Source organism: Notechis scutatus, chromosome 6 (genome assembly GCF_049901735.1).
Source record: "Notechis scutatus isolate UNSWTSFEM ecotype Mainland chromosome 6, rNotScu1.2, whole genome shotgun sequence".
NCBI classification, from domain to species: domain Eukaryota; kingdom Metazoa; phylum Chordata; class Lepidosauria; order Squamata; family Elapidae; genus Notechis; species Notechis scutatus.
Genome location: NC_142014.1, coordinates 82655113 through 82725723, shown reverse-complemented (window position 1 = coordinate 82725723; position 70611 = coordinate 82655113). Strand labels below are relative to the sequence as shown.

The following is a 70611-nucleotide window of genomic DNA, read 5'->3' as shown; positions in this document are numbered from 1 at the left end:
TGGGGTTCCATTTCGAAGCCAAGGTAGTCCCAGTATTAAAGGCTGTTCCATCCCAGGGCCACAATAAAGCACAAAATCTCGCGGTGAGTTCCCATGGTCATTTCTAAGGGTTCCGTTATAAAGCTTGCCGGGCTACCTCCCGCCACAGATCCGTCCAATTGACAGAAAGCTATGGGCGTTTTCAAAGTTCTCAGTCCGATGCCCATGTCTTTAACTACTTTCATGTTAATTACACACCTCGTGCACCCCGAGTCCAACAAGGCCAACATCTCTCCCTCGGTCCCCGATGTAGGGTCCCTTAACTTTATTGGGATGGTCATGGGCCCCTGGGTAGGACTTACCGAGGCGTCATCCTCCGAATCGGTCTCGCCGAGTAAGGTTGGAGGTCCCAGCTCCTCCCCGCCGGAAGGGCGACCTCTACAACCTCCCTCGCCTTCAGTCCGGTCTTGCGGGGCTTGGTTGGGGTTTACCGGGCTTCGTCCCTGGACCCTGCGGCTTTGGTGGGACCAACTTGACTCGGCACTCCGCCATCCGGTGGCCCTCTTTCCCTGCAACGGAAGCAGGCTGTGGTCTTGGCTCTTGCTGCCATCCCTCCTCTTTGGGGAGTGGAGGCCTCTTGGGGGCGTGGGGGTTTAGATTTCTCCAGCCAGGACCCCTTCTGCGTCTGTTTCGAGCCAGATCAATATCCACCTCTTCCGCCAGCAAGTACCACGACTGCAAATCACGTGAATCCTTCCGGGAGATGCACATGTGGTATACATCTTCATTTAAGCCGTCTTTGTAGGTTTCCACCAGGGCCTCTTGGGGCCAGCCTCGGAGACAGGAGACCAACTGCCTGAACTCCTGGGTGTAATCTGCCACCGATCTCCCCCTTGGGTCAAGGTTTTCATTTTGATTCTAGCCCTTCTCTCTGCCAGGGGGTCTTCAAATCTTCTCCTCAATGCAGTCATGAAAACATCGAGGTTTCGCAGTTGGGGGAGTTATCATTGAACAAAGTCACCACCAGTCTGCTGCCATCCCTTCCAGGGTCCTGGTGACACATCTCACTTTGGCTGCTTCAGAAGTGAACTCCCTTTCAAATTCTGCCATGTAGCTTCCCACTTGCACCAGGAAAAACCCCAAGTCTCTGGGATTTCCTCCAAATTTCACATCTAAGGGAGGCAGGGGGCGCCTTCCAGGAAGCACACCTATTGCTGGGGCTCCCAGGCGGTCGCGGGTGGCTGCACCGGCGCAGGTTGGGCTAGGGGGTGGGGTTGGCTTGACTTCTCCGGGCTGACTTCGCTCCCTCTTCCCCTCATACCTTTGAGCCGTGCCGGGCTTTTCAGAAGCATCCATAAGGAATCTGCCGCCTTGATCCAGCCTGCATTCCATCTCCTCCCCTCCTGCCACAGCCGTTCCTTCGCACCTCTTCGTCTTACAGTGATTCTGGGAGGAGGGGGTCGTCCCGATCTCTCCAACCAACCCCAACGACCATCTGGGCATCTCAGCTGGGGTTTCTTCCAGAGTCAGGTCGGCCAGTAAATCAGCAGCCGGCATCTCTGGCAGCAATAAAGGCTGCCCCCCACAGCGCCCTGGTCCTCTTCATCGCTGGCTGAAGACGACATGAGAGGAAGCCCCTCGGAAGAAAAGTTGCTGTTTTCTCCGGGTGGGTTGATGTATTTTGAGTTTCGGAATAATGTCAGACTGTGCTCCTTCTAGATCCCAAGAAAGAAATACTCAAACTCCATGGTGTAGAGCAGAATTTATCTTTTACTGGAAAATGAATGGTAGCAAACAGAATCAATTCGAAACTAAAATATTGGCGGGTAAAATGCATATACAAAGGGATAGAATTGCTCCCCCTCCAGAGATCAAATGATTCTTCCAATTAAAACTTCTGAATAGGATCATGTGGTCATCTCTAGGTGATGATGAGGCTACTGTCAGTGACCTTGACATATTTTGATAAAAGTTCGCAGTTGCGCATATAAGAGGACAGAGGTTAGTGAGAAATGGAAAGTTACAACAAAGAATCCCCTTCCCTTTCCTTACTCAGCAAAGGAATGCAAAACACCTCCTGCCTTCTTCCCTTCGAAGATTCCCCCTCCCACCGTTTCATGACAGCCGAAGAGAAGTAAAAAGCATAGCAACAAATGAGCCATAATTAGGAGCGGAGATATCTTGATAGGTAGGGATGGATATCTCTTGAGGCTGACACACTCATCTCTTTGTTTCTGGTACCTAGCTGGTGGCTGCAATTGCGGTGGTTTCTTTCCAGATTTGCAGACCCTAGCTATACGGCCCTTTCGCTGGCAGTTTAAACAAATAGCATTTCTAAACCGACAGGCAGTTCTTAAATGATCACCCCCACAACTCAAGCAAATTAGCTGCGCTGGAGGAAACTGTTGAGGTTGTTTCCTGGGTTCCAGCTTCTTTGCTGTTGCAGTTGCTGGCGATTGGTGAGGCGATTAATGTTTTCACCATAGTCCCAAAACTCATCAGGGGTAAATTCTTCAAAATGTACAGTAGCATTTGGCTTTGCCACCAGACTGCTAGTTGCGCCTTGGATCTCAGCCGCAGAGAGATTGGACATCTCTGTGGCTTGAGCCTCTTCTATGGCCATTTTTAATGTGAGGTCACCCTTTGCCAACAAGTGTCTTTGGAGTCTGAGTTCTCTCACCCCACAAACCAGCTGATCAAGCAGCATGTCATCAAGTTCTTTGAAACCGCATTGTAACACTGCTGTTCAGAGCGCAGCCATATACATACTAATGGTCTCCCCTTCTGCTTGTGTTCGCTGTCTAAAGGCATGTCGTCTTGTGATTTGGGAAGGCTTGGGGGCGTAATGGTTACTAAGGATTTCCTGGAGGGCTTCCCAGGAAACCTCTTTCACAGATTGTGGCGCCAATAAAGCAGTGGCAGTGTCGAAGACAGCTGCCCCATAGAAACTTAGAAAATAAGCTTTTTTTCTGTGATTTGGAATGTCCACCAAGTCAGCAGCATCTAAAAAACACTCTAATCTATTAATGTAAGAATACCATGTCTCTGTTGTAGGATGGAAACACGGGAATGATGGAGGGGAAGACATCTCATCAGCCTGCTGAGGTAACTGAACAGTGTGCATCGAATTCTTCAGGGATCTTGTAAGCCTTTATCGCATCGATCCCATCCTCGTCGCCAGTTTTGTGAAGGTAAAGACGATGTCCACGATCTCGAAAGATAACCTTTTATTAACTATCAAACATTTACTGTAACTCTTAACGGTTAACGGGTTGCTGCGGTAGCTGCTGAATGTGCGGAACGGCTGACAGGAATGAGCAACAGCTGATGCGGTCTGACAGCTCCCTTTATATGGTTCGCTGTCAGATGGCTCAGCCAATGAGAACAAACTTCAGTTCCCGCTCAGCTCTGCTGATCATAACAGTTATCCTGACAAATTCTTCTGCAGGCTTGTAGTGTAGCTCTTCTTTGACCCCCCAGATCTGAATTCTGCTCCAAGGAACCCAGTTATTCAATGGGACAATCAACTAGAACAGGGGTCCCCAAACTTGGCAACTTTAAGACTTGTGGATTTCAACTCCCAGAATTCTCCAGCCAGATGGCTGGAGAATTCTGGGAGTTGAAGTCCACAAAGCTGCCAAGTTTGGAGACCTCTGAACTAGAACATCAAGACAGGCGGGAATAATGGTCTTTCCTTGGACTTTTGAGAAGCCTTGGAAGTTCCAAAGCTGGACAACTAAACCCGGCTAAAGACTTCCTCTCATTGGACATCCCATCCTAGTTACTTTCATATGCTTTGGGTGATTGTCCCAAGCCAGATCATGGCCATGATCTTCACCTCATCTGAATCAAAGTCTAAGAATGAAGACCAACATCTTAATGACTTTATAGATAAAGTCTTTGTGGTAGAAGCAAGATAACCTGACATGTTTTATCTCTGGGCAAACCCGAGAGGACCTCATGAGGTCAGTCACCAGACAGAATGGCTTGTAGAAAAGTATAGTGCAGTGTTAAGATGCCATGATCCAGAAATATGTAAATTGTACAGCCTAACTCCAGAGGGTTGGTTGATTGATTGTGTGCCTTCAACATTTAGCAATGAGATGGATCTTCTCCTTGATGATGTTTCCCCACCCAGATCCTCCACGTCTTCCAATATTGTACTCTCTGCCAATACAACCGAGTCCATCCACTTGGTTGCTCTTCATGCTCTTCTCTCTCCTTCTACCCTCCCCAGAATTAAAGCCTTGCCTGCAGAGGTAGATTTTTGCATAATGTCTACAAAGTAGAAAAGTAATTTGACCCTGGACCCCAACGCCTCATTGCATATAGCACTGTGATGTATCCCAGCCTTGGGGATTCCCTTTGGACCTTGGCCTCTGATCCAAGAGCCCTGGCAGCTGATCTGTCTCCAGTGGGTAGAGGGAAAGTAGCACCCCTGCTCTGCAGCTCAAACACCCTGGAAGAGACACTCATGGCTTTCCCTCCTTTGGAAGAGCTTCAGAGCTCCCGCTGCCTTAAGAAAGTTCAAAACATCCTCCAAGATCCATCCCATCCTGGGAACCCATTTTTTTTTTAACTATTATCATCTGGCAGACGGTACAGGAGAATAAAAACAAGGACAAAAAGGCTGAAAAAAAACAGCTTCTATCCCAGGGCAGGAGCTCTGTCGAATTCTACTGTATGGTGCAATATTAAGGCAATATCAGGGGTTTTCCATTCAACTGCATAGAACGTGAAGGATGCGTGTTTGTGTTTATTTTCATAGCCATAAATTGTACACTGAAGATGGCATTTAATTTTGTTGCACGAGGTGCAATGACAATAAAGTAAACTAAACGACTTCTGGCTCCCTACAGGAGGTGCCAATGAACCAGAAGACAAGCATCATGAATGCATTTCTTTCTTCCAGCTTTTGCTGGTTAATGTTTGTGGTCTGGTTGGGTTCAGCAATTCTCCAGCTACCCACCCTGCATGGATTCTTTTTTCTCTGGGGGCACATTATTTCCACAAATCCATATTTCTCCTCTCATTAATTTCATGTTTCCCCTCTGGGAAAAAAGGTGGGAGAGAAGGACCCCAGGAAAGGAGCCGATAAGGTTGCATTGGGTGTTTTGTGGCCAGAAAATCAACTGCAGATACAACCCCCTCTTCCCCCTGGAACTTATTCAGGAGGAGCCCTGGGCCTCCTGAGAGAGAAACGCCAAACTCAAAACGAAGGCAGAGCAATAGACTTTTATTATCAAGGGAGGGCCACGTTCTTCAGAAAGAGAGGAAGAGAAGCAAGGAACCAACTACTTGGCATTCAGTTGGCCTTTGTGGAAAAGAGGTTTTGCACATGGAGAAGGTGGAACCAAAAGATCTCAGCTCAGGTTTCCAATCAATGGGGAGCCCTCTAACTCCATCTTCAGACTCGGCTTAAGAGGGCTTCCATTTGCAGAGAAAAGGAAATTTGCTGCTACAGTCCTGCTCAGACCAACTCAGGCGCCCTGAAAGAAAGGAACATGGGTGGTGCATCAGCCTTTAGAGCCTGATGTGGCATAGGATTGGGCCACTAGCAGACTATCTTTTCTCAAATACTTCTGCCTGTCCACTCATGTGGGGTGTCATGCACAAATAGCTCCAATCCACAAGAATCTAGTCAACTAACGGCCAAAGCCAAATTGGCACTAAGTAAGGCTCAACAGACTTCAAGGGGACTGGAGTTGGGTCTCTGGCGGCAACGCAAAGACTTCAAACAGATGACAAGTTTAACTCCGCCTTCCAGCTCAGCCTGCTGCTCTCCTACAGGTGGGGTGTCATACTGCAGCTCCCCTCATCTACGCATTGCCTTCTGGTGGGATCTAGGAAAGGTCCATGTTCGGTGGCTGCCTCCCTGTTCTAGAACAATCTTCCTGCTGAGCTACAACACACTCGACTCTTTCATAAAGGCAGTTAAGACTTGGCCCTTCCCTCCAGCATTTGGGTCTCTGCTTGGGGGGTTCTGGGAGCTGAGAACCAGATATTATAAGCTGAGCCATCTCTCTCACAAAGGAGTTAAGATTTGGGTCTCCACTTGGGGGATTCTGGGAGCTGAAAGCCACACTTCTTAAAGTTGCCCATCTTGAAAAACACTGCATTAATCTATTCTATTCAGATTGCTGTTTTGCACACCTGGCTTACTTTTTAAAATGAAATACAGTCCATGTTTTAGGTTGTATGTTTATTTTTGGTGCTGTGTGCCACCCAGAGTCCCCTTGATTGAGCTGGGTGGCCATGGAAATATCCATGTCTGAAATGAAATCAGGCATCCACAAACCTCTCCAGCTTTGAGAGTGAATGAGGAATAGCAGAAAGAAGCAGTTAGACGAGCTTGCCTCTGCGACAAATGCTGAGATGATGAACTACCATTTTCTGAGACTCTGGAAATGTCTAACTTTTGCCTGTTAAGGTTTTCCAATAAATACTTTAAATCAGCCACTTTCCAAAAATAATCCTTCAATTTGAGCATTATTCCCACAATCTGTATGGATCTCTCCTTTCCCTCCCCCTCCCTCCCCTTCCCTGTCTTCCCTCCCCTTTTTTCCTTTCCTTTTTGTCCTTCCTTTCCCTTTCTCTTCCCTTCCCTTTCTCTTCCCTTCCCTTCCTGTTTTCCTTCTCTTCCCCTCCCCTCCCTTGCTTTGCTGGAATTACAGATGCAAATTCCAACCACCCTAAGGAATTATGGTTTTTCATACTGACCATATACAGGAGAGAAGGCAGCGCAATGTTCATTGTAAGACTCCACTAGAGATGGTGCCGAGTTGAACTTTCTGTACTTGGATCGTGATCCATCAGTCCAGCGCCATGCACTAGCCTGTGCCATGCGGAATAAAGCATTTTGAAGTGGGTGAGTGGGGGACACGGGGGGGGGGGGGGGGGGAGAGATAGAGAATTTTAAATTCCAATTCTGAATTCAGCTCAAATTAATTCAAAGGGGGAAGTCCTGTTAAATAGGTTTTTGTGCAAGCAGGCCCCTCACGCCCATGACAGAGACTCAGTGAGGCTCTTGGGATGCATGAAGCGGTAGATAAGTCCAAGCGCTGTTGTTACCGGCCTTGCTGTGCCCAGAATCCAAGGTCCCCTGAGCCTTTGAGTCATGACAAGGAAGCATCATCAGTGCTAGGAGGGAGTGTGGGGGGAGGAGGAGGAGGGGAGGGGGAGGAGGAGGAGGGAGGGGAGAGGAGGAGGAGGAGGAGGAGGAGGAGGAGGAGGAAGGACGACTGTGGGGTCCTTGGTGCTCTCTGAGCCTGGAGTTTTTCTTGCAGGCCTTTCATGACCCAACTAGCAAACATCATCAGTGCTAGGAGGGAGTGGGGTTTTCTGACTTTACAATCAAGAAATAAACAATACCCCAATCCAGGAACTCCCACCTCAGACAAACAAAGTAAAGAACAGCCTAATCACGGAGCCACCAAGCCCACTCCCACCAGCACAGGCAGGGCCATAGAGCAACCCCCCCCTCCCTTCTAGCACTGAAGTTATTACCTAGTTGGGTCATGAAACTTTTGCAAGAAAGCAAAGAGAGAGGGCGGAGGGAGAGAGGGAGGGAGGGAGAGGGAGAAAGAGGGAGGGAGAGGGAAAGGGAGAGGGAGAGAGACGGAGAAGGAGAAGGGGAGAGAGAGGGGGGAGGAAGGGAAGGAGAGGGAGAGGATCAAGGACCCCATAGAACAGTTACTTCCCTTTTGGGGGGGGGATTTTACTCCTGTGGATGTAACCTAAAATCACATTTGTCCTTTTTTTGCAGCCGCATCCCATCCAGGAGGTTTCCTTCATGTGACTCTGGTGCTTTTAGTTTTTACTTCCTAAGAAAAGAACTTTGCATTTCCAACTGTTGCATTCAGACCGTTTGTCTAACTCTCCAGTTCCTTTGAGTGCGAGCTCTGTCTTTAGGGCTGCCTTTCTGGTCATTTTAAGGTGTGTGGACTTCAACTCCCCAAATTCTACAACCTCTGGGGAAATTTGAGAGTTGAAGTCCAGGGCTCTTAAAAGGGGTAAGGCTGAGAAACCCCACTCTACGGTCTCATCTTTGGGGCAAACTCTGGGAGAGAGTGGAGGACGGGGGTGGGGGAGGATTGGCATGCTGTGGTCTGCGGGGTGGCCAAGAGTTGGGCATGACTTAGCAACCGAACAAGAGCAACAAGGTTATTGTCCATGCCAGTTTAACACTCGCGCCACTTCTTCATTCAAAGCAACGATGGAAATATAGACAAGCCAAAGATCCGGGATTAATTACTGCGGTGTCCAGTTCTGGCGATTGTGTTTCAGGAAGGGCCTCGACAAATTGAAGAGTCTCCAGAGCAATCAAGATGAAAAGGAGGCTTAGAAAGAAAACTTGGGGAGAACTTTGGGTTGCAAACATGACATGGGTTTGTCTCGGAGAAGAGAAAGTTGTGGTGAGATATGGTACCTTCAAAGAGCAGGAGACCAAAATAAAGGATCTCCAGATCTCTTCCAATTGCACATGATTGGGAATCTAATTGTCAAGATAAGGATGAGTTTCCCTTAATTCTCAAGATGCCGTGAGACACAATGAGCTTGGGGATTGGCCGTCAACTGGAGTCTTGTCTGCTTTCAAAGGCTGTGCTGAAATCAGGATATAGGACGTCTGCTGCATGACCATAATCGACTAAACTATCTGAGGAAACAGTAGGATGGAGATAATTGGGCAGGATTTATACCTGACAGTTATGACATTGTGATTGATCTCTTTGTCATCTCCTCAAGAATCTCCCCAGGTATCAATGTCAGACTGTCTACAGCTGCATTTTTGCCTCCCCCCCTTTGAAGACAGGGACGTATTTTCTCCTCCTCCAAGCCAACTGGCACTTCCACCCCTCTCCAGGATTTCTCAAGGACGATTCACAAAAGTTCATCCCAACCATCAACTAAAACCTGAGGACTTGAAGGTGTTTCCTGACCATGTTTCTATCCATTTCAGCTTCCAACCCCGCCCCTCCCTCCTACTCTTTGTACTTCCATGGTAGAAAACGTGGTTTTCATATCGAAAAACACTGAGCTGATTTAGATCAACTTGGAATAAATCCTATTAGCTATTAAAAAGGATCCTGCAGGGAGAAATCCCTCCCTGACTATAGATCTGCTTCTTTGTGATCTGAAGGGGAATTTGGCTGCTGGCTTTGGGGTCCTTTGTCCTTGCGTCCCCTTGGGTCAGGAGCAGCAGTGGGTTGGTGTTGTATCTGAACTGACATCAGGGAATGGAGACGGAAGATGGTTGATGGGCTGTTCAAGGACGACATAAATCACTACTCAAGAAATATCCGTATGGAAACATCTGCTACTTGCTCAGAGACAGGAGGACCGAGTACTCACCAGATTCTCTCGTTGGAGCCCAATCCAGACGTGGTTATTCTCTGTATTTTCTTTATTGATATAGGCACCAACGGTTTCTGCCTGCTTGTCTCTTGTGAAAGATACTAAATGACCTCTCCATTTGTACTGACACTCTTCCTGCAGAGAAGAACCAAAACTATCTTAGCGCCAACAAACCATGTTGTCCATTGCAGGTCTGCTACAATCCATACCTCCCAACCCAGGAATTTTGCAGTTTAGTCAGACAAGGTCCTCTCAGCTATGTCCTGCAGTAGAAGTTCTTCTAAGAGGAGCTGCAAATGTGAGCATGACTTTCTTGCCCAACAAGGAAAAATGAAGAAAATATATATATATTGGGGAAGATGACTCTCACACTTATGAGTGAGGTGTGAAAGTGGTGTCAGAAGTGGGATATCCGTAAAAAACTGGGACATGCAAACAAGGTGGGGGGAGAGAGAAGAGGGAAGGAGGTGTGTGTTTGTGTGTGGAAACACAACACTCTGAGAGACAAGGGGTCACTCTGAAGCAACATGGCTTGAATTTTTGAAGGCCCTCATTTAACAACCACAATTGGGGCTGGCAATTCAGTCATTTAGCCAAACAATTGCTAAGTAAATGGCAACTGTCATAAATGTGAGGATTGGCCCTAAAGATACCTTTCCATCACTGTCATAACTGTGAATGGTTGCTAAGGGGGGGGGCACCTGTTAACCCTGTGATTGTTGGCCTTGTTCCCACAACATGGACAAGGCAATAGCCGAGTTGCACAACCTGTTGAATCACACAATATTCAATCCCCTTTAAATGAAGCAGTTGGATATCTCATTCGAGTTTTACTTCCTTTGACAAATTTCACTCAGATATTGAAGTAGAGCCAACCCGTTAATCCCGCTTAACTAACAGGAATTCAACAGAATTATTAAAATATTTTATTTTACTCTTTCTTGAAGATTTTTATCCTTTTTTTAAAAAAGGGAAAATCATACAGCAGGTGCTCTTCATTTTAAAAAAATGACACGAACTTTTGGGCCTTGTGAAGTTGGGCCAGATTAAGGGAATTCTTCCCGCTCAGGTGAGGTACCTCAGGATAGTTACCTCAGCTTCTTGAAAGGTGGCCATATCTTCATAGAACTTGTAGCAATACCACTGGCTTCTGTCTCTATTGGCAAAGGTGCCAGAAGGACAGACACTCCGAGCATGTGGACCTGCTTGGAAAAGAGAATAAAAATGGACTTTTTCCTCATGGAGGTTAACAAGGTTGAGAAATCCTTGAGCAAAAGAGATGTTTATAACGACTTGATAAACATTCCTGAGAAGAAAAAGCTTTTATTCCATGAAGATAAGCTGGAAGGAGGGACTTAAACTGAATGAGTCAATTGGAATTAGGATGGATTTTTATCAGTCTCATATTTGTAATTGAAAAAGTCATAATGTAAAGTGGGTTTGAAATATATTTGGTTTCCTTTATATTTAATGCTTAAGTAACTTTTAAAGCTTGTAAAATATTACTGAAAGTCTATTAAAAAGTATCTATGTTAAGAGAAACCTAAAGAAAAAGATGTATTAGCTTAAAGAAAAGTTTAGAGTTTTAATATGGATAAAAAATATTTTCCCTTTAAGGTTAAAATATCTAAATGAATACAGTGAATTTCATTAATATAAATGATAGTTTATAAAGATTATTAAGTGCAAATAGAAATATATATTATTCCCACAGCAAGGAAGATAAAGCAGAAATGGTTAAATTGACTGCTTTATTCAAATAAGAGAATACATTTGTTTTTATTTGGATATCACTTCTGGATTTTGTGCTTGTGATGAAAAATATATATGAAACTTTGACTTTGATTTTGATTTTGCCGATTTGATAGATTTGTTGTTATAAGAAAGAGGCTGATAAGAAATGAACGGACCATCAAATGTTCAAAATATGAGACCTTGTATATCTCTCCACTAAATATCTAAATTTGGGGCTGCCATCTAAGAAACTGGGTCCTAAATATATTGGTCCATTTCCAGTGATTAAGATAATCAATCCTGTCACAATACAATTGAAATTACCATCACGATTTAGATGAATGCACCCGGTTTTCCATATTGGCCTCATTAAACCAACAGACATGGCAAATTCTGACACCCAATCTGATCCTCCAGGTCCTGTTCAAGATGATCAATATGAGATTCGTGAAATACTTGATTCCTGTAGACATAGGGGAACTTTGCAATACTTGGTTCGTTGGAAAGGGTATCCCCTGTCGGAGGATTGTGGTAGGCATCATGGGTGGTCTATTCGGAGGTGCACGACCCTTGGCTATGCCGACAGTTTCACCTAAAGTATCCTGCCAAGGAAGGGGGAGACAATGCATAGGGTTTCATCTGTTCATTCTCTTTTTCTAGGTGGATCTCTGGTAGAGGGGGCAGCCTGTCAGGCTCCGTTAGGGATGATAGATGATCTGAGCCCATCAGCCCATTTGCAGGAGTAGCCATCCCACCCTGCCGATGATAGAGGCTTCTGAGGAATTGCAACAGCTGCAGCATCGGAGAATTATAATGTGTGAAGGGATCCTCCGTCGTCCTGTAACTTGAAGGGAAACTCCTATCTGTGTTTGATGGATTGTTGGACGTTAATTAGGTGATTCTGCCAAAGCCCAACTGAAAGAGATAACAGCCGGTGCAGCTGTTGAATCAACTGGGCTGAAGAAACGGGCGATTTGCAATGAGATAGGAAGCATGAGTGATGGATAGGTGATAGGGAAGGAAATAGCGGACTTATTAAGTGAACCGGATGATCGGAATAAAGGGTGATTAAGGGAATAATTAGGGGCGTGGATAGGAGATAGAAGCATTTAGGTGGGTGTCTTTCTACCTTTAAATAACACTGTCAGGCAGAAGCTTCCAGTCCTAACCTAGATCGGTTGGGATTCCATTCCTGTCGGATGGAAAATTTGTTGTTTGACGTTAAAACCCTTGAAACCTGCTTTCTGCCCTGCATGGTGGTTTGTGGCTTGTGTGCAAATCTACAAGTTTTCAAAGACTGGCTGAGAGTTGCCTTCACGATGAACCAGTGCATTGTATTACGTCCATGATGTACACTTGTTTGCATTTGATTTCTAATTTCCGACTGACCTCACGTGGGCCAGACAGAGAGAGTCAAAAGGCCAGTTGTGACCCAGGGGATGTAAAACGGCCCAGGTCCTGTTTAGTGGAAGTATGCCAGCCTCACCCTGTAGATACCAGTATCTGGTGTCCATATAATGAGACACGGAGGCCTTCTGGATTAGATTAACAGAGTTGAAAGGGACATTGTAGGTCATCTAGTCCAATATGCCCCCTGCCCAAGCAGGAAACCCTGAAGCATTTCCGACAGAAGGCAGCCCAGTCTCTCCTTGAAGGCTTCCAGTGAGGAAGCACCCACAACTTCCGAAGCACCCACAATTTTCCGAAGGAAATTTCTCCTTGTTTCCAGGTTAAATCTCTCCTTGTTCAGTTTCCATCCATTATTCCTTGTCTGGCCTACAGGCGCTTTAGAAAATAGCTTGAGCCCCTCCTCTCTGGGGCAGCCCCGCAAATATTGGAAGACTGCTATGATGTTTTCCCTGGTCCTTCTCTTCCCTAGACTAGTCATGCCTGTTCATCGTATGTTTGAACCTCCAGTCCCCTCATCACCCTAGTTGCTCTTCTCTGCTCTGTTTCTAGAGGCTCAACATCTTTTTAATAGTGTGGGGACCAAAATTGGATGCAGTACTCTAGGTGTGGTCTTACTAAGGCTTTATAGAGTGGTATTAGTACCTCCCTTGATCTTGAGGAACTCCATCTCTCCATGCCTTTCTGGATTCATCTAGATGAATCAGAGCTAGAAGCATTAAGCATTAATCCCCCATTAAGAATAAAACATTAAAATAAGCCAAGGACTAGATAGATGGCGACCCATGGGATATATCAACATGGGATGTATCAACTTTGCTGGCAACAGCTCACCTGCCCAGGCAAGGCTGCCCAAGAGGCCAAAGATGAAGCAAGTGATGAGAAGCATCTCCAAACCTGAGGAGGGAAACAGAAGTTGAGAAGAACCTTGAATGTCCTCCAACCACACCAGGTCATCCCCTTTTTCGGGTGTCCCTCCCCCAGAAGGAAGAACCCAGCACTCGTCTCAACCATGAATCCCACCTGTTCGTCTCTGGATTGCAGCCCCCTCCCCAAATACTACCCTGAGCAATGGGTAGAGACCCCGGTCTTCCAGGAATCACAGCCTGTAATTCTCCAAATGTGGATTCTGAGCTTCTGGCTCTCGTGGTTGGTTCCTCCCTCTGTGACCATTAAGATCTGGGCCACAGCAGGTGCGATCCAGGATGTAAGGAGGGTGTAAAGTCAGAGCAGGCCACCTCAGAGAAGAATTTGGAGAAGGGACCCTTAGCTAATCCTCAAGCCCAATGAACTCAACACCTAAATGGAAGGGATTGAAGTTTTAAGCCCCCCACAATCTTGATTTTCCTCTTCCGTATCTCTTCATCTCTTCTATGGACAAGAAAAGCAATTCCCTCCCCCCTTCCTTTTAATCCTGTGAACTGGCTGCCAAAAATGGACAAAGAAATATCAGAAACACAGACAATGCAAACCATCCATCTCTTATGAGAGGCACAGGACTTTCCTGGGCTTTATAACACAAGGTGTTCTGATGCCTCATCGGTCAAATAAATCATCTATCATATCTCCCCGCCCCCCACAGGAGTTCTTGCAAAGGAGGTTGAAAGATTTCAAGCTGCTGAGAATTTTTTTTAAAGAAGAGTGGGTGCCTTTATAAAATAAGACAGAAAAAAGAAAGAAATCAAAGAAAAATAAAAAAGTGGGAAAAAGCAAAAAGTTAAAGAAAAAAAAGAAAAGGAAAAAAATGCTAAGAAGTAGCTTTCTTCACAGCAGTTATGCGTACAAATATGTTGTCATCTCTTTCAGGAAAGGTACCTTAAAGTTCTTTCTATAATCTATGGCTCTCACCTTCAATGGGGGATCCAATCGGAAGGCGAAATCTTCTAAATCACCCAGGTCTCTTTTCCAGCTTATATACCTGAACTCACAGGATCACACCCTATAGGGCAAGAAAAGGTGATGCAAAGCAGGTGATCCAGAAAGCATGTACACACTCCCTCCCTCCTCCCCTCCCCTCACTGTGTTTTCTTCCTGACTCCCCCTAGAAACAGGCAACACCAAACTCAACTCAAAACAAATCAATAATAATTCAAGAAAGGCCAATACTTGTGAGTGAAGATCACTGATACACTCTTGGTTTTGCAACTGGGACACTGCAACAGGTTCTGCCAGATCCTTCTTCTCTTCCTTCTCCTTTTTCTCCTTCTTCTTTTTCTCCTTCTTCTCCTTCTTCTCCTTCTTCTCCTTCTCCTTCTCCTCCTCCTTCTTCTCTTTCTCTTCCTTCTCCTTCTCCTCCTCCTCTTCCACCTTCTTGTTCTCTTCCTTCTTCTTCTCTTTCTCCTTCTCCTTCTCCTCCTCCTTCTTCTCTTTCTCCTTCTTCATCTTCTCCTTATCTTCCTTCTGGTTCTCTTTCTCTTCCTTCTCCTTTTCCTTCTCCTCCTCTGTCTTCTCCTTCTTCTCCTCTTCCTCCTCCTCCTCCTCCTCCTCCTCCTCCTCCTCCTTCTCCTCCTCCTTCTCTTCCTTCTTCTTCTTCTTCTTCTTCTTCTTCTTCTTCTTCTTCTTCTTCTTCTTCTTCTTCTTCTTCTTCTTCTTCTTCTTCTTCTTCTTCTTCTCCTTCTCCTTCTCCTTCTCCTTCTCCTTCTCCTTCTCCTTCTCCTTCTCCTTCTCTTCCTCCTCCTCCTCCTCCTCCTCCTTCTCTTCCTTCTCCTTATCTTTCTCCTTCTCCTTCTCCTCCTCCTCCTCCTTCTCTTCCTTCTCCTTCTCTTCCTTCTCCTTCTCTTCCTTCTCCTTCTCCTTCTCTTCCTTCTCCTTCTCCTCCTCCTCCTCTTCCTCCTCCTTCTTCTCCTTCTCCTCTTCCTCCTCCTCCTCCTCCTCCTCCTCCTCCTTTTTCTCCTTCTTCTCTTTCTCCTTCTTCTCTTCCTTCTCCTTCTCCTTTTCTTTCTCTTTCTCTTCCTTCTCCTTCTCTTCCTTCTCCTTCTCCTTCTCTTCCTTCTCCTTCTCCTTCTCTTCCTTCTCCTTCTCCCTCCTCCTCCTTTTTCTTCTCCTTCTCCTTCTCCTTCTTCTCTTCCTTCTCCTTCCCCTTCTCCTTCTCCTTCTCTTCCTTCTCCTTCTCCTTCTCTTCCTTCTCCTTCTCCTTCTCCTTCTTCTCCTCCTCCTCTTCCTCCTCCTTCTTCTCCTTCTTCTTCTCTTCCTTCTCCTTCTCCCTTCCCCTTCTCCCCCTCCTCCTCCTCTTCCTCCTCTTCCTCCTCTTCCTCCTCTTCCTCCTCCTTCTTCTCCTTCTCCTTCTCCTTCTCCTTCTCCTCCTCCTTTCCTTCTCCCTTCCTTCTCCTCCTCCTCCTCTTCCTCCTCCTTCTTCTCCTTCTCCTTCTCCTCCTCTTCCTCCTCCTTCTTCTCCTTCTCCTTCTCTTCCTTCTCCTTCTCCTTCTCCTTCTCCCTCTCCTCCTCCTCCTCCTCCTCCTCCTCTTCCTCCTCCTCTCTCTCTCCACCTTGTTTTGGTCTAGTGTACATTTTGCATCACAAAAGGTTTGAGGATACTTTCTCCAAGCCCTGCAGTGGAAAAAGGAGACTTGCTGAATTTGGGGGAATGTAACATATGTTTCCTGTATTTCAGGCCTTGTCAGTGAACTCAGAGGTTTCAAAGAAATCCAGCAATTAAGCAAGCAAATGATTTTTTCCCTCTGGGATGCTATTAAACCTTTTTCCAACCAGGGCCAGCTGAACAACATTATGGGCCCCAGGCAAAGCAGAGTAGTGGGGCCCCTATGACAACTTCTCCCAGGAATGAAAATGTAAAGTGTTGATAAAATGAAACACATATTTGCAAATAATATGTATAATATATTTATATGATACAAGGTGCATTGAAGGGTTAACGTACACAGTTTAGTATGGGGCCCCTATGCTCTCGGGGCCCACGAGCAAGGGCCCATCAGGCCCAGGCGCTAAGGCAGCCCTGTTTCCCACAGGCCACTAGCTATGGTTGCATAGCTCCACTGGCAGCAAGTGGGTTGGGGGGCCGAGAAGGAGGCTGAGTGATCTAACTTGGTAAACTCAGCAGTGCAGAGTGCTAGACTGAAGCACCCAAGTGTTAGTGGCCATTGCTTTTTTGCCTGGTTGTGTGGTAGGGTGTGACAGAGCCAGGATGGGAGGGAAAGGGTCAGAAAGAAGGGGTGTGGTCAGGGGGGAAAAAGGGCAGGCAGGAACATCATGGGGATGACGGGTCTTAAGGAGATGAAATGGGTGAGAAGCGGTGGGCCACTCTGGGAAGGGGGTCTGGTGTTAAGTGCTGGTGCCAGTTTGCAGTCCCCCACAATCCCCTTGCATGGAGAACATTTCACAACTGGGTTGACCCTGAGGGACATACTCTTGCGTGTGACAGATCAGCCTCTGGCTGTGTGGTCCCCCCTGGGCCAAGGACTCAAGGCATCTATCTATCTGCCCAAGTTGAGAGACAGGACAAGTTCTCTGAAGGAAGAAACTCTATGTTTCCAGGCAGCTCATGCTCAACAGGAAGCAATTATGCCTCTTGAGAACTTAAGACAAGTTAATCAACAAAGCGATTCTGTGGTTATGTGGCTGTAGTTGCCACGTAGACTGTTTTGATTGTGTTGGAGATGATGTGAAGAAGGCACACATCAAAAATGAGCAAAGGGGGGAAGGAAGGAGGAGAGCGGAGAGATTGTGTGGTGGGTGGTGGGGAAATGCACTCTGGAGTCGCAGGAGGGAGGGGGTCTTTCCCAGGGGTCAGCTTGGAATGTGTGGTAGGTCAAAAGAGAACAAGTCGGATCCTCCCCAGCACTTCACAGAGTAAATCTATAGTCATGGCAGATATTTGCTTTAGTCCAGCAAGATTCTGTCTGTAGGCAAATAACAATAAAGGAACTTTTCAGAAGTAGTGTAACTCCATGGGTGATTCTCGGTTCTTTGGGGCCTGACATGGATTCAGATCAAAGGAAGGAAATGGGCCAAGAAAGAAATGCTGACCGGAACTTTAATGGGCCCCAAATAAGCTGCCATATCTAAAGGTTCGTGATGGCACGCAAGCAGAGTAGACAAATGCTAGGAAGGAACCAAGGAAACAAACAAACAAAATTGAAAAAAGGAAGTTGGGACTGAGCACCTGGAAAAACCCACCCCAAGTGTCTTCAGTGTGTGGGTGTGGAAAAGCAAATAGATACACATCGTAACCAGGTGAGTGACCATAAGCTGAAACCAGGAGCAAATGTGTAACGCCATCTCCTCCAGCCAGATAATGCAGCTATTTGCACATTACCTGAGATAGCTGAAGCTGAAGTAACCCAACACATCTCACACTCTACCTGCCAACCCACAAGGCCTCTTATGGCTGGGGAGGGTGACTTGCTTCCCTCCATACTTGGATGCCTTAGGAAAAGGCAGTTATGCAGCCTATCTGGCCAACAGTTGACTGACTGTGGGAGTCCTATGGGAGGCATTTTTCTTGTTTAAATGTTGATACGATGCCTCCCCAGTGATGCTGAACCAACTCAGTGTCTATTCCATCCACATCATAAACACCATTCTTACTCCAAAGATTCTCACCTCTTCCACATTTGTTTATTCAGTACCATCTGATCTGAGGGCCACGTCATCTCCTACCACAACAGATATTTTGCATTGACCCTCCATGAGGTTTTTCATGGTCCAGTACAGGAGATGTTACTTACTGCCTTGAACTCAAATGATCCACACATCTCAGACTAGGCTTCTATAAGTCGTGTGATCCCAGTTACGTGGCCTATTTTGCCCACAGTTCACTGACTGGAGAAGTGAAGGTCCTCTGGCAGCCATTTTACTTGTTTATATGTAGCATGGATGCCATGATAATTATGGGGTTCTTAATAGGTGCTAAGTGAAGACCATTCTGTTTGAAGTTCTCACTTGCCTGACATGGCACAGGGTGTCCTGCTTGAGCAGAGGGTTAGACTAGAAGACCTCCAAAGTCCCTTCCAACTCTGTTATTTTTTTGTTCTGTAACTTTCCCATGCTTTTAGGTGGGCTTTTAATTATGTTTTCATCCGCCATGTTTTAGATTTTGAACGACTATCTTCCTGCTCCCTAATTTAAATGGTGTTTCCCATTTGCATTTGATTTTACTGCATTGTGCATGTTTTTATTTGAATGGTATTTATAATGTAACTTATTGTAAATGCTCCATCTACAACCATTAGGCTGCTTAAAAGGGTGAGAAATAAATTACTATAATGTATATTCATGTTTCCATGAAGGTTTTGAAAAGAAAATAAAGCTTGAGAAATGAGTATACCAAGGCTTTCGCACCAGCAAATAGATCAGCTCTAAGGAATATCTGTTTTTAACATAACTCCCCATGCTTAGTTAGCTATTCTGGGGCTTAATGTAGCATCCAAAGCTTTTTGGGGGTGGGGTTCAGCTTGCTGTTGGTGTACAAATACAGAAACTAGGTCCACTCCGTCCCAAATTAAAGGGGTGATATGAGAAAGACATTGGGAAAAGTGGGGGAGGGATTTTGCAGACAAGACTGCATAAAACCAGCATTGGTGGTTTTGTGGTTCAGCGCTTCTTCAAAATCCAGCTATCAAATTAGGAGATTGTGTGAACAAACCCTTTACCCTTCCCTTAAGAGCAGAAATTCCGTTTTCTTCCACTTGCGTTGCAGTCTTAGCATATTGCGGGAACACAGACATATTGCAACCTCAGTTAAAGTCTTAGCGTGTTGTGGGAACCATGAAACCCCTGCAACCAAACAGGAGAGAGGGATTTTATTAAACCTTTCAATTAACCTACACCAAAGCTTTTGAAAGCTTTTGTTGCCCTAATCAATGTCTAAAAACCGAAACTATTTGGTGTTTATAATGATTACATTACATGCCTATACAGGCACAGTAAATACTTCACAGCATGCAAGGGTTGCATTCCTTTCATATGGTTTCAATCGTTGTCGGCTTTAGTATTGTGTTTGAGTTGCACCTTTGTGAAGATGCACAATGAAAGTGAAAGCTTCTCCATTCAGGAAAGCAGAATTCTTGAAACAATTAACATTTCAAAAGGAACCCTTTATTGAAAGGAAGGGTTTGCAGGACAAAAGAAGCAAGACGTAAAGGTTTCTGCACAATTTGGTTAGGATAAAGCAGCTAGAAACTGCTTCCCTCAGTCCACAGGTGTGAAGTTGTTTTGAGAATCACTGGGTGAGAAGGTGATAAGGAGCTTTTCCCAGGTGTCTCTTGCTGGAGGCTTCGGAACAGAAACGAACAAGATGGCCCTCTCCCCTTACATTCTTCTTCTTCTTCTTCTTCTTCTTCTTCTTCTTCTTCTTCTTCTTCTTCTTCTTCTTCTTCTTCTTCTTCTTCTTCTTCTTCTTCTTCTTCTTCTTCTTCTTCTTCTTCTTCTTCTTCTTCTTCTTCTTCCCTCTTCCCTCTTCCCTCTTCCCTCTTCCCTCTTCCCTCTTCCCTCTTCCTCTCCTCCTCCTCCTCCTCCTCCTTCTCCTCCTCCTGCTATATCCGTCATTGGACATTGGCAATCATGTTGGCGATCCTATTTTTGTCAACAACCACACAAAAAAGTGCTGCTGAGTTTTGTCTGAACCAGTCCCTTAGATTTTGAAGCCATGATCTTCTTCTGCCTGGACCTCATTTGCCTTAAATTTTTCCCTGGAGGATTAAGTGAAAGATGCCGTATTTTTCCAGGTATCATATCACAGGTCCAAAATATTCTAACTTTCACTTTTTTTATAGTTTTGATGATTTTCCTTGGCTTTTCCAGGCAGCTTATCACCTCCTTATTTCTGATTTTGTCAACCCAGCTTATATGTAACAGCCACCTGTAAATCCACCTTACATTTCCAAGAAGGTAAATCAAAGTACAGGATACATAAGCCTCAGGGGAAAGGCTATAAACTAAGGAATGCATCCAGGCGCCCTCCCCACCAGGATGGCAGGATCTGGATAGGGATCTATGGGTCCTGACAGAAATGTTTTTTTTCTTTTCTTTCTTTTTTTTGCCTATCAATTTCTGCCAGGATTGAACTTCTCCTCTGTGCAGAAGAAAGCCCTGAAATGAAAAGAAGCCTTCAGTTCTGACTTGTTAAGATATTTAAATTTAGTAGCTGGAACAGTGAGGTCGTACAATGAGCCAGAACACACTCTGGTAGTTGGCTGGTTGGACAAGTTCCCCTTTTTTCCTGCCTTTTTCTTCTGTCTGCTCTGCATGCTGTTTAGATTTACCTCACAATGTTCCTATGTCCCTGACTATCTTGCCTGCTTGTGCATGAGGCAATCTGCACTGTGATTGGCTGCTGTGGGTGTAAAGGGGGAGTTTCCCCCCTTTCCCGCCTTTTTCTTCTGTCTGCTCTGCATGCTGTTTAGATTTACCTCACAATGTTCCTATGTTCCTGACTATCTTGCCTGCTTGTGCATGAGACAAACTGCGCTGTGATTGGCTGCTGTGAGTGTAAAGGGGGAGTTTCCCCCTTTTCCCGCCTTTTTCTTCTGTCTGCTCTGCATGCTGTTTAGATTTACCTCACAATGTTCCTATGTTCCTGACTATCTTGCCTGCTTGTGCATGAGACAAACTGCGCTGTGATTGGCTGCTGTGAGTGTAAAGGGGGAGTTTCCCCCTTTTCCCGCCTTTTTCTTCTGTCTGCTCTGCATGCTGTTTAGATTTACCTCACAATGTCCCTATGTCCCTATCTTGCCTGCTTGTGCATGAGGCAATCTGCACTGTGATTGGCTGCTGTGGGCGTAAAGGGGGCGTTTCCCTTTTTTCCTGCCTGTTTCTACTATTTTTTTCTATAAGGGTTAACTTACCTCATCATGTTCCTGTGTTCCTGACTATCTTGTCTGCTCTTTCTATAAATATTAAGTATGTTTATTAATATAAAACTATAAATTTATGTCAGTGTCTCTAATTTCATTTGGACAATTGCTGCATAATTCCCTGCTGGCCCTTGTGCTGTCCCGTTCACTCGCACACGTACATAATGGTGGTTTAATGAGTTTTATTAATATTCCCCAGCAATTCCCATCACCAGAAACCCAGAACTGTCCCAATTAAGTCCAGCCAAAAGCAGACCAATGCTAGTCCATAGAGCAATGGCCACTGGAAAGTTTCCCAAACAAGATAACCCCACCAGACAAAATTAAATCCACAGAACAAGAGGGTTCACACGAGGCAAGAAAACTCCAGAGTTCACAAGGCACGATCCAAACTCAAGGCACAGTGTCAATCCAAGGCAGGAATCACAACAACCAGGAAACACGCAGCTACGAAACAAACACATTGTTCCCAGCATCGTCTCCATCTATCTGTGTTGCTAAATAGAGGGATGAGGCTGCCTCCTCACGAGCAGTTGGGCTGACCTTCGCTGCTGCTGCTGCCGCCTTTTCTCTGCCCTACATGTTCTCAGATTGGGTGCAGAAAAATGTATACAAATAAATAAATTTAAATTCCAGGCTTGAACCCTTCTACCAGCTGGGATAATTGCTCTCAAACAGAAGCTAAGCATTGACATGGAAAGAGGCCAAATACATTCAGCAAACTTATGTAGACAAAATAGATTTTTAAACACGGACTTACAGAGATCCCTAAAAGGTGCAGCAGGAGGGGACGTGGGGTCCATCTTGCCATAACACCCAGTCCTGGCTGCAGAAGTCAATACCTGGCCACCAAGTCAGGTCATTGCAGCCAAATCTTACCTGTCAAGCTTGGCTTGGCCACTGGAGGGCAAGCAAAGAACCTTTTTTGCATGCAAACACTGAATGGAGCTTTGATTGGGATGTCATGGCTGCTATCTTTTTTTTAACCATGTATTAAGGACATCCCTCGCTAGGGACGCAGTGGCTCAGTGGCTAAGACACTGAGCTTGTTGATCAGAAAGGTCGGCAGTTCAGCAGTTCGAATCCCTAGCACCGTGTAATGGAGTGAGCTCCCGTTACTTGTCCCAGCTTCTGCCAAACTAGCAGTTCAAAAGCACGTAAAAAATGCAAGTAGAAAAATAGGGACCACTTTGGTGGGAAGGGAACAGTGTTCCGTGTGCCTTTGAAGGCATTTAGTCATGCCGGCCACATGACCATGGAGACGTCTTCGGACAGCGCTGGCTCTTCTTTGGCTTTGGAAAGGAGATGAGCACTGCCCCCTAGAGCCAGAAACGACTAGCACGGATGTGCCAGGAGGGGAACCTTTACATTCTACCTAAAGACATCCCTGAGTGATGAGTGTGGGAACCAGTGTATTGGCTTGCAAGTGACCCCTCAATTAAATCACCTAGTTTGCACAGAAGGGTGTGAGCAGGCGGTGGTTGCAGTTGTCATACCCTGGCTGAACTGTGCCAGAGCTGGCTAGGACTGCCCTGACTCTCAGCATGGAACTCTGCTTGTGGTATGGATGCAACTGAGGCTAGTAGCCTCAACTGCACCTTCTCTATTTTACTGCAAAGCATGTTATAAAAATGTTTCTTTAGATATTTTCTGTGGAGTGCAACATCAGTATAACATCTGGAAGAGTTAGCTGTTGAAGAACCGTAGGATTTGCTCTAAAGTGCTCAGGGACATGCAACGTGTTATTCCCTTGAATGAAATGCAAGATAAAAACTTTAGAACATGAAGAAACATGGAGGCCAGAGGTATAAGTTGGGTCTGGATTTAACCTTGTTGGGCTTCCTCCCTCTTACGCTGGTGGGGACTTGACATTTTAATTATGTTCGCATGATATTCTCAGCCAAGGCAACTGCAGGTCCTGTAACCGTGTTTTTTTTTAACAAAAATCAAACTTGTATGCTCTATCAACAATTGAGAGTCCTCATTGACATAATCTATCAAACTGTTTACACCACACGCTCAACAGGTCCTAAAGTACAGAACTACTATGTAGATCACACCACAGAAAGAGTGCCTTACCCTTGCATTGTTGGGACTAAAAATTATTTCTGCCGAATTATGACTTAGTTTCCAGTAGCTGTAACTAGATACAAACCCAGCTGGGAAAGATAGATAGATAGAATAGAATTCTTTATTGGCCAAGAGTGAATGGATACACAAGGAATTTGTCTCGGTGCAAATGCTCTCAGTGCACATAAAAGAAAAGATACATTCGTCAAGAGTCAAGAATCAGAAGGTACAACATTTAACAATAGTCATATAATAAGAGTCATGTAACCCATAAATTTGTTATTTGTGAAATGTTATTTAGAATCCATGTTTTCTATTTTTCAAGTCTCACGTGTCACCAATGTCTTTTATTGTTGGATCACTCGCTTTCTGAGGATCGCATAGATGACGAGCGCATAGAGATTAAGCAAGGCCATTAATTCATGCTAGTCTGGATCTCATTCCAAACCACAGGAACTTTGACAATTGCCACGATTCAAGCATGTTCAGGAAATGGACTAGCATTGGAATGGCTCGGCAGCCTGCACTTCAACCCAGACAAGAAAAGAAATGATTACATTTCCTGTAACGTCTTGCGTGATATTTGTAGCTGCAGCATGGCTGCAGAAAGATGCAGCAGGAATAAGACAAGGGGAAGAAACACAAGCTGCAAATGATGAAATTTGGAGACCGAAAGGGAAAATAATTATTCCAAGTTGGTAGCAAAGCAAAATTAGACATGCGAAGGAATTGAAATAGAGGTTGCAAAGGCACATGGTCAGGAATGCATTGTTATGAGCATGGAAAAACAATCCTAGAGAAGAACACTATAGGAAGATACCAGTCTGGTTGTCAACAATGGAAGCACTTGTACACCCAAATGTCTTAAAAATGGGAATAATTGGCCAGATATAAAGATATTTTAAATGAAAAGGGTGAGCTCAAAACAAAACAAGAATTGAATGAACAAGCGTTGGAAATGCATTGGTATTCATATACGCAAATACAATCAAGATATGAAAAAGATATTAAAGCTGAAGGGATTTATAAGGAGATGACAGGATGGATAAAATATTAACAGGAACGGAAGATAAGCCGATTAAAAGATTATATTGTGTTTTTTTTAATTAGGTGTTAAATTAGAAGAAGAAGTTAAAGAGATAATGATAGCATGGGCAAATTTTTTTGGATATGCTATAGAATTAGATAAATGGCAGAAGCTATAGGATAGGAATTACTAATGAACAATATCGACAGCATATAAAAACTTGTATAAGATGTTTTATAGATGGCACTTTGCAGCAGCAAAATTAGCTAAGATGTTTAAAGATAAATCAGCCAAATGCTGGAAGTTCACCAAACATCGGGAACATATTACTATATGTGGTGGACTTGCATAGAAGCTAAAAGATATTGGACAAAAAACACACATGGTTGGAAAAAATGACATATAACTTGAAACCTGAAATATTTTTATTAGGAATGGTACCTGAAGGTTACAGCAAAGAAGAAACATATTTAATTATATATTTGTTAACAGCAGCTAGAATTGTGTTTGCTCAGAATTGGAAAAGCAATAAGATACCGATAGAAGGGAAAATAATTGAGAACATATTTGAATGTGCAGAAATGAATAGACTAACATTGGTAATCAAAGAAAAAGAAGAAACAGAATACTATATGATGTAGGATTTATTTTATCAATGGTTAGAAAATAAAACAATTAATATGGATTAGATGGATATATAAAGTAAAAGATAAGATTGTCAAAAATGATAGATATATTAGATAACACATAAGAAAATGTGATTATTGTTATATTGGTAAGAAAATATTAATTATAATTGCAAGCAGAAGGAATATGTACCTAGTTGATGCACAATTGAAATGGAATGGAATTACTGTAAAATATAAAATAAACAAGTTTTTGGAATTGAAACAGAGATGAAAGAGATGTTGGATTACGGAGTGTCCTTGTAAGCTCAAAGTTCACTTGTGAGAAGAGAAATGGAGGAAGCACAGGTGATATTATGGGAAACTTAACAATTTTATTGCACTGCAAACTTGGCAGGAAATATCCCTGGTTGTGGTACGGAAGACAATACCAGAGCAATAAGACACAGCAGGAAGTGGTCTGGGCGGAACCTGTCGCAATGACTTAGTTGTGTGTTGCAACGAAGAGAGAAAGGGCAGGCAGTAACCTCATGGGGATGATCTAGGGAGATGAGGTGGGAGACATGGGGTGGGGGTCAAATCTGAAAAAGGGGGCCCTCTGTGTTATGTTCTGGTGCCACCTTCCAATCCCTGCACTCCACAGGAGGTATTCAGCCAGTTCTGACCGGTTCTGGAGAACCAGTAGTGGAAATTTTGAGTAGTTCAGAGAACCGGCCAATCCCACCTCTGACTGGCCCCGCCAGCCCCATCTCTTCTCTGCCTCCCCTTGAGTCCCAGCTGATCGGCTGGGTCTCCTTTGGTTGCCCTGCACAAGAGAACGGAGCTGGAAAGCAGGTTAGTGGGATCGGGAGGAAAGGGGGATTTTGCAGTATATCCTTCCCCTGCCACGCCCACCAAGCCACGCTCACAGAACCGGTAGTAAAATAATTTGAATCCCACCACCGCTACAATCCCTCTGACTGCCTGGTCTCCAGTGTTGCAAAGGTGCTTTTTTCAGGAGGCAACTGGACCTTCTGGTTTTTCTTTGAAGACATTTTGCTTCTCGTCCAAGAAGCTTCTTCGGCTCTTGAAAAAAAGCACCTCTGGGACAACCATGACCTGGATGGCCGAGAATCTCCATAGTCTGGTGATCCATGATTGGAGGCCCCGGATTTCAGCTTGCTGCTGCTGTTTAATATCAGGTGAACCTGTAATAAATCTCCCTCCTTCCTGATCGATCCTGGTGAAAGAGACAGCCATCAAGGCATACTGACAGAAGGACTCGCTTCCTTGTCCCTTCTGCTCTTCTTCTTCCTCCTTGTTTTCCTTCCAAGGGGAAGAAGGCAATTTTTAGCTTGTGTCAATCAGTGGTGGGATTCCAAAAATTTTATTACTACCGGTTCTGTGGGTGTGGCTTGGTGGGTGTGGCTTGGTGGGCGTGGCAGGGGAAGGTTACTGCAAAATCCCCATTCCCTCCTCACCCACCCAACCTGCTTTCCAGCTCTGTTCTCCTTTGCAGGGCAACCAAAGAAGACCCAGCCGATCAGCTGGGACTCAATGGGAGGCAGATAATAGATGGGAGCAGGGCCAGTCAGAGGTTGGATTGGCCGGTTCTCTGAACAACTCAAAATTTCTGCTGCCGGTTCTCCAGAACTGGTCCAAAACGGCCGAATGCCACCTCTAGTGTCATCCTTGGTGGTGCTCTCTCGATCAATTGTTAACACTGAGCTTGCCAACCACCAACTAAGTTGCTGCTCTGGGAATTTGGGTGATCCTTATTAAGAGCCCCCAAAATCCTGGGAAAAAATGGCATCTCAGTTGTCTCTATTCACTCCAAGGAGCTTAATTTGACCCCAAGGTGGCCATTTCAGGAAGGTTGTCCTGGCAAACATTGTTCTCTGGCAACTAAATCCAGAAATAATGAATGCAGCTCCTTAAATTTAATTGAAATTGGAGGAAAATCTCCCTGAGGTAAGATTTGTCCAACCGAAGAAGGCGGTGGGTTCTGAAGGTGGTGGCTTCTCCACCTTGGAGGTTTCCCAGAAGAGGCTTCAGAGGTGGTGGAACCGATTTTCCTCCACCGTGGAGAGAGGGGACCACCTGAGCCCCACCGTAATGCTATGAGCCCGTGAGCCTGTCATCCAGAGCGAGGTATCAGGGGATCCAATCCAATGTCCCCTTAAATGACAGTGGTGAAACCGGGTGTCTTACAATGGCTGTTTTCGCTTCATCTCATCAACATTTCACATCCCAGTTGATCCCAATGGATCAACTTGGATCGACTTACATGGGACAGATCAGAATCTCATGAATGAAGGCAAAGACAGATCTCTCAGGATCTGTTTGAGAGATCCCACTGGGCTGTAGCATATGTACCCAAGTTGAGAAATAGGACCTGCTCACCCAAAACACCTTCTGCATAAAAACAGAGTTGCCTGGTTTGTGGTTCAACATTTGTACAAAACTCAGCCATGAATGCAGCCTATTTTTTGGGGGTGGGGGGAGCCCTCCCACCCTTTACCTAAGTGCATCAATCTCATTTCAAAAGCAACCTGGAATTAAGGAGAAACTTCCTAAGAGTGAGAATTATTAACCAGTGGAAGAGAAGTTGCCTTCAGACGTTGTGGGTTCTCCATCAATAGAGGTCTTTCAGAAGAGACTGGACAGCCAGCTGTCTGAAATGGTATGGGGCCTCCTGCTTGAGAATGGGGTTGGACTAGAAGACCTCCAAGGTCCCTTCCAGCTCTATTCTGATTGACTGATTCCTTAACCTGAGTTAGCATATTGTAGGAACCCAGCAACTGTAAATTCCTGCAAGGAAAACACAGGAGGGGGAGTTTGTTAAGCTATAAAAATTAAGCTATTTGAAAACGTTTGAAATCTGTTGTTCTAATCAATGAATAAAGACTGACATTGTTTGATGTTTTATTCAATGGTGGGATGGTGCTGGTTTAACAACCAGTTTGGTGAGCCATTCCAAACCGGGAAAATTCCATCCCTGTGTTTATGATGTTTTACTGATATGTCAATCAATCAATCAAACAGGATAGAGCAGAAAGGGACCTTCATGGTTAATAGTTAACAGATAATCAGAGTTGGAAGGGACCTTATAGGTCATCTAGTCCAACCTCTCCGCCCAAGCGGGGGGCCCTACACCATTTCTGACAAATGGCAGTCCAATCTCTTCTTGAAAGCCTCCATTGATGAAGCTCCCACAACTTCTGAAGGCAACTTCTGTTCCATGGGTTGATTGTTCTCAGTGTCAGAAAATTTCTCCTTATTTCCAGGCTGAATCTCTCCTTGTTCAGTTTCCATCCATTATTCCTTGTCTGGCCTACATGCACTTTAGAAAATAGCTTGACCCCCTTCCTCCTCTCTGGGGCAGCCCCTCAAATATTGGAAGATGCTCTCCTGTCTCCTCTGGTCCTTCTCTTCCCTAGACTAGCCAGGCCCAGTTCGTGCAACTGTTCATCGTAGGTTTTAGCCTCCAGTCCCCTCATCATCCTGGTTGCTCTTCTCTGTACTTTTTCTAGAGTCCCAACATATTTTTTGTAGTGTGGTGACCAAAACTGGATGCAGGACTCTAGGTGTGGTCTTACTAAGGCTTTATAGAGTGGTATTAGTACCTCACTTGATCTTGATTGTATCCCTCTGTTAATGCAACTTAGGATTGCATTGGCTTTTTTGGCTTCTGCTGTACACTGCTGGCTCCTATTTAGCTGGTTGTCCACTAAGACTCCAAGATCCCTCTCCCAGTTCCTGCTATTGAGCCTGGTTTCACCCAGTGGTCTTTTAGTCCAACCCCTTGCTCATGCAGGCAACCTTATACCATTTCAGACAAGTGACTGTCCAGTCTCTTCTTGAAAACCTCCAGTGTGGGACCATTCACAACTTCTAGTGGCAAGCAGTTCCACTGGTTAATTGTCCTCACTGTTAGGACATTTCTTGTCAATTCCAGGTTGCTTCTCTCCTTGATTAATTTCCATCCATTGTTTCTTGTCCTCCCTTCAGGTGCCTTGGAGAATAGCTTGAACCCCCTCTTTTTGGGGGCAGCCCCTCAAATACTGGAAGACTGCTATCATGTCACCCCTGGTCCTTCTTTTCTCTAGACTAGCCATACCCAATTCCTGCAACTGTTTTTCATGTTTTAGTCTCCAGCCCCTTAATCATCTTAGCTGTTCTTCATTGCATTTTCCCCCCCAAAGTCTCAACATCGTTTTTGTATTGTGGTGACCAAAACTGGATGCAGTATTCCAGGTGTGGCCTTACTAAGGATTTATGTAAATGTCTCAAGATGTGGGATGAGCGTCTTCCTTTCATACAGTTTTAACTATTGTTGATTTTTACTTATTAATTATGCTTCAACCTTACTGGAAATCTGTGATAAAAGTTTTTACTTGGTTTGCATATTCATCTCTTCCAGGACTGGAGATCCCCAGGGCTGGGGAAAAAAGCCCATTAGGGCCAACTTTGCTTTTTGTGGGGGAAGCCCTTCTGGCTTTCTGTTCCTTCCTCCTTCCTCTTTCCTTATTTGATTTCTTAATTCAAGGGAACTTTCTGAATTTAAAGAGTGCCAACGGTCGCCATTTATCTTTATTTTATCTTTATTTGAAAACGAATGTGTGTCAATAAACTTCTGATTCTCTGAATCAGCAATAAATTGAACCCTGGACTGAGGAAACTCACACTGTTTGTGCCACAATCTAATCTGTAGGCACAAAGGACAAAGTTAATTTATGTAAAATGAACACCGAAAGTGGTATGCACCCATTGGCTAGTTTCAGATTTGCACCAAAAAATGAGATGCTTCTTTGTCTTTTGTTTAGTGGTCATCTTCTCCAAACCAATTGCTAGTCCATTGGTCCGAAGATTGGGAAAGCTCCAGGAGCTGGATTCATTTCTGCGGAATTATTCAAGAACAATTCGGAGTGGTGGATGTGAGATGTAAGAACCGAAATATTCAATACTCACAACACAGGAACAAGTCTGGTTCACAGTTCAAAGGTTTATTAAAGAAAATAAGTGTTTGCAAATGGGCCTTCAAGTCCCTTCCAAAGTGGATTGGTGTGATGACCCAGAATATATCAGAAATAGAACAACATCCAAAATGTAACTAAAACTCCTTTCATGCCTGCATGAGGGATGCATGAGGAAGTTCACTTCGGTTGTTGTTGTTGTTTTTTTTAAAATAAATTTTATTGATTTTACAATTAAAACAAACCGACAACACATACACAAATGAAAAAAAAAGAGGAAAAAGGGAGAAGAAATTAGAAAGAAAAAATAGAAAACAATTAAAAACATTGTCATCTTCAACAGTTTGTAAGATCTCTTTTTTTATCCTTAATTTATGCCATATGCACACACCTAATCCTTACATATATCTGTGTATCACTACTATGGATTTATCCTATCCTCTTTTGCCTTATAGTGTAAAGTCTATCTTTGGTCTATCCATTTGTACCAGCAGTTCCAGCTGTTGTAGTATATTGAGGTGTCTTTATTTTTTAATGCCAAAGTTAATTTGTCCATTTCTGCACAACTTGAAATTTTTTGAATGATCATCTCCTCTGATGGAACATGAGGCTGCTTCCAACATTGGGCAAAAGCTAATCTGGCCGCTGTCAAAATGTGTATCGACAGACCAGGATAGATAATCGCCAACTTCAGGGACAGTCCGTTGGAAGAACGCCAACCAAGATAAACCTTCTTTAGGAATCAAACATTAATTTGTCTCCAGCGTCTGTTAGCACGCAAGTCCAAACTCTTATGCAGATCTCACACCTGCAACCCATGGCCCTCTCCTCCCGAGTAGACCCCATTTTACCCTGACCCTCTCCTCCCTGCGTGCCCTAGGATGGATAGAGGATGGCCCTGGGTCCTTCTCTGACTGCTCAGAATCCGTCTCCAACAGGGGCACAACAATTGGGTACAAGGAGAGCAAGCTTTCCTATTCAAACCTATTTATACCCCTGCACAGAACATGCCACGCCAAGAAGCCCTCCACACACACCCCTTATTCTCGATATTCTCAAATGACATAAGCTATAAGTTTGAGAATCAGCATCACATTGTTTTCTGGGTTTCAGGGTCTCATCTTATTTCACTGCTGGGCTTTACCTTGGGAGGATGTCCCTTATAATAATGTATCATATACTTGTACTGAACACATTTTAGGTTTTAGGGTGGGGGTTTTATGCAGAAAAAGAAAAAGAGGAAGCTAACAGAAAAGCATCAGAAAGAGCAGAGAAGCATCTTCTACTACATAAAAATTCCATTATAAAAGAGTAACTTATAATTCTTTTCTCTCAGTGGATACCAGTTTTGGTGGCGCTATTCGATTATATGGACTCCGCCAGCGAGGTCCCAGAAGGTTGGGCCTTGGTAGTTGTCCCAATTTTTTAAAAGGGAAAGAGAGATGCCTGGGGGTGGTCATTCAGGCCAATCGTTCAAGAAAAGCACATGGAGAATATGTGGCTGCCTTGGGCCAAAGATCAGCAAGAGCCATCCTTAAATTTTTTGGAACAATCTTCCCCTTGGGCTGCTGTCGGCCTCCTGCCCTCCTAACCATCAGAAAAGCACTTAAGGTTGTTTTTTGGCTAGGATAGGGTGGGCTAGGATAGGGTGGGCTCGGATAGGGTGGGCTCGGATAGGGTGGGCAAGAGGATTTAAGGAGGGGCTGCATGAGGAAGTTCACTTCGGTGCCCGGTTGTTAATGTTTATTGTGTTCAAAGATGTGTGTCTGACGTTGTCTTACTTTGGACCGAGAATTAATCTCGAGGTGGGCAGCTCTATGACAGCTTTAAATAAAATAATTAAACTTATAAGGCCAAGTCATTGCCAGGAAATCAATTCTGTTGTTTTTATCTGCTAAATCTTTAGTGCAAACAAGCTACTTCTGGCGGTTGGGGGGAATCCCTTTTGCAGCAAAGCCATTTCCTTTCTCCTTTGACCCCTTGAAAAGACCCACCCTGTTTCTTCTCTTGCCTATAAATGCCTTCATTCCCTTTGCTGGAGGGAAGCCTGGAGTAGCCACTGAGCAGACTTGCTACACGTAGAGGCAAAAGGACAGGTGAGTGCGGCTCTCCCACCTGTGCACACCGGACAGGTGAGGCCCCTGCAGCTGATCCCTCCTGCGCCTCCCTCTCTCTCTCTCTCCACCTGAAGGGACCTCTTGCAGGGGGGCTGCAGGGGATGTCCTGGTTGCAGCAGGAGGGTCTCCAGGAGGCAGGGAGTCAGGGGTCGCTGGGGCAGAGAAAGAGATGCCCAGGTGAGCCTTTCCAGGCAAGGCAGGATCGACTGTGAGCCCCCAAGGCTGCTGGATGACTGAGGAGGGAGAAACGGGGTCCAGTGTCCCCCCCCCAGCTTGGTTACAGGCTGGACTTCCCACCCACCTCACTCTCCTTTCCTCTCCCCCCCTCCACGATTCTCTCTGCAGGGAAGGAAGGAAGACCATGGGGCGATTCCTCTTGGTGACCCTCAGCTTGCTGGTCGTGGCTTTCTCCCTAAATGGTGAGTTTGAAGAGGGTCTCTAATGTGTCCAGAGAGGCCAATTCTTCCCCTCTGACCCCCTTCCTGATTTGACCCTCCTGGCATCCTCTCCCCGAAGTTGCTTTTATCCCTGTTTGGCGTCTTGTGCAATTTAGACCCCACCTGCTCTCTCTCTCTGCTCCAAGACTTGGGACCAACCCAAGTGGATTGATTCACACCAGGCATGCAGCTTCCAGGAAACTAACCAAGGCTAACCCTAACCAAGATTTGGACATTCTGCAAATGCAGCTGCAAGTCAGTTTCAATTTATCGTCCTCAAAGCTGTTTGCAACTCAGCAGGTTCAGAATGTTCTGTGGACCCAGCTGTGTCTCCTCCTCCTCCTCCTCCTCTTCCTCCTGGCCACCTTCTCACTGAGCTTCTTCTCTTCCCACACAGAAGCCAACAGCTCCTGTTGTCCCCAAGATTGGCTCCCCAAGAATGGGTTTTGCTACAAGGTCTTCAATGATCACAAGAACTGGAACGATGCTGAGGTTAGAAGTGCTGTGTGAATCTCCTAGTTCAGGCAGAGGAGAAGTCTAGGCAGAGCCTTGAAGACCTCACCCCACAAGTTCCTCTGGGTGGGCTGAAGTGCAGGGCCACTAGGCTGGGTGCATGAAAAGGTATCGTGTTTCCCCCAAAATAAGACCGTGTCTTATTTTCCTTTGGTTCCCAAAATAGGCACTAGGGCTTATTTTCAGGGGGTGTCCTATTATTTTCCCATGTAAGGGAAGAATACTTCTGCTTGTTCGTGGAGGGGCAGGAGGCCACCTGGTGTGCTCGTGCCACCGCCATGAGGTAGGGGGATGGAGCTGCCCCACCCCCCAGCACTGGCTTATCTCAGGGCCCCTGCAGCCAGGCCACCCACACCTGCCTTACCTTGTGGCCATGGCAGCAGCAGCCTTGTAAAGCAGGACCCTGCATGGCTGCCAGCCCACTTCTTCTGCTTGCTCACAGCTGCAATGGAGACCAAGCAATGCACCAGTGCCAGTGCAGTGGCCATGAGGTGAGGCGGGTGGAGCTGTCCCATGCGCCCATAATGGTTTACATCAGGGCCCCCACAGCCAGGCCATCCATACTCAGATACCTGCCTCACTTTACAACTGTGGCACCAGCAACAGCACACTGCTTGGTCTCCATTGAAGCCATGAGCAAGCAGAAGAAGTGGACCGGTGGACACATAAACTCCTGCTGCACATAGTGTGGGGTATGTGGGGCAGGTCCACTAATACTCCGCCTCGTGGCTGCGACATCGCAAGCAAGCAACCAGACGGAATAGGCAAGTGGCCGGCTGTGCAGGCTCCTAAGTAGGGCTTTGGAGGGGTAGGGCTTATATTAGGCACACACATAAAACCATGCTAGGTCTTATTTTCAGGGAAACAAGGTAGCAAGGATCATTATTTGAGGACAGTCTGAAATGCAAGTGTTCTCTGGACTGTATACTGGTTTGGGCTTTCATGGCTGGTATCTGTTGGGCAGTGCTGAGCCTCCGGGTGGGGTGACCATGTTCTAGACAACAGATTTCCTGATGTTTCACTGGCAGCTCTGGTGGCATCTTCAGGCCTCCTTGTCTCTGAAGTGATGGGAATCCGAGAGTTTATCTCCTGGGTCTAGAATTGTTCAAGAGCTGCAGAATCTAGAAAGGGCACCTGAGGGGAGTCAACGCAGTCAAGATGGTGTCTAGGACCATGCAGTCAGATTCCCTGGCTCTTTTCCCACTTTCACACATGCAAGCACATTTGCTTGTCTCCTTAACAAGTGCCTTTCTCCCTTGTGGCTCCATCCCAGACGTTTTGCAGGAAACACAAGCCAGGCTGCCACCTCGCCTCTATCGATGACAGTGAAGAGTCAACTGACTTGGCCGAATACGTCTCCGACTATCTCAGGAGTGGTGGAAATGTCTGGATTGGACTGAATGACCCACAGAAAGTAGGTCCCTTCCTATTGCTAATGTTCATCAATTCGTTTGCACTGTTTCTTTTTCTTTTTTGTATATGTTTTATTTACAGTTTTTTTTAAACAATTAACATTTTTGTGTGGAAAGTCTAATGACTGGGTTGACATATTTTTCACACAGTGCTCACAGTAATATAATACAATTACATATACAGAATTTTCTTCTTTCAACTTCTAGCCTTAATGTGCTCGTTATAATTATAATATATTCTTTTGTGTATCAATTGATATTATATTATTTTCCCAATTTATCACTCGGTGTTCCACTACATTTTCAATATCTTTCTGTAAACACCAATAAAACCAGATGTCAGTAAGACTTAATCAGTCCCAGGATTATATCTCTAAATCCCCTGAATTTATAGTCCTTGAAAACTATATTTTCCAGTATATTTTTTACATCCTGTTGATCATAATAATACCTTTAAATATACCAATCCTAGTCTTTCATCTCCTAATCTAAATGTATATGTATTTACAATAAATTCCATTATATCTATATCTATATATCTATATATCTATTTATTTATTTTATTTTATTTTATTTAGTTGGTTTGTCAGTTGCTTACAAGATAATAGGTATAAGTAAAAACATAGTTATGAATACATGGATACATATAAGAAAAATAAAAAAAATAAAAGAAACAATAGGACAGGGATGGTAGGCACGTTGGTGCGCTTTTGCACGCATCTTTCTATCTACAACTATTTTCCTAGTTTAAACTTTCCACTTATTTCTATTGTTACTATATTGCAAAATCTTACATCTCTATCCATCATCTCTCAGCCTTTTTAGGATGTCATCATTTATTGATTTTTTAAAGGGATTCTTTTATGTTTCTCTCTTGGAATCCTATATGTCTTTCTAGCATTTTTACCAAGCTCTTTGTTCCCTCTGTCTTATCCTTTATCTTCTTCTGCTGCATCTTTTGAATAGCCACCCATGTCCTTTTCATTTTTTTAAAGATCTTCCTTTTCCCCCTCTCTATTCTGTTATAAGCTCTTAGAGCAGGGGTGTCCAACCTTGGCAACTTTAAGACTTGTGGACTTCAACTCCCAGAATTCCTCAGCCAGCTTTGCTGGCTGAGGAATTCTGGGAGTTGAAGTCCACAAGTCTTAAAGTTGCCAAGGTTGGACACCCCTGTCTTAGAGTGTTTGATTTTTAGTATTCATTATTGCTGTCTTTTCAGTATTTTTATCTGTTTTTAACTTATTTTTATGTTATTTTTTATTTTATTTTGCTTTGTTCCTTCCAGCACTCCTTCTAATTTCTCACCTGTCTTCTGTATGTTACATTCATCTTTTCCCACCGTTTGTTGAGCACATCACAGAGAATGCTTTGTCTTTTAACAGTGGTTTATATGCAAGACAGCTATATACCTATGCGATAGGCAAGGAATCAGTCTTCATTACTCTGCACAGAGCGCTACAAAGGAGACAGAACAGAAGGAGAGAGATCCGCCCTCTCATGGCCTCCTTTATATAGACAGCTTCTTAAAAGGTCAATAACCTTGTGCACCCATCCTCAGTCTTAAAGTGGCAATATCCCTGCTGACTCATTCTCATTGCATCAGAATTATCACAACAGCCTTACAACAGCTGGTCAGCTCTTAAATCTTCAATACCTTAACAGTTGAGAGCATTCTTCTTTGTCACTATTTCTAGCATTTCTTTATTATAACTTTATTATCTCCTGCTGGGTCATTTTGTAACCAGTTAATATCCCTCTAATGTCCCAATATCTGAATAACTGAAAACTCCAGAAAACATCACTTGTTAATCAAATTTGGTCAAACCCAAAGTTATTCCACCAAGTCCCCAAATTTTCTATTAGATTATGCTTTTCAGTTTTTATAGTTTCCAATTTACACCTTCCCAATGGTCCAGATTTTAAAGTCTTATTCATCTTTCCTTCTTTTGTCCCTTCAAATCTTTGAAATCCACTTTTCAGTATACAATTCCCATCGAGTTTTAGTGTTCAATTTAATTTGCCTTCTGAATTTTTAAAAAGCTCATTAAATATTTTCCAGCATCCACATTTACTAAGATAAAGTCAAGGTCAAACAATTATCCAGATCAGTAGTCGCCAACCGGTGGTCTGTGGCCCATTGGTGATCCGGAAGAAAATTTTGGTGGTCCGCAGAGAAATGTCATCCCCAGACCACCCCCAAAGCAATTAATCCAGGCTGTACAGGAACACAAGGCTGCGCCACCCACACGGCCCACGGGAACCCTCCCCGCCCACTCACTCCTTACCTGGCAAACGTGCCTGTTAAGTTGCTATTTTTCCTTTTTTCCCCCCGACCATCAGCTGTTCTGCTGATCTATTGCTTTCTAGCTAATTTAAAAGCAGAGCTGAACCTCCCTTAGGACTGAAGCTTCTATTTTTCAGTGCAGACTCAGATAGCCAATTGCAGATAGATAGATCTCTGAATGAATTGGTGATTCTGTGAGCAACTCAATCTGCCTGCCTGCTTTGCCTGCTTTGGGGTAAAAGTTGCTCTTTGGTGGGCCTCAGAGAAATCTCACCCCCAGAGCACCCCCCCCCCAAAGCAATTAATCCAGGCTGCATAGAAACACAAGGCTGCTCAGCCCACACAGCCCGCAGGAACCCTCCCCGCCCACTCACTCACTCACCCGGCAAACTTGCCTGTTAGATTGCTATTTTTCCTTTTTCTGACCATCCTCTGTTCTGCTGTGCCAGGAGATTTAGATTAGCTAGGAAGCAGGAAATGGTTGGATTTCTTGCTTTCTAGCTAGTCTTTAGATCTTCTGCTCTGCTTTTAAGCACCGCCGAACCTCCCTTAGGACTGAAGGTTCTATTGTTCAGTGCCGACTCATGGCAAGCAAATTTTATGTGACAGGCTGAGCTAGCCGATGGCAGATAGATAAATCACTGAATGATTCTGTGAGCAACTCAGTGTGCCAGCCTGCTTTGCCTGATTTTGGGTAAAAGTTGCTCTTTTTTTATGAAAAAAAAATCAATATTTACATGCACGGTATGTTGTGAGTTGATTTTGTGAGAGTGCTTGCAAGCAAATTTTATGTGACAGACTGAGCTAGCCAATGGCAGATAGATAGATCTCTGAATGAATCTGTGATTCTGTGAGCAACTCAATCTGCTTGACTGCGCCTGATTTTGGGTAAAAGTTGCTCTTTTTTTTTTATAAAAAAATCAATATTTGCATCAATATTTATAATATTTACATACAAGCCATGCCCAGCCAGTCACATGACCACCAAGCCACACCCACAGATTAGGCCATGCCCAAGAACTGTTTGTTAAGAAATTTGAATCCCATCCCTGCCTCTGTGTGTTTCTGTGTGTGTGTGTGTGTGAGTGAATGTATGAGAGAGAGAGGGGCGGGGGGAGAGGGAGAGGGAGAGTGGGAGAGAGAGGGTGAGAGAGAGGGAGAAGAGTTGGTCTGATCCTTGCCAATCCTTCCTCTCTCTCCCTGAATCCTGCAGCATCAAAGTCCATTTCTCAGTTAATTAAGGTGGCTTCACTGTCATTACAGAAACGGTGTTGGCAGTGGACAGACAGGTCCAGAAACAGCTACCTGACGTGGCAACCAGGAGAGCCCAACAACCTTGGGAACAATGAAAACTGCGTTGAACTTTGGAGCCGATCAGGTAAGTCAAAGTGGAGGGAAGGGAGCCGAAGATGCGCTTCCAAGAGTGAGGGAAAAAATAGCACTTCCCTAGGTTCATTACAAAATCAATCACAATCACAACCCTAAAACTGAATAAACAAGGGATCATTAATAGAATAAAAAATATAGAATAAGGATTTTCCTGAATGCTGGTCTGGACTCTGGAGAAGGAAGAACCGTCTCCCCCGGACCTCAAACACCCCCCAACCTCATGCAAGTTGAGATCTTGAGTCTCACCCAGTCCTTGTTAACAGGATGCAAAGCCAACATCACAAACCACATCATATATTTATTAACTCTTGATGTCAGGAGGCCAGGAGGAAGGCAGGCCTTTGCATCAAAATCTCTTTCATTGTTTTTTTTTTTTTTTTTTAATCACAGCAGTTTATGCTGGATGCCAGAGGGCTTGATCCACCAGCAGATATTTTTTTGAAACTAAGGTGGCACATTGTGGCTCCTCTCACATAATGGCCCCAATGGCTATTTATGAAATCTCTGTCACAGGAACACATAGTTGAGGCCAACCCCCTCCGTTTCCCAAAATGACACAGAGCCCACTCCTTCTCTCCCAACTTCCCTTCTTCTTTGCAGGGCAGGAGCCTCCTTCTCCACCAGTTATTTCTCCTTTCTTTTGAAGGAAGAGACCTCAGCTGGTTTAGAGGCAACCACTGGTCTACCCAATTGCCAGTCTCCGTTGCCTTAAGATAGGAAGAAAAAAGCACAACAGTGCACTCACAATGCACTTTCCTAGCTGTGAGGATCTCTGGGGTGTGTTCCCTGTAATCGATCTGAAAGGTTGTTGATAGAACAGCAAAGCTTTGTATTTCTTGAGAACATAGTTACAAGACGGGCAGTTGGCTTGGCTGAGAGTGTTGTGTTGAACATAGTTGAGGAGTCAAGTCTGCAGAATACAGATTAACAGAGTTGGAAGGGATCTTGTAGGTCATCTAGTCCAACCATCAGCCCAAGCAGGAGATCCTACACTATTTCTGCCAGGTGGCAGTCCAGTCTCTTCTTGGAAGCCTCCATTGATCAAGCTCCCACAACTTCTGAAGGCAACTTCTGTTCCATGGGTTGATTGTTCTCACAAGTCTAGGTTGGCACAGAGAGTACAAAGCCCAACAAGGCTTAGCCCAGGTCCAACTGGTACTCCAGGTTCCATGTTGCTGCCCCTTTTAAATGCTTTAATCTTGCATTTCATTCACGGGAACACTCTACATATCAGGGCATTTTAGAGCAAGTCTTATGGTTGTTCAGCTAGTTAAACCTTCCAGATGTTATACTGACCTTGCACTCTGCAGAAATATCTAAATATCATTTTCCCAACATACTTTGCAGTGAAGGAGAGGAGGTGCAGGTGAGGCTACCAGCCTCAGTCCATCCGTGCTACATGCAGAGTTCCATGCTGAGGGTCAGATAGTGCTGGTCAGCAATGATACAAATTTGGCCAGGCTACCACAAGTGAAAACACAACATGCTCACACCCTTCTGTGCAAACTACAATGTTCCCACACCCATCATCCAGGGATGTCCTTAGCACATGGGGGGAAAAGGCTCCATGTAACAGTCAAGACAGTGAAATCAATGCTGGTCTATCCAGTTTTGACCTGCCAAAGAGATGGACTAAAATCTCAGGCCCTTTGCAGAGCCTGGTGGCTGTATCCTGGTTTGTTGGCTCAGTAAGCTATCTTGCTTCAACAATCCGCTGAACCACAAGCCCACTTTAACCAGCGAGGTTCTTCACCCGTGGTGCCTCCAGGTCCCCCTGCAAAGGAGAGAAGGGCCATGAAAATGCTCTCCTAGGGAACCCCTAAAAAATGTTTCCTTTCTCTGCCCAGGTTATAAGAACTGGAACGATGAGAACTGTGCGTCCACACGTGCGTTCCTCTGCAAGTGCAGATTCTAGGGGAAGTTGCTCCTCCCCCTGCTCTGGAGGGACAGAAGTGCCTGGGGAAGCCTGGAGAAGCAAGGAAGCCTCCGCACAACCTCTGCTCTGCGTCCCTTCGCTTAATGGCTGGTTTCTGTAATTTCTTGGGTCTGGTTTTGCTCATCGTGATGGGCGGGAAGGTCAAATAAATTCCGTTTTAGCATGAGTAGCTCCGTTTGTTTTTGGCAGAGCCAGAGGGATTGTTTGATGTCTTGTGCCTAAAGGGCTGGAAGGGGCTTCTCGGACCAGTAATGATCGATGACAAACTGGGAGGACCCATCCCGGAAGGTGGCAATTGCATCAAAAAGGCCGCCGCATTCATCTGCTCCAGGAGCATTAAATTTCCCACAAACTTTGCATGAAGCTTCTTAGAGAGTCTAGTAGAAACCAGGAAATTGGTAGACAACCACACATTGTTCTCTTCAGCCATTGGCGTCCTTTGCTATCGATGGAAACCTGCAGGTCTCTTGTAAGATACAGGGGTACCTTGGTACTCAACTGCTTTGAAACTCATCAAATTTGGTACTCAACACATTTTGACATGAACCTTTCGTCCCAGTACTCCTCATTTATATGGTACTCAATGCACAAGCTAGAACACATCAGTGTCAGTTGCCTTGTGACTCTCTACTTTATCCCTTATGAGGACAAATTCATTTGGTATTCATCATTTTTGATACTCATCGTACCTCCCGGAACCAATTAAGGAGGAGTGTTGATGTACCGCTGCAGTTTAGCTCCATCTAGTTGCTGTTTTACGAGTCTTTGTGCAGCCAGCTGCTCTTGCAAAATAATCCACTGCCCCTGCGACCAAGGCCTTCTGTGACCCTCTTACTCATGTCAAGCCCTTGGGGGCCTGCCATTCAGTGTTTGAAGGGGGGTGGGGTCATGCCAATTTATGGACTGCATCGTATGTGAATTCTGCATGGGATATCAGGGAGGGCCAGTTGGATCTCGCTCTTTGATAATTTTCCACCCATTATTTCTTGTCCTGCTCTCAAGGTGATTTGGAAAATAAGTCAACCCTCTCTTCTCTGTGACAGCCCCTCAAATATTGGAAGACTGCTATCATGTCACCCCTTGTTCTTCTCTTCAAAAGTCTAGTTCCCTCAACCATTCATCTCATCCTTTAGTCTCCAGACCCTTACTCCAGAGGTGGTATTCAGCTGCTTCTGACCAGTTCTGCAGAACTGGTAGCAGAAATTTTGAGAAGTTCGGAGAACCGGCCAATCCCACCTCTGACTGGCCCCACCCACATCTATTCTCTGCCTTCCATTGAGTCCCAGCTGATCGGCTGGGTCTTCCTTGGTTGCCCTGCACAGGGGAACAGAGCTGGAAAACAGGTTAGTTGCTGGGGAGGAATGGGGATTTTGCAGTATCCTTCCCCTGCCACGCCCACCAAGCCACACCCACCAAGCCACGCCCACAGAACTGGTAGTAAAAAAAATTGAATCCCACCACTGCCTTAGTCATCTTTGTTGCTTTTCTCTGCACACGTTCAAGGGTCTCAACATCATTTTAGTATCACGGAGACCGGAACTGGATGTGGTATTTCAACTGTGGCCTCACGAGTGTGATATAAAGTGATGTTAACACTTTATATCACAGGTGATCTTGATTCTACCCTTTTGTGGATGCAGCCTGGGACTAAGTTGGCTTTTTTGGCAGCTGTGGCACATGGCTGTCTCATATTTAAGTGGAATCATAGATTCCGCTCACAGTTGCTACTATATTGAACCAGGTACCATCTATTCTGGACCTGGGCATTTGTGTTTTTCTGCCTAACCCTAAGTTTTCTCACCACTGAGCTGCATTTTGTTGAATATGGCCATTGTTCAAGTCTGTCAAGATCCTTCTGGATTATGAGCCTATCTTCTAAACTGTTGGCTATTCTCCTTAGTTTGGTGTCATCTACAAATTTGATCAGTTCCTCTTCCATCCCCTTGTCAAACTCATTGATGAAGATATTGAAGAGTACTGGCCCTAAGACAGACTATTAGGGTATTCCACTGCATACTTAGCACCATATAGATACAGCTCCATTGAGGACTACACATTGAGTGTGGTTGGTCAGCCAGTTATGAATCCATCAGATGGGGATGGTATCTATCCTACCTTTTTCTATTTTACCAAGAAGAAGGTTGTGGTCTATTTTGTCAAATGCCTTACCAAAGTCCAAGTGTACAATGTCTACAGCATTTCACTGGTCCACTAATTTAGTCACTTTGTCAAAGAATGCAATACAGTTTGTCTGGCATGATTAGTTTTTTGACAAATCCATGTTAGCTTCTAGTAATAGCTTTGCTTGATTCTGGGTGTCCAAAGACGATTTTGATTATCTTTCCCAGGACCTGTCAAAATATTTCTAGATCTTCAGCCTATATTTTAAAGTGTTGATTATCCCCCCACCCCCAGTTTTGTGTCACCTGCAAATTTGATGAGTTCTCCTTCTATCCCCTCATCTAGATCATGATTAGGGAGCTAAAAGCTAAGGCAAATGAAGAATGGTTATAGGAATTGGTGTATGTTCAATCTAATGAAAAGAAGGACTGGGGAGATGTGATGGCAGTGCTCCAATATTTGAGGGGGGGTCAAGCAATTTTCCAAAGCACCAAAAGTCAAGACAAGAAACAATGGATGGAAATTAACGAAGGAGAAAAGCAACCTGGGACTAAGGAGAGATGTCCTGATGGTTAGAGTGCAATAGCTTGCCTTCAGAAGTTGTGGCTGCTCCATCACTGGAGGCTTTCAAAGAGAGGCAGGTCAACCATTTGTCTGAAATGGTACAGGGCAGGGATGTCAAACTTGTGTCGTCACAGCGTCATCACATGACGTATCTGGACTTTTTTCCTTTGCTAAACTGGGTGGGGACGGGACTAGCACAAGACGCATCCGGCTTGCGGGCCGCGAGTTTGACACCCCTGGTATAGGGTCCCCTGCTTGAGCAGAAGGTTGGATCAGAAACTTCCAAAGCCCCTTGCAACTCTCTTGTTGTATGTTCTATGTTCTGTGTTCTGTGTTCTATGTTCTATGTTCTGTGGCTTGGTTTGGTTTGGTTTGGTTTGGTTTGGTCATTTCACCTCATACAACAAAATCAAACACCATCTTCAGGTGATGGAGAGGGCCACACTTGGCTGATGTGGAGTGGAGAAATGGCCCAGCCTGTCCAGCCTGCCACATCTGGTGACTCCATCCCTAAGACAGGGAAGAGACTGGTGGGAAACCTGGGGTGCATGCATGTGAGAATCTGGAAAGACGACACTTGCTGCAGCAAACAAAGAGTGTTTGACCACAACTGAGGGGCAAGGAAAAAAAAAGTTCAAATTATTGGAAAGAAATGCATCAAAACCTTCATAAAATTGTCAACACAGAACTTGAACAAATGTCACAAATATTGTTATTATGAATAACCACAGAAAACATAAAGATATTACAATTTAATGTTGATGGCCAGAGGAATGCATTTGGCACAAGATTGGACAGGTGAATTTGTTCTGATGATAAGAGTATTATTGGGCCTCCAAAATTCAAGAACCGTTTAGACCAACAATAAAGACTAACAAAATTCAAGTAGGAAGGGCTTATACAGGACACGTTACACAACACAGAAAATCCAAACAATTAGAAATCAGTTCTTAGGAAGAGTTAAGGGACCAAACCAAAAAAAAAAAAAAAAGGCTAATTAGATGCTAATAATCATCTCCACAATTAATGTGCAAAGGACGTTACAATTATTTAGGTTGTGGGTTACAGCTAGGAAGATAAATGCAAGGGGAGAAGGCCCTGTAATTTTTTTTTCTATGATATTTTGGCTTGTGATTATTTTTTAAATCTTTAAATCAAATTTACTGTATAACTCTGGAATTGTACAGAATGTACTCCATATGCAAAGGAAAAGGAATTGGTGCATGGGGGTGTTAACACAGAGAAACATAATAAATTAAAGCAAAACTCTAACTAGAATAGTTATATATTCCTTAGAGATAACATGGATCTCAAAGCAAAGTTCTCTACTTATTTTATTGTACTGCATTTCTCCAGATCTCTGGGGCTGTTTTTCGCCATTCACCAGAACTGTTGGGAAAATGGTATAAAACCTAATTAAAGCATAGCAACTTTTTGTTCTGTGTCTCCAGACTTTTAGTATTTTTTTTCAAGAATTCAACTGTCCTGAATCCTGAAAAGAGAGACAGGTAAGAAATCTGCCTTTGGTGTAAATGATAGGAAGAACATGATCCCTGTGAAATAGTGGCTTGTGATTTATAAGCAGCTGTTTATCATCTACTTGGCTTCCTGTATCCTTATTCTCTGCTGCAATTTCTGTTCAAATGATCTGTTATTTGTGACATTAAAAAAAAAATCCAGTCAAAGAAACACACACCCAAAAAGAAAGCTAATAGGAAACAATACAATAAAAGTTAAAAGCAGTTAACAAGATGAGGTTAGACTGAACTCCATCACACTTCAACCATCCATGAAGATCTCTGACATATTTCTACCCTGGTTAGCCTGCTTGGCTTCCCTTCATTCCATACCTTGTCACTTGATCAATAGAATTGTTTATCTGTTCCTAATCTGAATTCTATCTTTCTAACTCTATCTTTGATAGAGGTTGCTTCTATGTGACTATGGAAATATTTACAAGCCATGTTGTTTTACCTACACAGTCCAAAGCTGTGTGCCCCTGCTCATTGGAGGATTCTAGGATTAGAGAATTACATTTGTTTGCAGGTTCCACAAGGTACTCGATTGATCATGATACAACCTGGAGTGATGAAATCCACGGCTTGAATTGTCTGCAATGCGCAGCTACTCATGGTCTTACAAAACTCCCCTGTTGCTTTCTCCAAGGAAAGTTTTGCAGGCATCTGTAGAAAGCCTCTCTCCCAAGGACTTGTGGACCAGTTTCATTTTCCTTGTGAGGTTTAAAGAGAAAGGCGCCTCAAAATGAAGAGGATGCTGCCCTCCAGCTGTTGAAAACCTTCCTCCTAGCTTCCTTCACCTCCTTGTTGCGGAGGCTGTAGATTAAGGGGTTCAGCATGGGGGTGACAACACAAAACATTATAGAAATCAGGGCTTCACTTTCTAGGGAGTAGCCAGAACTTGGCTTGTTGTAGTTCAGAAACCCATTTCCAATATAAAGAGTTACCACAGCGATGTGTGATGCGCAAGTGGAGAAGGCTTTGCGTCTGCCAGTGTTGGAAGGAATCCGGAGAATGGAGGCTAAAATACAGAAATAGGACAGGATGATGAAGAGGAAGGGACCAAGGCCAACCAAGAAGCTGGTGATGCGATTGACCAATTTATTGACCTGGGTATCACTGCAGGCAATTTTCAATAGTGGAGGAATATCACACCAGATGTGAAGAATCTGGTGGTTTCCACAGAAATCCAACCTGGAGGCCAGAGCAGCATAGATAGCTGAGTCCAGGAAGCCCCAGAGCCAAATGGCCACAGACAGCTGGATGCACAACTTGCCCCTCATCAGGTGGGCATAGCGCAAAGGTTGGCAGATGGCAGCATAGCGGTCATAGGCCATGACGGCCAGCAATGCTGGCTCACATCCCGCAAACCCAATCAGGAAGAAGGCTTGTGCCAGGCATTGGTTGTAGGAAGTGGTGTGCTGCTGGAGCAGAAGGTTCACCAGGATCTTTGGTACCACCACAGAAGAAAGGCAAATGTCTATACAGGAGAGTTGGCTGAGGAAGAAGTACATGGGGGTATGGAGGTGGGCATCCAGGAAAATTAAAGTTATGATCATGAAGTTGCCCATTAGGGTGACCAAATAGGCAGCCAGGAACACCAAGAAAAAATGGACGTGGTGTCTCTGGAATATGGAGAATGCCAGGAAGACAAATTCCATCCCCTGTGTTTGGTTGTGGGAATCCATGAGGGAGAAAATAGACAGCTGGGAAGGGAGAAAAAAAATACTTGTGAAGGAAGGAGTGAGTGGCAACGAACCCTGAAAAATGGATGGAAAAATAACACAGTAATTATTGGAGGATTCAGGCTGGAATTGTGGAGAAGAAATTTCAGTGATCTCTTCCACACAAAGAAGAAGGGATTGCTTGGGGTTCTTTGAACTTGAATTACCTGCAGGGTGATTTTCCAATGGCTCCTACTCCTTTCGCTGGCAACTGATCTTCTTCCAAAAAGCACCAATCACCAATGCCAAATGCAACTGAGAAGGCTGTGAAGTTCCTCCAAGTTAAAGACTCCCAAGTTAAAGACTATTTATGCATTTCCTACACTGTCCAATGCCTTGGATTCTTTTAAAGCATGCTGTTGAAGCTGAGAGCAGCACGAACAAGGAACAGTTGAATCAAAGGCTGCCACATTTCCTTTACTTGAGTTCTTTGCCTTCTTACGTTCAGGAAGGACCATCGATTATCTCAGTCAATGTGGAGCACAATCCATCCATATTATGCCTTTGGACATCTTGTGAACCTTCAACAGAGACCTAAGAAAATTCTTGACTTACTCTGAGCTTCAACCCAGAACAGGCCTGTCCATCCTCGCTCTGGAGAACCCTAAAGGTATTTGTACGACATTGTCCCACCTCACTCATATGAAGGTCCAACTTCCTTGAGAACTAGGTCAACATTTGATACTACCTGAGATTAATCCAGTTTTAAGGGAGATAGTAAGCTTCTACTGTCTTTCAAGATTCCAGAAGATAAGTGATGTATGGAAATATGTTGGGAGAAGGTGGCCTCAGTTGCAGAGATGTTTTTAGAAGATCTGGCTTTTACTTGGAAGATTGAGGTTTACAGTGAGGAAGAAGGGGTCATCTTCCAAATTTTCTCTGACAAGCCTAAAAGCAGCCTTGAATTTTATACTCATATAGCGTATATCATCTCTGGAGCTTCTTGCTACCATGGTCAAAAGCCAATACAACAATGGAAATGAATAACCTTTAATATATATATATATCATAATTCAGTTATACTGAGTGAAGATGTACCTGGATTGACCTGTCTTAAATCTCCTCATCTCCCTTGCCTGTCAGGTAACAAAAATATATCTCCATATGTTTCCTGCATCCAGCTTTGATTTGGAGTGCTGCTCTGAAGGGCCAATTTGATCAAATTTGCTAATCAAAGCTCAACTTTAGAGAAGGATAGAGAAGAAGAATAGAAAGGTCTAGGTTGTTGATGGTTAAAAATGGTTGTCCACTCGGTTTGCTATTTCTGAGATCTCCTCAAAGGGTTGAATCTTGCATTCCTGCTCACACACTTCCTTCTGTGTCCCAATGTCAATCTTGCCTCAAAAGAAGATGCTGTATGGACACCAAAGCAGCTCACCTTGGCTGCTTTTCCCACCTACAGGAAACCAGCCATGGTTGAAGCGGAGTCTCCCCAGGTTTTCCCACCGTTGGATTCAGACACAATGAGGATGGTGATAGCTGAGCCACAGAGCAGAAAGGAAAGGTGTTTAGAAGCTCATTCGCACAACAGAAGTACCACTCCCAGTGCCTGCCTTATCCATGGAAGGAGAGGCTCATGGGAAAATGTGTCCTGGTGTGTTGAGAATTATTCCTGCTCTGGACTCTGCAGGGAGGGAAAGCAGCAGGGACCAAACTCTCTCATCTGTGACTTGCTTGGCGGGGAAGCGAAGCCAAACACAATTGGAAAGAAAAGGGCTCTAAGGAGAACATCCTTTGATGTGTGTCCGCAATGCCCTAAGCTCACTACGTTTGGGGAGAAAATAGTGAGTAATATAAATAGGATTTTTGTGAGTATATATATATTTTTTGTTGCACAATCATATTTATATACCCTAGGTAAAAGGCTAAAAATATTGTCTTGAAATACGCCCCTAGTACCTGGTGGTTGCAGATATTGAATTTGCAAATGAAAGTTATTTATTTTTATAAATTAATTAACTCATTTCTATAGCTGCCCATCTCAACCCAGTGGCTCTGGGTAGTGAACAATTCTAAAAAAAAAAAATCATTTAAAACTATAATTAATTAATTAGAAAGACCTGGATTTATTTCTATAGCTGCTCATCTCAACCCAGTGAGTCTGGTCCGTGAACAATTCTACAACTATTAAAACAGTTAAAAATTCTATGAAAATAAATGTATGCAGCCACTGAGAAAATTATCATAATTAAGATCCATACAGCCAAAAAAATGGGACGCCAAGATATCCAGAGCCCCAGGCCTAGACACATGGCCTTATCAAGAAGATGGATGGCACATAAATTTAATAAACAAACAAACAAACAAATAAATAAACAAATAATAGCCAATTTTCCTTCCCTCGGAATCATTGTGAGGGAAAAGTTTGCCTGGAATGATGTAAGTGCATCATCGTGATGTAAATGAGAAGGTGCTGCTGGTGGGAATAACCAGCATTGATGAGAGAGAGAGAGTTAGTTACAGTAATTGGTCCGTCTTTCTGGAAGGATGAAATGAGAGTTAAGAAACCTCATTGTGGGTTTGTGTGCCCAAACAAGCACCGCACGGAGGGTGCAATCCAATTCTTTGCCCTCACAATCCATCCATGAGAAATGCAAGGAAGGTCATCATCTCTGCTTTGCTATGAAGAAGCAATCAACGAATGACCCTCAGACTCCTTTTCCAGAATATCTCAAGGGATTCATTATAGACCCTCACAAGTCCAACCCTCTGCTAAAAATGTTCAGGCAGGGAATTAGGGCAGTTGATGTCAAACAAATCTGGAGGACTAGGGAATAGCCATCCTTTTTACAAGTTTCTGTGAATTCTTTTTCTCAAAATTCACACATCTAAACTATAGAGAAAAGGGCTGGATGGATGGATGGCTGGATGGATGGATGGATGGATGGATACATGAATCCATGGATACATGGATGGATGAGTTGGTAGGTTATTGAGTGGATGGGTGGGTGGATGGATGGATGGATGGATACATGAATCCATGGATACATGGATGGATGAGTTGATAGGTTATTGAGTGGATGGGTGGGTGGATGGATGGATGGATACATGGATGGATGAGTTGGTAGGTTATTGAGTGGATGGTTAGATGCATGGAGAAATGGAGGAATGAGTGGTGGATAGATGAGTGATGAGTGGATGGATGAGTTGGTGGGTCAGTGAGTGGGTTAATGAGATGGGTATATGGATGAATGGATGGACGGATGGACAGATGGACAGATGGATGGACGGATGGGTGGATAGAGATAAACACTTCCTTTTATGTCTGAACTTGCCTCCCTAATACAGAGAAAGAAGATAGATAGATGTGAGAGTGAGAGAGAAAGAGAAATAGACACTTCTTGTTTATATTATAAGAGGATATTATAGGCTAAGGATTGAAGACATAATTCTTCTGGACACCTACAGTATTTGGAGGACACCAGGCACAGAAAATTCCACAACGTATTGTTTTATATTGTGAACTGCCCAGGTTCAGGTGGATTTGAAGATGCCTAAAATGATTTGGATGAATCAATGAATGAATGAATGACTAAATGAATTAAACCCATGAATTAATTAATCTAGGAATGAATGAATGAATAAATGCAGCCAAAGCTACTGCTGTGTTCTTCCCAGCCACTCCTGAAACTGAAAAGGCTCCAGTGGATTGTGCCAGGTCCATTTGTGAAGGTTCAATTTGACAGGTGTATTCCTAAAAGTCTATGCATGGGAATCTTCTCAACTAGTGGTCAACACGCAGAGTTAGATAAGGGTCAACACAATCAAAGGGGGGAGGGGAGTTGGACTTAGTTCATTTGTGGCTATTCTAGGCTGACCCCTTATTTCACCCATCCCAATTTTCATCCCTGACCTGCAGAGAATACATGAGAAAGAGACAAAGAAGGTATTAAAGGGAGGAGATAAGACAAAGAGAAAGACAGAGCAATTGACAACTTTGACATTTGTGATAGGTCTCCATATCTTTCAACCTTTGCAAACCATCTTGTCTTCCAACACATCTAGACCAGCTTCTGGCTTCTAGAAGAAAGGTAGGGCATTTGCTGGCAGGTTCCTTGAGAGTCATTCAGATGCCAGGCCCACTGTGAGAAAAAGTAATTCTTGGAGGAATTTGTCTTCCCCATAAAAGCTACTTCGAACTTTGGGGAAGAAATGGAGTGAAGATTGTTCCATGAAAAGGGAAGCTGATGATTTTGGCGGAATGAAGAGCTGGTGAATAGCCCAGCTCTTCAATATTTCCTCCCTGGATTAAGAGAGGATTTGAGATCACCCACATGCGCTCCAGATAGTTGTTCCTCATGAAGAGACCACAAGGCCACAGTTTCTATTGTTCCCTTTTCTCTTTTCTGCACCTTCTAATTTTTCTTTCCTTTCCTTGTTTTATTTTGCATTAATTTCTATTGTTATTTTAATTTTAAATAAAATTACTCTTTAGAAAGATGCAAGGGCTAGCTACTCGTGTTCTTACAATTCATCTCCATTTATTTTATCGTGGGAATTGTTTTGTAGGCACCTTCTACCACAGTTCATGGGTTCAGCTTTCATTTTTCTTAGGAGGATCAACAAAACACGTTCCTTGAGAAACGTATATATTAATTCAAATACAATTTAGACCAGAGATTATTTTTTATTAGAGTTGATGGACAAATTCTAGAAAAAAAACCATGGTACATTAATCTTATATTTGGTTACAGCAGTAAAATTCCTATATAGTCAACATTGGAAAGATTCTACTGCACTGGCAATGGATGAGTGGTACATCAGTATTCACCTGGCTAGCATCCTGTCAGTGTGTGAGAGAGTTGAGGGCTGTTTGGAAACTGAAGCAGTATTTGCTGTGTGAGCAAGGAAGGAGACAGTAAGGAACCTAGGTGTAGCTTAGCTCAACTGTTCTGTACTGAAGCTGCTTGGTGCTGTGAAACTGACACTGAAACTCCTCTCCTCTGCTTATGTTTTGCATTTGGAAGAGATTTCTTTTTTTTCAGCTGGGGAGGGGGAGTAGAACTCCTTAGCATCAGAGCATGTTAGTAATAATAATATAGGAAATCTAATGCTCTGATGGCCATTTCAAAAAATCCTTTTAAAATGTTTTTAAAAAATCCTTCCTCCCCAAAATGAGGGCTATGCTCTCTTCCAGCAGCTGAGAATCTTCCTCAGGGCCTCTTTCACCTCCCTGTTATGGAGGGTGTAGATCAAAGGGTTGAGCATGGGGGTGACAATGCAAAACATGGTGGAGATCAGAGCATCAACCTCCAGAGAGTATCCAGCACTGGGCTGGTTGTAATTCATACTTCCATTACCAACAAAGAGAGTTACCACACTGATATGTGACGCACAAGTGGAGAAGGCTTTGCGCCTGCCAGTGTTGGAGCGAATTCGCAGAATGGAAGCCAGAATGTAGATGTAGGACAGGATGATGAAGAGGAAGGGGCTGAGGCCCACAAAGAGGCTGGTGATGTGATTGGCCAATTCGTTGACCCACGTATCACTGCAGGCAATCTTCAGTAATGGGGGGACATCACAAAAGATGTGAGGAATATTGCGGTTTCCACAAAAGTCCAACCTAGATGCCAAGGTAACATGAATGGCCGAGTGTAGGAAGCCCCAGAGCCAAATGGCCACAGACAGATTGATGCAGACCTTGCCCCTCATCAGGTGGGCATAGTGCAAAGGTTGGCAGATGGCAGCATAGCGGTCATAAGCCATGATGGCCAGCAGTGCCAACTCACATCCCGCAAAGCCAATCAGGAAGAAGGCTTGTGCCAGGCATTGGTCGTAGGAGATGGTGTGCTGCTGGCGTAGGAAGTTCACCAAGATCTTTGGTACCACCACAGAAGAAAGGCAAATATCCAAGCAGGAGAGCTGGCTGAGGAAGAAGTACATGGGGGTGTGGAGACGGGAATCCAGGAGACTTAAGATGATGATCATGAAGTTGCTCATCAGGGTGGCCAGATAGGCAGCAAGAAGCACCAGGAAAAGGTGGGCTTCGTAGCTCAGCAGGTTGGAGAAACCCAGGAAGAGGAATTCTGTCAGTTGTGTTTGGTTCTGGGCGTTCATGAAGAAAAAACTGTGCAGCTGAGAGGAGAGAAAAAGAAGAATGTGAAGAAGAAGAAGAAAGAGTTAATGGTCCTTGGGAAACGCATGGAAGAAGTCAGAGGTCCTGGGTGGTCTCTGAGCTTGAGGAATCCTTCACTTCAGTGAAACATCTTCAAGGAAAAATGAAGTCTGATTGTCTTTTGGAAAAAAAAAAACACCTTTGGGACATCTCTGAGATTGGTTCTTATCTGGTTTCATGACCCAAACTAGATAACATCATCAGTGGTATGCATAGTACATCACAAGCACTGACGATGTTACCTAGTTTGGGTTATTGTGATCATAATCACAAAAACAACTGGAGACAACCAGAATTTCGCTCATGGCAGAAACATTTTCCCCAAGAGGGCTGGGGTTTATATCCAGGTTCAAATATACAGTCTCTGCCCCTTTCCTGGGTTCACAATCTATCCAAGATACGTATCTCCCTATGCCACACCCATATCATTGTTGCGTAACACCTGTTTCCTTGTCCTTGGAAACCACCCTTGTTCTCATGGCTCCTTCTTCCTGTTTTGAACATCTGGATCATTTACCCAGTTCCGTTCGGATCACAATGACCTAGTATCTCCCACATATATCATAACGCCAAGAAATACAACCCCCATGGTCCAGCCAAAAACCTGACATTTACTTTAGCACCTAACAAGTTACAAAACAGTGCATGTTTATTAGATATAGTTATAAAACTGTCCAATAATCATTTCATAGTTCAAATATTGGATAAACATGGAATCTCTTCTGTTCTTCATTTTCTCAGGTGCAACAATATTTAATTTCCACATATAACAGTCATGAAACGTCTACAAGAAAACAACCAAACTCAGAGAGCACCAAGGACCCCTCATCAAAGACCTCCTGGGCTACATATATTCTCCTTCAGAAGTAAAATTGCAAAGTCATTATTTGAGGTCTCCGTGGGACTGTGGAGGATGAAATTTTGGGGATCCACGCTACTCAGTGAACACCTGATTCCTCAAGATATTTGGATTAGAATTAGGTGCAAGAAAATGTGGGTGTCCAGACCCAGAGGAACAGAGCTTAATTCTTTCCCTTCATTTTGGGAGAATCTGGTGTGCAAACTCTGAGGAACACCTCTTCCAAATTTGATATCAGAACCATATTCTCAACAAATGACTTACTGGGGGAAGAAGGATCTGGTAATGGGATAGCTTTTCCAATGGGACCTACTCATTTCCTGATAAATTATCCACCTCCAAAGGGCACCAACAGCCAAAGAAAAATGCTTTTGAGAAAACTGTGAAGATCCACCAAGTTAAAGATCTGACTATCCTTTTCCTATGCTGCACAATTCCTTGTTCCTAAACCATGTTGCTGAAGCTGAGGACAGCATGAACAGAGAGCATCTGAAAAAGGCACATAGAACGGCTGTCATACTTCCTTCCATGGAGGACCTGTATCCTGCACGAGTCAAAAAGAGGGCTGTGAAAATATTTACAGCCCCCTCACATCCTGGACATAAACCGTTTCAACTCCCACCCTCAAAATGATGCTATAGAGCACTGCACACCAGAACAACTAGGCACTAGGACAGTTATTTCCCCAATGCTGTCACTGCTAAACAAATAATTCCCTCAACATTGTCCAACTATTGACAAAGTCCACATTACTATTATTCTTCTCATTCCTATTACCTATCTCCTCCCACTTATGACTATAACCATGTTGCTTGTATCTCTACAATTTAAATTGTTTTGTTTCCTAGTATGATTTGATTGCTTATTACTAACCCATGACTATCACTAAGTGTTGTATCTTATGATTCTTAATGAATGTATTTTATTTTTTATTTTTATGTACCCTGAGAGCTTCTGCACCAAAGACAAATTCCTTGTGTGTCCAATTATACTTGGCCAATAAAGAATTCTATTCTATTCTATTCTATTCTATTCTATTCTATTCTATTCTATTCTATTCTATTCTATTCTATTCTATTCTATTCTATTCTATTCTATTCTATTCCATTCCATTCCACTCCACTCCACTCCACTCCACTCCACTCCACTCCACTCCATGCAGTGGTGGGATTCAAATTTTTTTACAACCAGTTCTGTGGATGTGGCTTAGTGGGTGTGGTTTGGTGGGCATGGCAGGGGAAGGATACTGTAAAATCCACATTCCCTCCCCAAGCCCACTAATCTGCTTTCCAGCTCCATTCTCTTGTGCAGGGCAACAAAGAAGACCCAGCCGATCAGCTGGGACTCAATGGGAGGCAGGGAAGAGATGGGGTTGGCATTGGCCAGTTCTCCAAACTACTCAAAATTTCCACTATCAGTTCTCCAGAACTGGTCAGAACCGGCTGAATACCCACCTCTGATTCCATTCCATTCTACTTCAGAGGTCTTTGTCCTTCCATATTTTCTCACTTTCTCGTGTCAATTCTCTCATTCATCCAGGGTTCGGCCCAAATTATGCCTCTGGATGTCTTGCCCTGCCCCTGACTTCAACACAGAACTTGCCTGCACCTCTTGTTGTTGACAGCCTTAAAGGTCCTGGTACAATGCTTGCCCACCTCCTCTAAATTGAAGGTCTTTTAAAATTCGGAATCCCATCAGCGTATGATATGTGCTGAGCTTATCTAAGAAAGTGCCCCTGGTAGAAACAGATGTAATACTGGGACACATTTCTACTGTCCTGCTGGAACCCAGAAAGTGATTGATACATTGAAATTTGACACAAAGATTGTGAGATCAGGAAGATATTGTGTTGCCTTTGGTTTCTATAGAGGTGCTTCAGGAGACCTTGTTTTCCAAGTAGATGGAGATGTTAGAGTAAAGGGTCCCCTTTGAAGACATCTCTTGCAAACTCAAAAGAAAAGCCTTCCTTTTCATGGTCCTCATCAAATATTGTGTTGATACACATGTCTAATGTGGTATATATTGCTAACCTTCCTACCATGACTAATATCAATATACGATTCATAGTTGACTTGTATTCCATGAAGATGTTGGTTTAATTACCTTGAATCTGGATCCCTTCAAGTTCCCTTGCCTATATATTTCACACACACACACACACACACACACACACAGAGAGAGAGAGAGAGAGAGAGAGAGAGAGAGAGAGCTATTCTGTCCACATTTGGAGTAGCAGTTCAATCTAAGAAAAATGGGAGAGATTGGATTAATAGCAATTGCAAACTCTGGTCAAATGTGAGCCTTAAGTAGAAGGACTTGGCCACCTCTACAATTATCTTTAAGTGGAGATTCCTGATCCCTCCTTCCTTCCTAATGCCCAGAATCTCCTCACATTGCCACCCCACCGTAAATGGAAGGAGAATCCTTCATGGACCACAAAACAGCTCACCTTTGCTGGTTACCTCACCTACAGAAGACAAAACGGAGCTGAAACAGGTTCATCCTCTCCCCAAGTTCTCCCAGAGTTGGGCTCGGATGCAATGAAGTGAGAGCCAATAGAGCGAGAAGTGAGATGTTGGATGTTCATCCTTAGAGCAGAACGAGTCTCCTAGTTGCCTGCATTATCCATGGCAGATGATACCCGTGGGGGAAACTGTGCCTTGACATGAAGGCCTGGTAGTATTCCTGCCTGAGATCCTGCAGGGAGTAGAGCTGGGAAGGCAGACAACAGAGACCCTCTAGGGGCAAAACTTCTCTGGGACTTGTTAGAAGACGCAGCGTGGTTTTCTTGTGTCAGATTCAGGGGTGGTGAGAAAGAGGGGAGGGAAAAGCAGAAGAATCATTTCCAGATCTGAACTTGAAATCAGTTGTCTCATTTGCTTGTAACTGGTGCTCTGGAGGTGACTCCAAAAGATTTTTTTTTTTTAAAAAAAAAAAAGCAAGGCATTTTAAAGTCTTCCTCCCTCTCACGGGGGACTGCAAAAGTATGATCATGATTTGTTCAGTCAGTCCTTGAAGTTACAGAGCTGCTAATTGATTGATTGATTCTTTTTTTTATTTTATTTAGTTTAGTTTGTGAAGCATGTACGAGAAAACAAGTATAAGTATGAACATAACGTATGCACATAGAAATATAAACAGGCGTAAGTATATACATCATAAATGAGTATGAATAAATGGGAACAGTAGGACAGGGGCAGTAGGCACACTGGTGCACTTATGCATGCCCCCTTACAGGCCTCTTAGGATTGGGGTGAGGTCCACGGTAGAGAGTTTAAGGTTAAAGTTTTGGGGGTTAGAGGATGTAACAACAGAATCAGGTAGTGCGTTCCAGGCATTGACTCTGTTACTGAAGTCGTACTTTCTGCAATCAAGTTTGGAGCAGTTTACTTTGAGTTTGTATCTATTGTTTGCCCGGGTGTTATTGTGGTTGAAGCTGAAGTAGTCATTGACAGGTAGGACGTTTATATTTGAGAATGTTTATATTTGAGAACTGCCCATCTCCCTCACAGAGGGACTGTCAGCCACCCCACTAGGTTAGACATGAAAAGAAACTCCTGGGAGTAATATATATATTACTAAGAGTATACTGTAACTTTACTGAAGAATCCACGTGGTTACGGAAGTAGAAAAACCAGTTCTAACATTTTCCCGTGAAAACAGCACAGGCAAACTTTTCCTTTGCCCACTGGACCTCACGCTGTACATTGTCCACCAATCACTCGCATTATTTTGGAAATGATCTGACTGCCTCAGACTTTCCCAACTGAATGAGTGTCGGGTCTGTCTCAGGCTTTCAGCGGGCTCACTTTTTATTTTATTTTATTTATATGATTTGTCAATCGCTTACAAGATAATAGGTATAAGAATAAACATGAGTGTGAATACAGGAAATAGGTACTAATAAATGGGGACAGTAGTATAGGGACGGTAGGCATGATTGTGCACTTATGTACGCCCCTTACAGACCTCTTAGGAATGGGGTGAGGTCAATAATGGTTAGTTTGAGGTTAAAGGAGTCGGGGGCTTAGAGGATGTAACCACAGAGTCAGGGAGCGCATTCCAGGCATTGACCACTCTGTTGCTGAAGTTGTACTTTCTGCAACCAAGTTTGGAGCAGTTAACATTGAGTTTGTATCTGTTGTGTGCCCTTGTATTGTTGCGGTTGAAGCTGAAGTAGTCATTGACTGGGAGGACATTGTAGCAGATAATTTTGTGTACTACGCTTAAGTCCAACCGTAGGCAGCATAGTTCAAGGCTGTCCAAGCCCAAAATTTCAAGCCTGGTGATGTAGGGTATTCTGTAGATGTTTTGTTGCTCAAGTCTACTTGCCTATAAAGTCAACATGAGTGACTGAACGGTTAAAAACAACAACACAGAAGCATCTTCTCAGTCTGACTGTTTCCATCTCAGTGAAACTAGGCAATGTTCCACAGCATTCAAGGGAGGGGAGGTCTTTGTGCCCACATAGGGACTCCAGATCAATTCCACGTTTGACTCCTTCCACTGCCTTGGCCAGTCTCTCTCCTACAGCCATCAGGAAGGAAAAGAGAAAAACAAGGAAGGAAGCAAAGAAGCAAAGAAAGGAGGAAGGAAGGAAAAAAGGAAAGAAGCAAAGAAAGAAAGAAGGAAGGAAAGAAGGAAGGAAGGTGTGATGGTGCAGTAGTTAGAATTCAGCATTGCAGGATAATTCTGCTCACTGTTAGCAGTTCGATCCTGACTGGCTCCAGGTTGACTCAGCCTTCCATCCTTCTGAGGTGGGTAAAATGAGGACCCAGATTGTTGGGGATAATATGGTGACTGTCAACCGCTTAGAGAGGGCTGGAAAGCACTGTGAAAAGGCATATAAGTCTAAGGGTTATTGCTATGATGATGTGATTTAATGTTGCCTAGGTGGACCTGTGTGATAACTAGACTTCATGGCCGCTTATTCATGTACCCAAGAATAAGACTAGTTTTGTGAAATGCATTGCCTGAGAAGGGTCCTTTTCCACCCAGCATGGAGAACTTGTGCAACGCCAGGAAACAGTCACACAAGGATTTCATCATTACAGACATAGTTATACATTATCTATACCTTATTATGTATTTATATGAAACATTTACATAACTCCCCATCTTCTAAGCAACTCTGGGCAGCTGCCAATCAAAAGTTAAAAATAAACGGTATTAAAACTATAAAACTCAACTCATTCAAACTCTAAAAGCAACAAGACCTGGTGCCCAGTCAAACATCCAATGCTCAATTATCCCATTTTGTCTCAGCTCTTGTGGGAAAATGTCTTCAAAGCTTTATGGAAGGTTAAACATCCAAAGGACCTGGAGCTTGGGGGGAAATCCACGTCTTCCAAGCTTTATAGAATGAAATTTGTTGTAGAGAAAAGTAAAGTTTTCCACTTAGGCAAGAAAAACCAAATGTACAGATACTGATTAGGGGAAACCTGGCTCAATAATAGTAACTGCGAGAGGAATTTTGGGATCCTAGTGGACAATCACTTAATTATGGGCCAGCAGTGTAGAATATATACACGTTCTAAACATATAAAATCATACATTGCAATGTCCTACCTGTCAATGAATACTTCAGCTTCAACCATAACAACACAAGAGCACACAATAGATACAAACTCAAAGTAAACCGCACCAAACTTGATTGCAGGAAATACGACTTCAGCAATAGAGTGGTCAATGTCTGGAATACTCTACCCGACTCTGTAGTCTCTTCCCCAAACCCCAAAAACTTTAACCTTAGACTGTCTACTATTGACCTCACCCCCTTCCTAAGAGGTCTGTAGGGGGCGTGCATAAGCGCACCAACGTGCCTACCGTCCCTGTCCTATTGTTTCCCTTATTCTTTTATTTTTCTTATATGTACCCATTTCATGTATTCACAACTATGTATACATTTATACTTATTATCTTGTAAACAATTGGCAAATCAAATAAATAAATAAATAAAATAAATAAATAAATATGAAGAGGTTATAACCTAAGAAGAATGGTTGCAGGAATTTGGTATGTCTAATGTAATGAAGAGAAGGCCCAGAGGTGACATGATCAAATCTTCCCGTATTTGAGGGGCTGCCCCAAAGAAGAAAGGGGGCCAACCTATCCGCCAAAGCCCCTGAAGGCAGGAAAAGAAGCAACGGATGGAAACTCATCAAGGAGAGAAGCAACGTAGAAGGAAGGTGACATTTCCTGACAGTTAGAAGAATTAATTCGTGGATTACTTGAAGCTTAACTCGGGAAGTTGTGGGTGTTTCATCACTGGAGGTTTTGAAGAATAGACTGGACAGTCATTTGTCCATAATGGGGTAGGACCTCCTGCTTGAGAAAGGGGTTGGACTAGAAGACCTCCAAGGTCCCTTCCAACTCTTTTATTCTGTTCTGTTCACATCTAAGGTGGGAGTTCTGTTATTCTTGGCTTCTACCATGTTCATATTTTATTTCCCACATTGGGCCTTTGACTAACCAAATTCCTTATTCTTCATCTGAATACTATTTTTGAGCTTGTCCTTGTTCTGGGACAGGGGAATATAGGCTAGGAGGGGTTGCATTTAATGGCAGGTTGCTGGACGAACTACATTGGCTGGGTGGGACACAAAATGCTGCCGTCACTGAGTTTTCATTAAGTTGCAAAAGTCCAATTTCTCATGTTCTTACAACAACTGCCAAAGTTTCTTTTTTCTTTTAATAAACTTTATTAGTCTTTTATATCTTTAAAACCCAAACAAAAATATACATATGATGACATTAACAGTGTGTGACACCTATCTCATATACTTCTATTTCGTGCTTATTTACAGATATATACAATGTGTGTGAACATAAACCTTTAATCTATACATTACTTATCATTAATTCTTTCATCATCCATCTGTCTTAATTCAATCCAATCATACCATTTCCTCCAAATTCTATAATACTCAGACTCTTCTTTCTCTCGTAACATCAGGGCTAACTTATCCATCTCAGCACACGCCATTATTTTTCGAGTGATCAATTCTTCTCATGGTATACAATTGTGCTTCCAACATTGAGCACAGGCAATTCTAGCTGCCGTTAAGATGTGCAATATTATATATTTTATATTTTTCCCACATTTCTTTTTAAATATCCCCAACAAGAATAGTTCTGGTTCCAATTCTGTTTGTTCCTTAGGGATCTCTTGCAACCATTTTTTAATTTTAAGCCAGTACTTCTGGGCTTCTGAACGAGACCACCACATGTAATAAAAAGGACCCGCTTTCTTCTTGCACTTCCAACATGCCGGGTTCATGTTGGGATATATTTATTTATTTATTATTTTATTTATTTTGATTTGTCAATCGCTTACAAGATAATAGGAATAAGTATATACATAGTTATGAATACATGAAATGGGTACATATAAGAAAAATAAAAGAAACAATAGAACAGGGACGGTAGGCATGTTGGTGCGCTTATGCACGCCCCCTACAGACCTCTTAGGAAAGGGGTGAGGTCAATAGTAGACAGTCTAAGGTTAAAGTTTTTGGGGTTTGGGGAAGAAACTACAGAGTCGGGAAGAGGATTCCAGACATTGACCACTCTGTTGCTGAAGTCGTATTTCCTGCCATCAAGTTTGGTGCTGTTTACCTTGAGTTTGTATCTATTGTGTGCTCTTGTGTTGTTATGATTGAAGCTGAAGTATTCATTGACAGGTAGGACATTGCAATGTATGATTTTATATACTATACTTTAATCGGACCGAAGGCGGCGTAGTTCTAGGTGGTCTAGGTCTAGAATTTCAAGTCTGGTGGCATAAGGTATTCTGCAACGAGTAGAGGATATCTTTTCCAATCTCGCAGGGGCTAGATACCATCTATAAAATATCTTATAGATGTTCTCTTTATATGAGGCTGATTTTGTTAATTTATAATTTAGGTTCCAAATGCTCTCCCACTCTGTCAAATTTATAATATGTCCAATGTTTTGAACCCAGGCTATCATACATCCCTTAACCACCTCTTTTTTTTCTTATGGAAATCTCTTGCAGGTGCCTTTTGAGAAAGCACTTCTACCCCAGTTCATATTTATAATTGTTAAAGACAAAAACACATGGCCTTCAGCAATACCTCCCTCAGGTGAAGGCTATGCAATCTTCCACCACCTGAGAACCTTCTTCATGGCCCCCTTCACTTCCTTGTTGCGGAGGCTATAGATCAAAGGGTTCAGCATGGGGGTGATGATGCAAAACGATGTGGAGATCAAGGTGTCCACCTCTAAAGAGTAGCCAGCACTGGGCTGGTTGTAGTTCACAAAGGCATTCCCAAGAGAGACCAATACAACAGCAATGTGTGAAGCGCAAGTAGAGAAGGCTTTGTGTCTTCTGGTGTTAGAATGAATCTTCAAAATAGAGATCAAAATTAAAAAATAGGACAGGATGATGAAGAGGAAGGGACCGAGGCCCACAAAGATGCTGGTGATGTGATTGGTCAATTCGGTGACCCAAGTATCACTGCAGGAAATTTTCAGTAATGGGGGGACATCACAAAAGATGTGAGGAATGTTGTTGTTTCCACAAAACTCCAACCTGGAGGCCACAACAATGTGGATGGCTGAGTCCAGGAAGCCCCAGAGCCAGATGGCCAGAGATAACTGGATGCACAACTCTCTCCTCATCAGGTGGGCATAGTGCAAAGGTTGGCAGATGGCAGCATAGCGGTCATAAGCCATGATGGCCAGCAGTGTTGGCTCACATCCTGCAAAGCCGATCAGGAAGAAGGCTTGTGCCAGGCATTGGTTGTAAGAAATGGTGTGATGTTGGCGTAGAAAGTTCACCAAGATCTTTGGTACCACCACAGAAGAAAGGCAAATATCCAAGCAGGAGAGCTGGCTGAGGAAGAAGTACATGGGGGTGTGAAGGCAGGAATCCAGGAGAACCAGGGTTATGATCATGAAGTTGCCCAGCAGGGTGACCAAATAGGCAGCCAGGAACACCAAGAAAAGTTGGACCTGGTGGCTCCGAACACTGGAGAATGGCATGAAGATCAATTCTGCCCCCTGTGTCTGGTTGTGGGAATCCATGAGGACTCCTATCTAACAAAATGAAATTCAGTGGTGAGAAAAGTAAGATTCTACCTTTAGGTAAGAACAACCAAATGCCCAGGTACAGAATAGGGGGTACCTGGCTCAAGAGTAGTAACTGCGAGAAGGGTCTTGGAGTCCTAGTGGACCATCCCTTAAATATGAGGTAGCCGTGTGCTGCAGCTGCCCAAAAAGCCAACACAGTTCTAGGCTGCATTAATAGAGGGATGGAATCAAGAAGACTTGAAGTGTTAGCACTGCTTTATAATGCCTTGGAAAGATTAGACTTGATATACTACATCCAGTTTTGGTCACTACATTGTAGAAAAGATGTTGAGACTCTGGAAAGAGGGCAGGAAGGAGTAATAAAGATGATTAGAGGACTAGAGGCTAAAATGTATGAAGAATGGTTGCAGGAATTGGGTATGCTTAGTCTAGTGCAAGGGTCTTCAAGCTTGGCAAGTTGAAGACTTTGTGGACTTCAACCCTGAGAATTCCTGAGCTAACATGACTGGAGGAGGAATTCTGGGAGTTGAAGTCCACCAGTCTTAAAGCTGTCAAGTTGGAAGACCCCTGGAATAGATAGATAGAGAAAGAGAGGTAGAATAGAAAGATAGAGGGAGAAGGAGAGAAAGATAGAATAGATAGATAGAATAGATAGATAAAGAGGTAGAGAGAGAGAGAGAGAGAGAGAGAGAGAGAGAGAGGATAGGATAGACACACAGACAAACAGACAGAATAGATCATGGCTCTTCAAACTTAGCCAGTTTATGACTTGTGGACTTCAACTCCCCAAATTCCTGAGCTAACATGACTGGAGGAGGAATTCTGGGAGTTGAAGTCCACCAGTCTTAAAGCTGTCAAGTTGGAAGACCCCTGGAATACATAGTTAGAGAAAGAGAGGTAGAATAGATAGATAGAGGGAGAAGGAGAGAAAGATAGAATAGATAGATAGAATAGATAGATAAAGAGGTAGAATAGAGAGAGAGGATAGGATAGACAGACAGACAGACAGAATAGATCATGGCTCTTCAAACTTGGCCAGTTTAAGACTTGTGGACTTCAACTTCCAAAATTCCTGAGCTAACATGACTGGAGGAGGAATTCTGGGAGTTGAAGTCCACCAGTCTTAAAGCTGTCAAGTTTGAAGAGCCCTGGTCTAGTGAAAAGGATTAGGGGTGATGTGATATTTGAGGGGCTGCCACAAAAAAGGGGAGGTCAATCTATTTTCCAAGGCACCTGAAGGCAGGACAAGAAGCAATGGATGGAAACTAATCAAGGAGAGAAACAACCTGGATTTCAGGAAAAACTTCCAAACAGTGAGGACAATTAACCAACGGAAGAGCTTGCCACCAGAAGTTGTGAGTGCTCCATCACTGGAGGTTTTTAAGAAGTGACTGGACAGCCACTTTCTGGAATGGTATAAGGTCTCTTGCTTGAATAGGGGGTTGGACTAGAAGACCTCTAAGCTCCCTCACACCTTATTCTATCTTTGCCCTTCAGTTAGGATCTTCAAGTCTCTCACTAATTCAGCATTCAACCCAGCCCAAATTAAGCCTTGCTTTCCATGTAGATGGACACCATTTCTCCTTTCTTGGGGTCCCAAAACGATTCATATGGGAAAGGGACCAAGAGACTTCACAATCAGAAAGACAAATGTGGTGCTTTTGCTTTGTAGAAAGGCTTGCAGGAGACCTTGCTTTCCAAACAATGCAAAGACAATTGCAACTCAAAAGAAACTCCTTCCTCTTCAGATTGTGTTGATATACATTACCTCTGAACATTTAAGTTCCACCTTGCTACAGTGGCTAATATCAATAGATAATAATTAGTTGGCTTAGGTTGCATGCAGATGATGTGGGTTGACTATCTCGAATCTGGAACCCCTCCATAGTTCCTTGTCTGCTCATAAAAAAGGAAACTGGAAGGTCTACCTGTCAGTTTCCAGCTCCTAACTTTCAACCAAGGAGCTGTTTGGTCAAATCAAAGTCCATGTTTGGAGCAGCAGATAAACCTAAGAAGGAGGGCAGATGCTGGATTGGTGTTGATTACAAATTGTGGTCTATTGTGAGTCTCAAGCAGAAGGACTTGGCCACCTCTGAGATTCCCTAAATGGAGATTCCAGGGTTGACTCTTCCATTCCTGACCCCTCCCTTCATAAAGCCCCAAACCTCCTTACAAAGCCACCCCATCCCAAATGGAAGGGGAATCTTTCATGGACCACAAAGCAGCTCACCTTTGCTGGTTACCCCACCTGCAGAAGACCGGCTGTGGATGAAGCAGAATCATCTTCTCTCCCAGTTCTCCCAGCGTTGGGCTCAGATGCAATGAACTGAGAGTCAATGCTCTGCCAAGAAAGCAGGAAGGGAGGTGTTTGGATGTTCATCCTTAGGACAGAACAAGTCTCCTAGTTGCTTGCATTATCCATGGCAGGTGGGCCTCATGGGGGAAATTGTGCCTTGCATGAGGGCCTGGCAGTCCTCCTGCCTGGGGTCCTGCAGGGAATAGAGCTGGGTGGGCAGACAGCAGAAACCCTGTGGGGCAAAACTGATTTCTCTGGGATTTATTAGCAGGCCCAGGATAGTTTTCTTGTGTTCAGTTTCAGGGGATGGCAAGAAACAGGGAGGAAAAAGTATAAGAATTGTTTCCAGATTTGAACTTGAAATCAATTGTCCCATTTGCTTTTAGCTGGTGCTCTAGAACTGACTTCAAAAGCATTTAAAGAAACAAAAAGCAAGGCTTTTTTAAAAAAAACCTCCCTCCCTCTCCTTGGAGACTATAGTCCTCCTATTACAATGATTTGTTCAGTGAGTGCCTGAAGTTACCATTGAATGAAAGGATTTATTGCTTTGAAGTTCCTGCCCTTGCAGTGCCCCGTGGTCTTGATCCAAGGATAAAACAATAGACTGAAGGAGAAGAGCAGGCAGAACGAGGGATGAGGTTAAGCAGGTCATCAGCTTAGAGTCATCATGTTGCCACAAACGGTGCCAGTCCAACTGTCTTCAATTCCACTGATTGTTACCATGCACAATTTAGCAATCTAGATTAATATCAAGTGCAATGGATCAAGATCATGTGTTATGTTACATTTCAAACGTTTAATATTCAATCCTATACATAAGAATCTAGACATCGAATGTTCAACTCCAAATTGGTGCCAGTTAAGGGTCAATTGAATTCAAGAGTGGGGTGGGGTACTTTGACCTTTTGGGGCAACATAATGACTTTAAGCTGATGATGAGCATCATTCCACCTCCAAGCTCTTCTTGCTATTTTCCCACAGATATACTGCTTTTGTAGAGATTGTGTTACATATTGAATCTAATAAGAAGTCAGAATTCAAAACAGCATGTTGTGGGCGCCAGGCCTGGCAGCAGATTCGGACAGTGAGGAGGTTGGGGAGGAACATGGGCCAGTCCTGGAGTCTGGGGAAAACTCTGAAGAAGGCTCTGTGTTTGAGACAGAGATGGGGACCAGGGCCGCCCGACAGTTATCAGCTGCATTCAGAGTTGGAGATCAGTGGGGCAGAAGAACAGCTGGAGCCTGTCCCCAGTGTGCATATGCACAGAGCTGCCAGAAGAAGGGAACAGCTAAGGAACAAGGGTCAACTCGGGAGTAAACGCTCAGGTGAACAGTGAATGGCCCCTTCCATAGGGAATAAAGAGGAATGAAAGGGGAGTGGTAGTGTGAAGATTTGTTCGTGACTCACAGAGACTCCTTACCAAGATTTTCCTTGTACAGCATTGTGCTTGGAAGCTCTTGGCCTGGCAACTCTCCAAGCCTGATAAGGTCTGTGGTTGTAATTCACCCTTGAAAGACCGTTTGCTGGGACTTTGCTGGATGTGAATGATAGGAATTCACATTCGCCAAATAAAAAGGGGTTTTGTCAGGACAAGGAGTCTGCTTCGTGATTTTGTGAGGCCTCGGTCAGAACACAGCATGAGGAGCATAAACAAGGAAGCTCCAGAGACAGCTAGTCCCCACCATTTATCCCAAGACTTTCCGTTCACCAAATGAGGGGAGACTTGGGCATCCAGCTTGGAGTAGGGCAAGTCTTGCAGATGTAACCAAGTGGCCAGAGATGATCAGAGGCCACGAGAGCCAGGAAGCCTCCTTCTCTTCCTATGTAGAATGGCAGGAGGAACATCTGGCCCATCCACCCTAGTAGAATTAGTCTCAGTATCTCCCTAGCACTGATCCTTGCATCCTCTATTGGCAACTGAGAACTTTGTTTCGGGGAACATTAGTGCCAAAGGAAACTGAAAGACGAATTGGGAAGTTCTGATTCCTTGCAAGTTCTTCTACCTCCACGGCTTTTTCTGACCTCGATAAACTCCCTGTTGTTCTCATAGAACAGAGGCAAAGAAGCACCCAAAGGATTAGGTTTTTGAAAAATTATTTATACATTTTTTTCCGCTATTATACAAAAGTGCTTAGTCAACAGTGTATTGTCTGAGTCCATTCACTTTTACAAAATAATAAGAGTCATGCTAGTAATAATAGTAATAATAACCATAATAATGATAATAATAAAACTTGCTTGAATGTAATACTAATCTTTCATCATTTACTTTTACGTAACAATAATCTTTTATCTTCTAATTTCTACCTCTTTGATCTAGCCCCTGATAAAATAAGTCCCATGCTGTAAAACATTCTGTTTCTTCCTTATCTTTTATTTGTAATGTTGATCTCTCCATCTCCGCACAGTCTAATATTTTTCTAATGATATTTTCATCTGCAGAGGTATCTTCATTTTCTCAGTATTATGGATCAGTCTTTGATGCTGCCCAAATCTAGTATCTTCTACTGGCAATTCCGGTGCCTGAATCTTTCTGGACAGGAGCAGAAAGAAGCAGGAGGACAATTTCGCAAGCTCTGGTCTTCCTCGTGGATTGTCACATTTTGCATCATTTTTAGCTGATCATTGAGTAAACCACACGTATGGCGTTAATATCTATTTCAGCACTGCTGTTCCTGTCTTGATTTTCCTGCCTTGCTATTTTATCACTTAAGTTTTTTTTATGCTCTGTGTTCTCTGTTGTTTTGGAACTCAGCTATGTCAGTTACAAACAACCAGACTCAGAGGTGGAGGGTTTATTTATTTTATTTATTAATTTATTTGATTTGTTAATCACTTACAAGATAATATGTATAAGAATAAACATGAGTGTGAACAGGAAATAAGTACGAATAGATGGGGACAACAGGACAGGGATGATAGGCATGATTGTGCACTTATGCACGCCCCTTTCAGACCTCTTAGGAATGGGGTGAGGTCAATAGTGGATAGTTTAAGGTTAAAGGAATGGAGGGTTAGAGGATGTAACAATAGAGTAGTGCATTCCAGGTATTGACCACTCTGTTGCTGAAGTCGTACTTTCTGCAATCAAGTTTGGAGCAGTTAACATTGAGTTTGTATCTGTTGTGTGCTCTTGTATTGTTGCAGTTGAAGCTGAAGTAGTCATTGACTGGGAGGACATTGTGGCAGATCATTAAGTCCAACCATAGGCGGCATAGTTCAAGGCTGTCCAAGCCCAAAATTTCAAGCCTGGTGATGTAGGGTATTCTGTAGATGTTTTGTTGCTCAAGTCTACTTGCCTATAAAGTCAACATGAGTGACTGGACGGTTAAAAACAACAACACAGAAGCATCTTCTCAGCCTGACGGTTTGCATCTCAGTGAAACTAGACAATGTTCCACAGCATTCAAGGGAGGGGAGGTCTTTGTGCCCACATAGGGACTCCAGATCAATTCCACGTTTGACTCCTTCCACTGCCTTGGCCGGTCTCTCTCCTACAGCCATCAGGAAGGAAAAGAGAAAAACAAGGAAGGAAGCAAAGAAGCAAAGAAAGAAAGAAGGAAGGAAAAAAGGAAGGAAGCAAAGGAAGAAAGGAGGAAGGAAAGAAGGTGTGATGGTGCAGTAGTTAGAATGCAGAATTGCAGGATAATTCTGGTCACTGTTAGCAGTTCGATCCTGACCGGCTCCAGGTTAACTCAGCCTTCCATCCTTCTGAGGTGGGTAAAATGAGGACCCAGATTGTTGGGGATAATACGCTGACTGTCAACCGCTTAGAGAGGGCTGTAAAGCACTGTGAAAAGGCATATAAGTCTAAGGGTTATTGCTATGATGATGTGATTTAATGTTGCCTAGGTGGACCTGTGTGATAACTAGACTTCATGGCCGCTTATTCATGTACCCAAGAATAAGACTAGTTTTGTGAAATGCATTGCCTGAGAAGGGTCCTTTTCCACCCAGCATGGAGAACTTGTGCAGCGCCAGGAAACAGTCACACAAGGATTTCATCATTACAGACATAGTTATACATTATCTATACCTTATTATGTATTTATATGAAACATTTACATAACTCCCCATCTTCTAAGCAACTCTTGGCAGCTGCCAATCAAAAGTTAAAAATAAACGGTATTAAAACTATAAAACTCAACTCATTCAAACTCTAAAAGCAACAAGACCTGGTGCCCAGTCAAACATCCAATGCTCAATTATCCCATTTTGTCTCAGCTCTTGTGGGAAAATGTCTTCAAAGCTTTATGGAAGGTTAAACATCCAAAGGACCTGGAGCTTGGGGGGAAATCCACGTCTTCCAAGCTTTATAGAATGAAATTTGTTGTAGAGAAAAGTAAAGTTTTCCACTTAGGCAAGAAAAACCAAATGTACAGATACTGATTAGGGGAAACCTGGCTCAATAATAGTAACTGCCAGAGGAATTTTGGGATCCTAGTGGACAATCACTTAATTATGGGCCAGCAGTGTAGAATATATACACATTCTAAACATATGAAGAGGTTATAACCTAAGAAGAATGGTTGCAGGAATTGGGTATGTCTAATCTAATGAAGAGAAGGCCCAGGGGTGACATGATCACATCTTCCAGTATTTGAGGGGCTGCCCCAAAGAAGAAAGGGGGTCAAGCTATTCTACAAAGCCCCTGAAGGCAGGAAAAGAAGCAACGGATGGAAACTCATCAAGGAGAGAAGCAACCTAGAAGGAAGGTGACATTTCCTGACAGTTAGAAGAATTAATTCGTGGATTACTTGAAGCTTAACTCGGGAAGTTGTGGGTGTTTCATCACTGGAGGTTTTGAAGAATAGACTGGACAGTCATTTGTCCATAATGGGGTAGGACCTCCTGCTTGAGAAAGGGGTTGGACTAGAAGACCTCCAAGGTCCCTTCCAACTCTATTATTCTGTTCTGTTCACATCTAAGGTGGGAGTTCTGTTATTCTTGGCTTCTACCATGTTCATATTTTATTTCCCACATTGGGCCTTTGACTAACCAAATTCCTTATTCTTCATCTGAATACTATTTTTGAGCTTGTCCTTGTTCTGGGACAGGGGAATATAGGCTAGGAGGGGTTGCATTTAATGGCAGGTTGCTGGACAAACTACATTGGCTGGGTGGAACACAAAATGCTGCAGTCACTGAGTTTTCATTAAGTTGCAAAAGTCCAATTTCTCATGTTCTTACAACAACTGCCAAAGTTTCTTTTTTCTTTTAATAAACTTTATTAGTATTTTCTATCTTTAAAACCCAATCACAAATATACATATGATGACATTAACAGTGTGTGACACCTATCTGATATACTTCTATTTTGTGCTTATTTACAAATATATACAATGTGTGTGAACATAAACCTTTAATCTATACATGACTTATCATTAATTCTTTCATCATCCATCTGTCTTAATTCAATCCAATCATACCATTTCCCCCAAATTCTATAATACTCAGACTCTTCTTTCTCTCGTAACATCAGGGTTAACTTATCCATCTCAGCACACGCCATTATTTTTTGAGTGATCAATTCATCTCATGGTATACAATTGTGCTTCCAACATTGAGCACAGGCAATTCTAGCTGCCGTTAAGATGTGCAATATTATATATTTTATATTTTTCCCACATTTCTTTTTAAATATCCCCAACAAGAATAGTTCTGGTTCCAATTCTGTTTGTTCCTTAGGGATCTCTTGCAACCATTTTTAAATTTTAAGCCAGTACTTCTGGGCTTCTGAACAAGACCACCACATGTAATAAAAAAGATCCGCTTTCTTCTTGCACTTCCAACATGCCGGGTTCATGTTGGGATTTATTTATTCATTTATTATTTTATTTATTTTGATTTGTCAATCGCTTACAAGATAATAGGAATAAGTGTATACATAGTTATGAATACATGAAATGGGTACATATAAGAAAAATAAAAGAAACAATAGAACAGGGACGGTAGGCATGTTGGTGCGCTTATGCACGCCCCCTACAGACCTCTTAGGAAAGGGGTGAGGTCAATAGTAGACAGTCTAAGGTTAAAGTTTTTGGGGTTTGGGGAAGAAACTACAGAGTCGGGAAGAGGATTCCAGACATTGACCACTCTGTTGCTGAAGTCGTATTTCCTGCCATCAAGTTTGGTGCTGTTTACCTTGAGTTTGTATCTATCGTTTGCTCTTGTGTTGTTATGGTTGAAGCTGAAGTATTCATTGACAGGTAGGACATTGCAATGTATGATTTTATATACTATACTTAGACCGGACCGAAGGCAGCATAGTTCTAGGTGGTCTAGGTCTAGAATTTTTTTTTTTTAAGCAA

The 70611-nt window shown here is 43.5% G+C and overlaps 5 protein-coding genes across 5 annotated transcripts; 1 reads left to right on the top strand and 4 right to left on the bottom strand.

The window, feature by feature from the left end:
* Positions 1 to 5226: 5226 nt before the first annotated feature.
* Positions 5227 to 14383, bottom strand: LOC113428633 (lithostathine-1-beta-like). Its single transcript, XM_087969011.1, has 6 exons — positions 14290 to 14383; positions 13309 to 13371; positions 10426 to 10535; positions 9331 to 9468; positions 6700 to 6814; positions 5227 to 5468 (listed from the first exon to the last, which is right to left on the bottom strand). Exons 2-6 carry the CDS (start codon positions 13361 to 13363, stop codon positions 5398 to 5400), a joined length of 489 nt encoding a protein of 162 aa, XP_087825137.1. The 5' UTR covers positions 13364 to 13371; positions 14290 to 14383; the 3' UTR covers positions 5227 to 5397.
* A 17717-nt stretch (positions 14384 to 32100) lies between these two features.
* LOC113428474 (C-type lectin lectoxin-Thr1) lies at positions 32101 to 40213 on the top strand. Its single transcript, XM_087969003.1, has 6 exons — positions 32101 to 32256; positions 32425 to 32498; positions 32914 to 33008; positions 34303 to 34443; positions 37989 to 38103; positions 39962 to 40213. The coding sequence occupies exons 1-6, from the start codon at positions 32249 to 32251 to the stop codon at positions 40027 to 40029; spliced, it is 501 nt and encodes a 166-aa protein (XP_087825129.1). The 5' UTR covers positions 32101 to 32248; the 3' UTR covers positions 40030 to 40213.
* A 4779-nt stretch (positions 40214 to 44992) lies between these two features.
* LOC113428472 (olfactory receptor 5V1-like) lies at positions 44993 to 45940 on the bottom strand. Its single transcript, XM_026691029.2, has one exon. It carries the CDS (start codon positions 45938 to 45940, stop codon positions 44993 to 44995), a length of 948 nt encoding a protein of 315 aa, XP_026546814.2.
* A 5157-nt stretch (positions 45941 to 51097) lies between these two features.
* LOC113431311 (olfactory receptor 5V1-like) lies at positions 51098 to 52033 on the bottom strand. Its single transcript, XM_026693641.1, has one exon. It carries the CDS (start codon positions 52031 to 52033, stop codon positions 51098 to 51100), a length of 936 nt encoding a protein of 311 aa, XP_026549426.1.
* Positions 52034 to 61062: 9029 nt separating this feature from the next.
* LOC148130289 (olfactory receptor 5V1-like) lies at positions 61063 to 61998 on the bottom strand. The gene has a single exon (XM_087969164.1). It carries the CDS (start codon positions 61996 to 61998, stop codon positions 61063 to 61065), a length of 936 nt encoding a protein of 311 aa, XP_087825290.1.
* Between the last annotated feature and the right edge of the window lie 8613 nt (positions 61999 to 70611).

What these genes read in the sequence shown, in the direction of transcription:
- LOC113428633 (XM_087969011.1), bottom strand. Translation starts at nt 13,363, where the DNA reads ATGCTTCTCATCACTTGCTTCATCTTTGGCCTCTTGGGCAGCCTTGCC. An exon ending in CCACCTTTCAAGAAGCTGAG is followed by an intron (nt 9,469 to 10,425) that starts GTAACTATCCTG and finishes TCTTCTCTGCAG; the next exon opens with GAAGAGTGTCAGTACAAATG. An exon ending in TGCCTTCTCTCCTGTATATG is followed by an intron (nt 5,469 to 6,699) that starts GTCAGTATGAAA and finishes CCTTTCTTTCAG; the next exon opens with GGCGCCTGAGTTGGTCTGAG.
- LOC113428474 (XM_087969003.1), top strand. An exon ending in CGTGGCTTTCTCCCTAAATG is followed by an intron (nt 32,499 to 32,913) that starts GTGAGTTTGAAG and finishes CTTCCCACACAG; the next exon opens with AAGCCAACAGCTCCTGTTGT. An exon ending in AGAACTGGAACGATGCTGAG is followed by an intron (nt 33,009 to 34,302) that starts GTTAGAAGTGCT and finishes GCTCCATCCCAG; the next exon opens with ACGTTTTGCAGGAAACACAA.
- LOC113428472 (XM_026691029.2), bottom strand. Translation starts at nt 45,940, where the DNA reads ATGGATTCCCACAACCAAACACAGGGGATGGAATTTGTCTTCCTGGCA.
- LOC113431311 (XM_026693641.1), bottom strand. Translation starts at nt 52,033, where the DNA reads ATGAACGCCCAGAACCAAACACAACTGACAGAATTCCTCTTCCTGGGT.
- LOC148130289 (XM_087969164.1), bottom strand. Translation starts at nt 61,998, where the DNA reads ATGGATTCCCACAACCAGACACAGGGGGCAGAATTGATCTTCATGCCA.